The sequence below is a fragment of the Malania oleifera genome, chromosome 1 (assembly GCF_029873635.1).
Source record: "Malania oleifera isolate guangnan ecotype guangnan chromosome 1, ASM2987363v1, whole genome shotgun sequence".
In the NCBI taxonomy this organism is placed as follows: domain Eukaryota; kingdom Viridiplantae; phylum Streptophyta; class Magnoliopsida; order Santalales; family Ximeniaceae; genus Malania; species Malania oleifera.
In genome coordinates, this window is record NC_080417.1 from 147,453,803 (window position 1) to 147,525,891 (window position 72,089).

The 72,089-nt window shown below is 37.2% G+C and overlaps 1 protein-coding gene across 9 annotated transcripts; it reads right to left on the reverse strand.

Moving 5' to 3' along the window:
• Positions 1 to 8,230: 8,230 nt before the first annotated feature.
• On the reverse strand, positions 8,231 to 55,075 carry LOC131166095 (uncharacterized). 9 transcript variants are annotated; one of them, XM_058124416.1, is made up of 13 exons: positions 54,944 to 55,075; positions 54,041 to 54,317; positions 52,370 to 53,498; positions 51,503 to 52,218; positions 42,809 to 43,304; positions 35,459 to 35,610; positions 32,003 to 35,383; positions 31,230 to 31,442; positions 21,226 to 21,429; positions 20,588 to 20,791; positions 14,833 to 14,988; positions 10,711 to 11,061; positions 8,231 to 9,134 (listed from the first exon to the last, which is right to left on the reverse strand). In XM_058124416.1, exons 3-13 carry the CDS (start codon positions 52,410 to 52,412, stop codon positions 8,511 to 8,513), a joined length of 6,540 nt encoding a protein of 2,179 aa, XP_057980399.1. In that variant the 5' UTR covers positions 52,413 to 53,498; positions 54,041 to 54,317; positions 54,944 to 55,075; the 3' UTR covers positions 8,231 to 8,510. The 9 variants fall into 9 exon arrangements, with proteins under 9 accessions (XP_057980399.1, XP_057980376.1, XP_057980392.1 ...); XM_058124393.1 differs by having other exon boundaries at positions 51,503 to 52,241; XM_058124409.1 differs by having other exon boundaries at positions 51,503 to 52,241; positions 54,041 to 54,112; positions 54,944 to 55,065.
• Between the last annotated feature and the right edge of the window lie 17,014 nt (positions 55,076 to 72,089).

Below are 72,089 nucleotides of genomic sequence, written 5' to 3' on the forward strand. Positions count from 1 at the left end.
GCATGAGGTAGTGAGGATGGATTTAATATCCCTTAATCTAGTAGAGGAAAATGCTCCCGATCGATTGAATTGGAGAAAAAAAATTCATATAGTCAACCCCACTCAATGGGACTTAAGGCTTGTTGTTGTAGAAAATTAGGCAGTGCAGGTTCAACCATTGATATCCATCCTCCAGAATGTTTTCTTCGTACCATTTGGATGAAGACGCTATTACACCACAAGCAGTGGAACCTTTTAGAGTGAATTTGGAAAGGATGACACAAGATTGGGGACTCAGATTGGGAGCTGGAGCCCTTCACAAATTTATTTACTTGTTTATTTTTATTTATTTATGGTTGTGACCTTAGAGCCCAAGACAGATGAAATATGCTGGACGCCGGATTGTGAAGGAAGATACACTGTTAAAATTTATCATAAGATCTTTAGGGCAGAGGGAGGTTTTCAAGAGGGGGGGGGGGGGGGGGGAGGAGAGCATTTCCCTCAAACAAACAATGATGTAGAAAACTATCAGTCCAAGAAAATTGGCTTTCCTAGCATGAGAAGTGTCATAAAAGATTAGGGCCCCTTTAGTTATGGAAAACAATTTTCATTTTTTTAGTTTTCTAAAAAGTTACAAAATAGTTAATTTTTCATTTTTACAACATTTGTATGAAATAAATGAACAATAAACTGTTCTGGCACGATTTGCTTGTAAAATAGTTTTATTATTCATTTCTAGTTTTTTAAATAATTAAGAAAAATGCCACCATTATTTCCAATTTTCCAAAATTTATATAGAAAAATTGAGAAATATTTTTTCATTATTTTTCTAGATTTCTAATTCATACTTTGCGTATCGGAGCATGGAATTTGAATCTTATACTTTGAATAGATTATGTATAAAGTTTCTTCTACGTCCACACAAATCCAAATTCAATCCCCAAAACGCATGATTCTAAATATTACCTAATAATTTTTTAGAAAATTGGAAAATAAGTTTTCTTTTTTGTGAGATTATTTTGAAATCTAGAAATAAAAAATGCAAATTCTTTATTTTCTACCATTTAATACAAATCTGGAAAATTTTTAAAAATGAGCTAAATTTTTCATTATTATTTAGACAACTAAAACTTGGAAAATGGAAAATGTTTTCCACAACTAAACGGGCCCTTAATTTTCCTATGAATTTTTCCCACTGTGATGGATCCAAGTCACTCTTGGTTCAGCCAAGTCCCACAATCAAATTCTTTGGTTTATTTTTCTGCAAGTAGTGAGCCAGAACAAAGAGTGCACAACAACACACAGTTACCACTTACCAGCAACAACTCCCAACCTTCAACCTTTAATTAAAATAAAGTAAACACTTCCAACATACATGCAGGAACACCCACACACGAATTCCGTGGTGCTTTGGGCATGCAATAACTTTGTTTACACAGTTGAACCCCCAACTGTCACAGGGCTTCAGTAGACCACCCCAGCTGCCAAGGCAGTGCTGTATCCAATCAACGTGCCAAGAGGGCACTAAGCCACTAACCCACTCTAACTGTTGTTGCATGGCTGTAATCCTGCCAAATGTGAGAAATCATGAAATCTCCTCAAGCCAATGGAGCTTTAGTCGTCCATCACATAAAAATGGCAGGTCATTGCTTTTTTTTTTGTTGGGCTTTTGTGGAGCCTAGCCCGTTCGGAATCCGCAACATATAAAATCATTATTTTTTGGGTGATTAGGGTTAAAAGCGGTCGCACTTGTGAGAGAGCGAGAGGGAGAGTATTGTATCACTGCATTCTCTGTGTTTTCTTCCTGATAATCTCTGCAACTCCGTGGACATAGGCAAAATTATCGAACCACGTAAATACTGTCTTGTGCGTGTGATTGATTTTTCTTTGACGTTTATTCTTTCTCTATCTTGTTTCTCATAGCTTTCGAGAATTTGTTCTTAATTCCCAACAACTGGTATCAGAGCCTAAGGTTAGGTTCGAGTGGGAGCAATGACAGAAGAAGCAGGAAAGGCGTCTGGAATAGAAAATTTTGATGGCACAGACTTTGGATTCTGGAGGATGCAGATCGAGGATTATCTCAATGGGAAGAAGTTACATCTGCCGCTTCTAGGAGAAAAACCTACTACTATGAAGGACGAGGAATGAACTCTCCTTGACAGACAGGTACTGGGAGTTATAAGATTAACTCTGTCTAGATCTGTTGCACACAACGTCGTGAAGGAGAAGACTACAATAGATCTGATGAAGGCTTTGTCTGGTATGTATGAAAAGTCGTCAGCAAATAACAAGGTACATCTGATGAAGAAATTATTTAATTTAAAAATGACAGAAAATGCATCTATAACACAACATCTGAATGAGTTTAATACTATCACAAATCAATTATCGTCGGTAAAAATTGATTTTGATGATGAGATTCGTGCACTGATTGTTTTGGCTTCGTTGCTAAACAGTTGGAAGCAACTTTACTAGAAAAGAAAAACTGAAGTATAATGATATATGGGATTCAATTCTGGCTGAGGAGATTCGCAGAAGAGATGCGGGTGAAATCTCAGGATCTGATTCTGTCCTAAACCTTAAGACAAGAGGCAGAGGTAATGACCGAAATTCAGATCGAGGTAGATCAAAATCCAAAAACTATAATCGAAACAAAAGTGAATCTAGATCTGGCCAAAAGGGACAATGCTAAAACTGCGGGAAAACGGGTCATTTTAGGAAACAATGCAAAAGTCTTACGAAGAAGAATGAGGATGAATCTGCTAATGTTGTTACAGAAGAGGTACAGGATGCACTACTTCTTGCAATAGACGGTCCACTTGATGATTGGATTTTGGACTCAAGAGCTTCGCTCCATACCACTTCACACCATGAAATCATACAAAACTATGTAGCAGGAGATTTCGGTAAGGTTTATTTGGCTGATGGTACAGCCTTGGATGTTGTGGGTATGAGAAACGTCCGGATGTCGTTGCCCAATGGGTCTGTTTGGTTACTGGAAAATGTACGACATATTCCTGACCTGAGAAGGAATTTGATTTCTGTCGGACAGCTTGATGATGAAGGGCATGCAATGTTGTTTGCTGGTGGCACTTGGAAGGTTACAAAGGGTGCCAGAGTATTGACTCGTGGAAAGAAATCTGGTACTCTATACATGACCTCAAGTCCAAGAGATACAATTGCAGTTGCTGAAGCAAGTACTGTTACAAGCTTATGGCACCGCAGACTTGGTCACATGAGTGAGAAGAGGATGAAGATGCTACTGTCAAAAGGGAAACTAGCGGAATTGAAATCCATTGATTTTGACTTGCGTGAAAGCTGCATCTTAGGAAAGTAAAAAAATGTGAGTTTCTTGAAAAGTGGCAGAACACCGAAGGCTGAAAAATTGGAGTTAGTGTACACATATTTATGGGGGCCTTCTCCCGTTGCAACCCTTGGAGGCTTAAGGTACTACGTTACTTTCATTGATAACTCAACCAGAAAGGTATGGGTTTATTTTCTGAAAAATAAATATGATGTATTTGAAACTTTTAAGAAGTGGAAGGCTATGGTTGAGACAAAGACAAGTTTGAAAGTAAAGTGTTTGAGGTCAGACAATGGAGGAGAGTACATAGATGGAGGGTTCAGAGAGTATTGTGCTGCACATGGAATCAAAATGGAAAAGACCATTCCTAGGACACCACAGCAGAATGGTGTGGCTGAGCATATGAACAAAACTCTTAATGAGCGTGCTAGGAGTATGAGGTTGCATGCTGGACTACCAAAAACTTTCTGGGCTGATACAGTTAGTACTACAACTTATCTGATAAACCGAGAACCTTCAGTTCCCATGGAGTTCAGACTTCCTAAAGAGGTTTGGAGCGATAAAGAGGTAAAGTTCTCTCACTTAAAAGTTTTTGGTTGTGTTTTTTATGTTCATATTGATTCTAATGCTCGTAGTAAACTTGATGCGAAGTCCAAAATTTGCTATTTCATTGGCTATGGTGATGAAAAATTTGGCTATTGGTTTTGGGATGAACAAAACAAGAAAATCATCAGAAGTAAAAATGTGATATTTAATGAAAAGTTTATGTACAAGGACAGGTCAATTGTAGTGTCAGATATCACAGCAATAGATCAAAAGAGATCTGAGTTTGTTAACTTAGATGAGTTGACTGAAAGTACTATCCAGGAAAGGGGTGAAAATGATAAGGAGAATGTAGAATCACAGGCAAATCAGAATACACCTGTAGCTGCGGGCCGTAGATCTTCTAGGACCATTCACTTGCTTTAAATTATCTTCTACTAACTGATGGTAGTGAGCCAGTGTTATGATGAAGCTTTGCAGGATGAAAGTTCAAGCAAGTGGGAGTTAGCTATGAAGCAAGAGATGGACTCCTTGTTGGGGAATCAGACATGGGAACTAACTGAATTTCCAATAGGGAAGAAGGCTTTGGATAATAAGTGGGTATACAGAATATATAAAGAACCAAAACAGATGTAGCACGCGCTTACAAAGCCAGAGTAGTTGTCAAAGGGTTCAGCCAAACAGAAGGAGAGACCTTGACTTCACAAATATTTTCTCCCAATGTGAAGATGTCGACAATTAGGGATGGTGACTGGGAAAGGGTGGCTGCTGAAAATCTACATCTTGAGAGTTAGTAGATGTAAATAAACGCATTCGTGTAATGGTTGACTTGGCGGAAGACATTTCCATGATAATCTGAAGGGTTTCAGCTCCAAAGACAAGAGAATTTAATCTGCAAATGAGAAGAAAGAGCTTGTATGGTCTAAATAAGCTCAAGATAGGGTATAAGAAATTGATAGTTGTATGCATAAAATTGGTTTCAGAGAGATGTGCGCTGAATCACTGTTGTATATGTTAAGTTCTTGACATTTATTTCTTATATCATTATGTTTTTTATATGAGATGATATGCTTATTACAGGGGTCTTAGCAGTGACGGAGATTAATAATGTTTTAAGAAGCAATTGTCAAAATAGTTGCCATTGAAGGTTGGGAAGCTTTGCAAAGCAAATCTTGGAATGAAATCATTAGAGTACAAGCTATGGTACATTGAAAAACTTTACAGTAGAGTATGGGCAAGAAAAAATTATCAACAGATTCAACATGGGAATGAAGCTACACCAGTGAGCACACTTTTGGCGTTAGTCATTTCACATGAGCCCAAGAACAGTCCCGAAGCAGAAGAAGAAAGGGGACCATATAAGCAAGGATTGCCCATATGCCCTCAGCTAGTTGGCAAGCTGATGTCTGTTATGATGTGTACGAAGGCCAGACATTGCCACTGCACTATGGGAGGTTGTGGAGCAGAGTCATGCGTAAGCCGAAAAACAGCCGGCATTGGGACGGTTAGTCAAGGGGATTCGAGATATCTGAAGGGTTCATAAAGATACATGTCTTTACGTCACAGGTGCAAGTTTGAAACTGCAAGGTGGTTATGTAGACGCTGATTTGCTGTGATATGATTAGTAGAAAGAGTACTACTAGGTTGTATTTAATCTGGGTGGTACCAGGATATCTTGGGATTCAAATTACAAAGATGTGACTTTGTCTACATACAGAAGCTCAGTATGTTGCGCAACTGAAGCTGGAAAAAAGATGATTGGTTACATGGTTCTAGAGAATGGGTATGGTAGAAGCAGACGATGGGCCATTTATCAATGACAGTCAAAGTGGCAATTTTTCTTGTCAAATTGGTTTTCATTCAAAGCCAAACATATACAGACAAACTCCACGTTATCGCGTTACCTGTTGAAAATTAAGCTGTAAACCTTGAGAAGATGCTGTGGATCTAAGAACCGACAGGACATGGTTAACTAAGAGCGTGTTACTCTTGAGAAGTGAAAGATGTGTGTTGCAACTTCAGTTGGTCGTCTAAACTTAAGGCCAGGAGGATGAGTTGCCGGGATGAGGATGTTCATTTGGAGGCTTGGCGTTATAGGGGTGATTTAAATAGTTCAAGTGGGAGATTGTTGGGCTTTTAGTAGAATCCTAGTACGAGTAAATATGAAATGATGAACCGGACCTTTCTTTAAAAGAGATTTTCTCTCTGTGTTGTCTTCTGATAATAGTGAAATTCCCTGATACTCCGTGCGCTGTAGGAAAATTGAACCATGTAAAAATGTTTGTGCGTGTGATTGATCTTTCTTTGGCGTGTATTCTTTCTCTATCTTGTTTCTCACAGGTTTCGGGAATTTGTTCTTAATTCCTAACATTTTTATCAAGATGTCAACCAATTGACCATGCCACTGGTCAGTACAAGTCAAATCAATGTCGTCATTACACATAAACTTACTTCAGTCAGGTCATTGTCCACATATGAGCACAGAGCCAAATAACATGCATCCAACAAGTCACTTGGTTAACCACCCACACATCCTGAAAGCATGAAAGAAACCAGCCACAAAACATCATCCACACATGAGAATATAGCCATACAACATGCATATCTGACAGGCCACTGGGTTAACCACCCTCGCATCGTACAAGCATGAAAGAAACCAGCCACAAGAGTTAAGGGTGGTCAGACCAAGGCAAAACCATGTCCATCTCTGACCATGCCAAACGTCAACCAAGGCACCTAGTTAATAATTGGAAACCCATTAGGTAGCCCATGATAGACTCTCTTGATGCTGCCCTGGCATATGGCCATCTTGTCCACGTGGCTTGATGTCACATTCTTTGGCCAAACTCCAATCTGCTTCAATCATTTAACAGCTTTTCTTGAAACACTCAGAGTTGGGCCCGAGGCCGTGACACTTGGCCATGTCAAGTGATCAAGGAGCTGAGAGAAAGCAAACTTGGGTAGGGTTTAACTTCTGAGAACATGCAGAAAAAAGGTTGGATATTGGCAAGTAGATGCCAAATGTGTGATGACTCTAAACTATTCAGCACTTATTCCTTCATTGCAGGTGAACCAATACGCTGGCGGAGGTGGCTTTGACTTTGAGTATGATGGAGCAGAAAAGGCCTTCAGTTAAGTCAGAATACAAAGAAGACTGGGTCCAATCAGCAATTTAGTCTTACAAAAGGGGGGAAAGCAATTAATCTTATTCCTCCGTCCACATTTGGGAATGTGTGAAGGAAAGTAACTAGAAAACTTTGAGGGTATTGAATTAACTCATAGGAATTCCACATACAGATTGATCAACTGCTCATACTATCGTTAGAGGTTGACAGAGATGAAATAGTTATTGATTTTTTGTATTGTAAACGAATATGCATAAACTGGTCGGCATCCCCCTGGTGTCCTTATGAGTTCAGTACTTCAGTCCTTGGATCTCCTTTAACAAACCAACCGATACGCAAACAAAGTCTGATAATTAAAGTCACAATCTAGCATATTAACAGTGTGTGATAGAAAATAATACAAAACCTTCCACGCTAACTTAATCCATTTTAATTTTCCTGCTGCTTGAATCCAATTTTATTGTTCTGACTGTATTTATCAGGGAGTACTTCTTCTATCCATATACATCAAATTTAGATTCATAATCCAGGTTGTAAGAGCCTCCCTCGGCTATGTTAAAAATTAAGCAGTGCTCCTTCATCTGAAGTCCCCAAATCACTCATGTACTGCAAATTATCATATTTTCAAAGGTCATTTCAGTTATCTTCTCATTTGTCCACTTACATGTGCATTGCATGCTATCATACAGTCTTGAGAGCCAATTTTCTTTCACCTTGATGTCTCTTCCACTCATTTGACGGATGTATTCATTAAATCCCATACTTCTATGTCTTGCCACAGATTAATGTCAAACACCTGATTTCCACTATGCTCACTTCTGGACACAAAGATCCCCAATGGCCAAGCATTTGGCACAATAATTCAAAGTTTGCCTCATGGGCAATTGTTAGACTCTCACAAAACAATCTGAAAGCAGTTCTACACTTAGCTGGATTCTTAATTTCATCGACATGATGACTAATCAAACATAACCAAGAACTTATTACCCTATTACATATGCCCTCTATTCTGAATCAGAATTTAAGCTACATTTCACATATTATATCCAGGACTTGTGTATCCTTAAACCTTAACTCTTCAACATCATTTCAAGCTCTAGCATGTTTGCAATCTAGTATTGTCAGCAGTATTACCAGCATCCAACAAAACAAAATAGGCCAAATGTGCACCCTGAATATGTTCTATTTCATCATCCCTAACCAAAAATCAATTAAACTCAGCGTATATTGGCAATGCAAATTTATTGTAACTAGAAAATATAGCTTGAAATACACTATACTCCATTTAACATTTATTAGCATTCCCATTATGTCATCATATATGTCCATGGTAACATCATATCCAAAACATCATACCCAGTAGCCTTAGTCATAGCCTTATTGTGACAATTGAACATTACTAATTCTGAGACAATAGATACAGCTCATAAGAAAATTCTGGCCCCTCAATTACTAATGAGTCATCAACAATTAGCCTCCATGACCTGGTTCAAATCAACTAGGTCAACACCTAGACGGTAGGCCACAAACAGGACCGGGAATTAAGATTTCTCACCAATTTAGGATAAATAATTGGTTGCATTGGAAATATGTAACCAAACACTATCCATGTCAATATCATGGACACATAAAGGAACAAACTGAAACCAATTTTTAAAAGCCAGGCCCCAATGCTTAAAGAAGGGATGCCAAATAATAAAGTCAGAAGTTAATAAAGCCAGCAATTCATAAATAAAGAGCATACCTGAAAAACAGGAGGCACCAGAAAGAAGTAACAAACAAAGTGCAGCAACAACTGATGGAAGCACTCTGCACTTCATGCCAAGAAGCTGTTGGAGGTAAAAGATAGCAGGAGCCAGTATTTCTTCACATCCAAAACAGCTTCTGCGGTTTCCCCCACACCCTTTCTCAATGTAGTCCAACAAAGATTGCAGACTTTCCAAGTTTGATCTTTCAACAGAACAGATCAAGTCCGAATCATTAGATTTGCACGAAACTCTTCCAAGGATTACAGAAGCAATTAGCCAACGTAGAAGTTTTTCTATTAGAGAATCATCAGATTGCTCTTCCTCTGATGAGATTCTAAGCTGACCATATTCTCTGGGGTGAAGTATTCGTGCAGAGTCTGACAGCAAAGCAGTGGAAATTGACCACATAATAAAATGGGATAGCTTCTTTTGATCCTGTGATGAACATTTAGGCATGATTTCAAAATATAGTGGATTATTAGGAGAAGATATGTACAATACGACCATAAATACAAAAATAACCAAGACTTAATTTCCACATGGTTGGTTGGTTAGATGAATCCTCCTTTCATTCCGCACAATCTAGGGACAGTACAGCCATCAGTGCAATATTGAAATGAGAGGGTAGAGTTGTCAACTAAGCCCAACTAGATGTCATATACACCTATGAAGTATGCAACCAATACAACCCCCGAGTGCTACATTACATAGACAAATATTCAGCAGAGTATCTAAAAATGACTGAAAATTGTGGGATAAATAATTTCATTGCTATACTTTTGTTTCTTATATACATAATCTGCTTGAAGTTTGAACCAGAATAAATCTACATTGACAATTGTAACAAGCTTCCAAAGGCATCAAGGTGAGCTGCATAAGCTAAAACTCTCACTGACAAATGACAAGAATAATTTTGGTTACACCACCTCTAATCAAAGCTATTGCATTGTTTGTCCCAATGATGGCCTCTTTGATCTCACCTTTTAATTTTATTGATGAAAATTTTCATAAGTTAATTCCCAATGCATGGCTAAATGAAAAAAGATCCTTAAAATTTTAATTCACATGATCTGACAACTAAAAATTTATATAAGAATGTCTATAGAAAAAGCTATATGTGTACTAACAATGCATTCATATGTAACTAGATCGGCAGTTTCTTCATAAATATATGGCAATATGTTTCACAGTATCTAATCATTTTAGCAACTCCGTAAGAATTCCCCAATAATATGCCTCTATGAAAATGCAACCAATTATGTTTTACTAAAAATGAACAGGCAGATCACAACATAAGATTCAACAAAAAAGACTTCTTATATGAACTCAAATCAAGTTACTTAACATGCACAATTCACCATCTCAACTTACCACAAGTATACCAACCACGAATACAAAGGCTAATGGGAATGTTGAGATCACATATGAGCAAGATAACGGCACTTGGAGATCTTAGCATTTACCTTATGTGTGGAAATAATTTAGGATAGTTGGATTTAATACGTAATTTTCAGTATTTAGGGATTTGCAATAATGTTTTATTTATTAGGGATTTGCTTTTATTTCCCAGATTTTGTTTCACTTTTTAATGATTTCTATTATTTCCTAAACTACTTTTCCTTATCTAGTGTAAGGAGAAAACCCATATAAAGGCTTCATGTGTAACCATGCAATGCAGATTGAGAAATTGAGCATCAACCCCTAATTGGATTTTGTCTTCACTGAACTCTCTCTTTTAATTTCCTATTTATTTTCCTATTGTTTTCTCTTATTTTACTGCATCCTTCTCTTGTGCCAATTGGCCGTGCATCACAGGCATCACAATATATACAAAAAAGGAAAGCAGGTTTCTTGTTTCCACCCAAAATTAGCATAAACAAAAAGGCGTGAACAAATAATGAGAAACACACACCCAGCATACTTGCACATAGAAACATGGGCACATAGACGAAAGCATGCAACGCACACAAAAGCAAGAGAGAGAGAGACAGAGAGAGAGAGAGAGAGAGACCATGTGAGAAATGGACACTGGAGGTGTAGTCATAAGCATGGCTTTAAGTGCAAACTTGGCAGTTGGACTGGATCTTGCATCTTTATATGCATCAACAATTTCATATATTTGAAATAAACCCTCAGATGATAGGGTAAAATGCGGCTGGTATATTTTCCTTTTCTGTGATATGTTCAATGTTGACACAAGAACTTGCAGAATCATATTAGCCAAAGGAACATCTAGCCCGTTTAACTTTGAGCCGCCAACTAACACTCTGTGTAGATGAGATGAAAATTCGGAGAGCTGCTCAAGACCAAAATTTTTCAACCACTCAACAATGTCTCTGGAAGCAAGGATATCATTGACCACCTGTATCAATACACTTACTTTCAGAATGGAGCATATAAATTCAACATCTCTTTGTCCGCAAAACATAACATGAAAACCAATCTCTAGACAAGAAAATGCAGCATTTAACACAATATCCACTTGCATCTTCATAAAAATGATTTAATAAATTTTTTTTTATAAAAAAAAGGCACTGCCCCTTGCATCAAATTAGAATAAGCATAAACCCTAACAGAAAATAAACCCTGACATTGAAATAGGTTTAACTCAACATAACAACAAAGATACTGAACATGAAGCTCAATTTCAGTTACACAGAATGGCTTCACCCTTAGCTAGGAACTCGTGCTAGTGAGTTACAATAAAGCAAATAATATCAAATTTATGATACCATTTGTCAAGTGTTAGGTTACTGCTTTACCCAAAAGTTTAAGCAGGTAAGTTGTGGAGCAACAATGTACACCAAGCCTCAATACTTCCCCATCTGTGCAGCCTGCTTGCAAGTGGAGAGGTTAATGATAAATTAACACCCATTATGAGGGGATAAATAAGTTTTTAAAATAGATGATAAATGCAGGGAACAAGAATAGAACCTAGGACCACCAAGAACCATGGCTCTGATACCATGTTAAATAACCACTTTACCTAAAAGCTTAAATTGTTAAGTTCTGGGCCAACAGTTTTCTGGTGTTTCATGTGCAAGAACAATGGAGAGACCTTCTAATCACCTGCTCTTGAATAATGGAGTTGCTCGGGAATGGTGGAATTTCATTTGGCAGATATGGGTGGTTCAGTGGGTTTTGCCAGATACTGTGAGATCTCTTATTGCAGTGCTGGAACAAAGAATATCCCAGGGGAGAAAAAAAAAAGATTCGGGCATGGATCCTCTAGGCCTCGTTGGTGTTCTACATATGTGTGTGTATGTGTGTATAGAGAGAGAGAGAGAGAAATAGCCGTGCATTTAATGGGGCTGAACTGCTGGTTCTTGAAGAATTTGCTCATTCAAAATTTGTTTCTTTTGGACATCAAAGCATTTTGTCCAGACCTTTTTATCTTGGATGGAACTTGATTTTTCTACAAGCTCCTTTATACTTGAGCTAGCACCCCCTTGGTGCCCATAAATAATGATCATTAGGCTCATCTCTCTCTCTCTCTCTCTCTCAATATATATATATATAGCAGTCATTGTTTAACTAATCCCAGCCATGCAATAAAATAAACAAAAAAATACAAGTACCGTTAAAAACCTAACGAAACAGGTGGCTACAGCAGCATGAACAGTGACCATGCTAAAGTAGCATGAGGAATGCCATGAACAGTGCTGCTCCCAGGTCTGTCCTCCATCGCCTTGGCTTTTTTTGAAAACTAGGTCACATCTACATAGTAGAGACAGAAGATAGAAGAGAATGCACCAAGAGTCATGCCAAGAAAAGATAGAAGGCCCATCCCCACCTCCATGGCAAAGAAGAAAGAAATCTTCCAAATTCCCCACTCATGTACTTCCTCTGCCCCACTCCAAGTGATAATCTTTTCTCAAAAGATATCCAACCATTATGCTCGAATCCATATTAGGCGCCCACGACCACTCTCCAAAAATTGTTCTGCAAACAAAAAACATCCAATCCTTTAACAAACCAATGGTTGTTTAGGCCCTTGACACTCTCAACTCCCAAATCCCAACCCACCCTTTTGGATAGGAGGTTTATGATTCCCCACCTAACCAAGTGATAGTTGAGCCCATCCCCTTCACTACCCATAAGAACCTCCTCCAAAAGCCTTCAAGCTTTTTCAACACCATACCATGAATAAAGTAGCTAGACATCAAATACATTGGCAAATTTGAGAGTGCATTGTTAGTAAGGGCCAACCTCCACCTAGACAAATACTGCCTTTTCCATCTCACTCCCCTTTCCTCAAGTTTCCCAACAATTACATGCAACACTCACTTCTCTTTTGAACTTTGCAACCAAAAGAAAGTTCCAGGTAAGAGATGGGAAAGGATCTTACTCCACATTTCAAAGTCCAAACTCGCAGGTAAAAGCAGTCCAATCCAACTCAAACCCCAACCAATAAAACTAACTTCTTCTCAAACTCAACTTCATCCATAGCCTGTGTGATGCAGGACCAAAATCCAAAAAGTTAATTCTCCATCCAATTCCGAATAAAACTAATACATAGGGGCCCTTTTACGCCCTTACAATGCTTGGAAGATAAGGAAACTAGTTTAGGATATCTAAATAAACTAAAATGCTAGATCCTTCAATAATAATACCCAAGAATCTTGAAGATATGATCCAAATAAAAATATCATAAATTAAAAACAAAATCAAAAAATATAATCTCTTGGTCGCATGATGAATCGTTCTCCCTCCATTAGAAATAATTTGACCTCAAATTTTAAAAATCTGGGGGATGAAAATGAGGTAAGTACTTCTGGGAATTTACAGAACAGAAAAATGAATGTAAGTCGACGGTGGTTACTAAGGCTTCTAAGGAAGGAGGGGAAAAACAAGAAAAATCTGCTTGTAAACAATTCTATGAATTCAAACTTGCGGTGAGGAAAATTTTTGAAAATAGATTATGATGGGAATTTTTATGTTGAGGAATCTCAAAAATGTTCTATGGTTGATATAGAAAAGTGTGAATAAAATTCAGAGGGAGAAAAAATGGGAGGTTGTCTCAGATAAGGATAGTGATTTTGAAAGTGATTTTACTGGTGACAGTGGTTTGTTGTTGGATAATTATGGAAAAAATCTAGATTATGGGTCCAACTTATCGGATGTGTTGGGGGATATTTCCTATGTGCCCCCTTCTCTGCATGAAAGATTAGAGGATGTTTCTATCATTAAGGAGGGGAAGCTGGGTGAGAATTTGGTTGAGTAATCAGCGTACGGATGGGTACTACCGATTCCTGTGGAGGAGATTAGTGCGCAAAATGTTGCTATGAATAATCAGCACAAGGACAGGATACTACCTACTCCTGTGGAGAAGATCAGTGAACAATATGTTGCTGTTCAAAATCTTTTGGATAGAATGGGATTGTGGATGACTGATCAAGGAAGGAATGAAGTTCCGATTGGATGGAGCTAAAAGTAAATCTAATAAAGTTCAGCTGAAATTAGCAAGGCTTCAAAGTTCTGTCAATTACGAAGGGAAGGGTTTTAAGAAGGGTTTTCTTAATTAGGATTTATTTTAGTTTTTTTTCCGTAGCCTTTTTACTTCTATTTTTTATTCTTTGTTGTTTGGGTCTTGAGGATTTAATCTCCATCTTGTAAAATCATCTGTCCAATCAATCAATTTCTTCATTCTTCATTAGTAAACCAAATGCCCAAGTCACCTGTGTCCTGCCCCAGACGTTATGAGTTCTTTTTTTCCTTATTTTTTAATTTTAATCATAGTTTTGCTATGACAAATATGACCCTATAATTAATCATAATAATTTTATGTAGCATCCAAAAAGGGGAAAATTAGACCAAATAAATTAATTTTTTTTAAAAAAATTTAGGGGGAGAAAAAACTAACCATTCCACCATTCTCCCACTGCATGGCAGTCTTCTAAGTATTTTTGCAAACCACTTTATAAAAAGTAATTTATCGGCTATAACACTGAAGATACAGGCATAATGGTTTACGAGAGTGATTTGATACCAACAGTTCAATTCCACCACCACACCCACAAAATCACAGAAAAACAACCACGTACACTAAAGGAAACAAAGAAATTGTATCAGCCCAAAAATACATTTAAATTAGAGAAAGCAAGTAAAAATGGACAGAAAAAGCAGCCAATACCTCGAGTACCATGGTCAAGTGTCCTAAGACGATTTTATTCTGACCACTGCACAGCCCCTCACAAATTGAAAAAACAGACGACAGCCATGAGATCAGACCACAGTGTTCAACTAGATAGTAGGTCATCTTATTCAATTTAACAGACTTCTTCACTATCTGCATTGTAAACCAAGTAAACCTTTTTAGTTCTACACATGTAGTTAGATTATAAGCAGCAGATAGCATAGGCTTGTAAATTCCTCCAGGATGCCATCTAAAAAGAAATTTAGCAAGTCCAAGAATAATAAAACAAATAAAAACCAACCTCTCCAAAAAAATATAATAAAAGATATGTAAGAAATGTATCAAGAAGAAGAGAGGAAAGCTATTTGGATATGCACTGTTTAATTGATTATTTGGTGCACCTGTTTGGAGTGTAATGCAAGAACATTCAAGGTCTCAGTTGCGCGTGCCTTTTCCTTGCTGGTACTTTTTTGGGTCTTTGATCCATCTCTTCATTAACAGATCTTATCAAGAGCATTCTGGAGATGTGAATTAAGGACTGGGAATGTCTTCCTTTCTCGGGAGCATCAGTGGGACAAAATGTGATGTGGAATAATAGGGTAGCGCCTAGGGTGCATATCCTTTCAGGGTCTTTTATCCTTCTCTCTTTTTGGAGTTTGTTGGGAAGGAGTAGGCAATGGGGTTCTTTGGTGTATTAGCTTTTTCATTATGGTCATAGGTCTGCTTTTTGGGAAGATTCTTTTATGTTTTTGGTTTTTTTCCCCCTATTTGGGTTTTATATAGGGCCTTTAATCTTGTTAGATTCCTGGCTGAGAAATTAGGAGGTTCCATGATCACCACCAGCATGCAGTGTTTGATAGGTTTTTGTATCATAGTGATTGGGAGGATGTCTTTCCCAGTATCTCACACGAGATTTTTGTTAGACCAATTTCCAATCATTTCCCCCAATTTTGGATTCTTCTAGTGTCAGGCGGGGTACCAGTCCCCTCTAGTTTGAAAATATGTGGCTTTCTCATCCTTCTTTATTGCATTTTCTATAGCAAGGTCTTCGGTGATGTGAGATTTAGGAAGTCTACAATTTTAAACAAGATTGAGGATATTGATTATATAGAAGATTGAGCACTATGTCACAAGAATTGGCATATAGGAAAGTGTCTCTTAAGAATGACATTAAGACTACGATGTTAAAAGAGGAAATGAGCTGGAGGCCAAAGCTTGGGTTTATTTGATAACCAAAGATTTGTATTTAAGGAAAAAAGGAGTATGAAAAAGAAAAGAAAAACCAGGAAGAACACTATATCTTCCCATTACAAAAGGAAAACAGCTAAAAAAAGAGAGAGTAAATACAAAACAAAACTAAAAAAGTAACACCAAACCATCCCACTGCAAATCTTCCACAGAAACATGACAAAAGAAACCATTTGCGGAGCACCAAAGGAAGGCAAGGAAGACCGCTCTGCTCCAAACCATGCCACTGGAAGCAGAATTACCTTCAAATATTCTCACATTTCTTACCAATCAAATGCACCAAATACTTGCCTGTACAGTGCAGCATGACAAAACTTTCCTTCTTCCACATACCAGAGCCCCTAAACATAATGGTACAAAAGCTCTAAGCAGTGCATGCCCAATTTTCATTAACATCCCGGATAAATTCCAAAGAACTTTGCAACTCAGACTCAGGGTCAAAAGTGTTGAAGGAAAAACCAGCTAGCTAGCAGGCTAGCTACATTCCAGAAGTTCGTTTTAATTTGTTAAACTTACAACCAAGTTTCTAGACTTACTTTATTGAAGGTCGTCATAAAATGCCAACTAAAAAAAATTTTTAATTGATCTTACATTGTAAGTAGAACTTCTGATACTCGATCCAATCCTGCAGACCTTCCCCACGAACCTATGCCAGATACCGATTCTAACAACCTTACTATCATTGAGATTCCTACAAAAGTGGAAACCCCAGTAAACACCATTCATAAAAATAAAATAAAAAATAAAAAAAATAAAAAAACCCATTTGGACTCCAGTAACACGAAATAATGAAGGAAAAGCATCACAAAAGCACCGCACACCAATCCAAAGATCCACCCAAAATGGATTAGAGAACCATTTCCCACTTTATATGTAATATAAGGAAAGAAAAAATGTGATTTTGCAAGACAAGTTTCCTCAAGCTCTCATTAGAAACCTATTTCCAATACTAGCATCCCATCCATTCCCCAACAAACCAAATTTTCTTTTGATAGCCTTATGCCAAAAAGAGCTAGTTTCCAGAAGAAAATGCTTGTATAGTTCAATTACTTACCAACAGAAGCGATGTTCTTAGACACCAAGTTTTCAAGACCCATTCTCCCATCAACCTTTGACCTGCAGACAACCTCCAAACTCACGAGATGTTCACACACACCCACCTACCCACGCCCCCCCCCAACCCACACCAAAAAAACCCCCAATGCCAAGCAAAAGGAAATCCCTCATAATCCTATCCAATATAACTACAACTCCAGCAGGAACCTAAAACACAAAACCCCATACACGCACCCACCCACCCACCCTCCCACACCCACATCCACACACACACAGGAAAGACAAGCCTGAGAGGCTGAGGCACAATCCTAAATGGGAACTTCTAAAAATGGCATAACGAAGGGCATACATAACCATGCTTGTGTGCATCTAATATTTGTACATACGCACATGCGTGCACACACAGATTGTAACATCAAGGAAGAGCCAAAATTTATTTGGTGGAAGAAAGAAAAAAAAAATGAAGATAAAGATTTTTTTAAAATTTTAAATAGATTTTTTTTTTAAAAAGAAAGAAAAAAAAGAGAAACAAAAGGAAACAAAATACTATTATAAAGACATAGCATTCCTTCTGAGATTTCTTGATTTGTACTTGTGTGAGCTATTCTTGGCTGCTGCGTATGCATAATGCCAAATTCTTTTGATGTCCCTTGCATACTGTTTGTTTCAAGATTTTCATCAAACATTTCCAGGAATGTGATAATAATAATCCAAATTTTAATGTGGCATTTCCATTTTTAGAGGGAATACGGATGCTCATTGGCATCTTGATTCCTGCAAGTGGCCAATTTTGTGGGATTTCACCTCGAAGAGTGAGTATCCTCATTCCCCAGCCAAGACAACAAATAATGACGATGATATACCCATCCCAAAGTAATAAATTCAACAATTACCCCATGCTATAAGAACCTAATATAATTCCTTGTTTTAACCTAGGTATTTAGGTTCCTTGACATTCCCAACATAGCAAAAACTGCATTATGCATCCCGATTCCCAAGAATCTAGATGACGAGGCTTCATCTACCGTTGCCGCTTGATGCAAGTCTGCAATATTTATTTAATATTTTTTTATCCAGTTTTGTTATATACGGGCGCTAGGGTATTTCTGTAATTTTTGAATTTTGGAGTTTTTTAAGGCAAAATTAGCTTTTTTTTTGTGGGGAGGGTGGGGGTTCATTTTGTAATATTCAGGGGTTGTTTTGTGATGGGAGTTATTTTGGTGTGGCTTTAGATGATAAGTTTTCTTCAAAAGAGGGGGGGGTATGTGCAAAATGGGAGTTGGCTTCTCTCAGAAGCCTTGGGCTGGTGCAAATATGAGCCTTCAGCCACATTCTGGCAGGCTTCTGCTTTTGTCTTTAGAAAAGATTTCTCTGCACAGCTCAATTCCAAACCAGCTAGGGTTGTAAATATTTGGAGGCTTGGGTTTTGAGGATTCAACTCTGTGGTGCCTACCAGTCCTCTATCACTGCTAAAGGCGCGTGAGGCTAGCAGAAAGCGTTAGTTACTGTCCTAAAACAGTACCAAAAAAGGTACTGATCTCAGGATTAACTCGCGTTGTGCCTAGAAATTTCCCAATTTGCTAGACAGAAATTCACAGAAGTAATCTCCTTATTATTTTGAAGATTTCAGTAGTTATTAGAATCAAGAAAGATTGCTAAAACACTACTCTGAAATTTCAGTCTTTATTTGTGAATTTGTCCCAGACCCCACTCAAAGTGGGAGCCTTGTGCACTGGGTATGGCCTTTTTTATTTGTGAATTTGTCGTCAATTCGTCACCTACTTGCATCAGTGCAGCTGCTGCTGCATTCCTCACCCCCCCAGACAGAGATGATGTCCTCCAGAGATGAGTGTATAGGCTTCTGCTGCATCTGCATCATGGTTTTAAATCATGGTAGCGGGTAGAATAATGTAATGGTAACAGATGTAACGGGGAGCGGGAGTAGTGGATGTTACATAACGGGCAGCGGGTGTAACAGCCGTGAATTTTGTTCAAGCGCACACAACCTTGTTCATATTAGTGTATTTGAAAGTTTTAAACTTTCAACCCTTCTTAAGAGTGTTAGTATATTTTGAATCTTTTAGTTCAACTAACAATGTTGTTTGGTAAGGGCAAAAAGTTTACATTTGTTTTAAACCACCATTGACAAAAAAATTACGTGTGTTTGTGTGTGTATTTACAATTCTCATTGTTCTTATGCACGATAAATTCTTATGTGTGCTAACTTAATTAATAAAAAAAAATACATTATACACTCCAATAATCTATTAGACACATAAGGCATATGAATAACACAAATATACAATAACTAGAAAAGAAGGCTGAAGTTGAAAAATATAAAACATAAATATCCAATTTCTAATATTATCAAAATAAAATAATTTCCTAACAAGTTAGTATTTTCAAATTGTTAATTAATGCATCTCTTGTTAGTACTTAAAAAGAATAGTAAATTTTGTATCATTATCATCCTCATTATAATCTTTTCCCCCTCTTGCCACATAGCATATTGAGAATGATTTATGAAAGACGGGGAAAAAACAAATGTGAGAAGAAAAAATAAAAAATAAAATAATTCTTTTGGCGTAACCGTCCTGTAGCAGCTACATAACGGCTGTAGCGGCCTTTACGTAACGGTCACAGTCCATAACGGCCACTACAGCCGTGATTTTTCTTCCCACAGATTTCACGGTGTGTATTGGGAACCAAAAAAACCATTACGTAACAGCATTACGTAACGGCTGCGGCCATTATTTAAAACCATGATCTGCATAACACAACCACATCTTGCACAATCTCATTCTTTTCCGCCATCACTACCCGGATCCTCAAACAAACTCCTCACTATAATCCTACACTTACACCACCATTACCAGTGAGGAAATCCCTAACCAATGCACAGAATTCTTGCATAAACCCTTGCCATCCGTCCCCTCTTGACCCACCATGAATGAACACCCAAAATCTTTCCATACCAAACCTAGGGGCAATAACTTCCCCATTTGTTTGACGAATTGGAAGCCAATATCTCACACTACCAAACGCCAATCCATCTAAGAACCATTTCAGCACTACCAAAGAAAACTTCACTCACCGCTTTCAATTACAAGAAAAAAAAAATCAGTCTGACTAGTCTCAGATAGAAGGCCTCCACTTTGATCAGAACTGATCAAACACAATCACCACTTTTCATGCCGTACAGAAGCCATGATGCTGAGGAGAAATTACAGGACAAGAGAGCTGAAAGAGACTCATTGCCCAGGAGAGTAGAGAGACCCTCTTAAAAAACCCAAAATTTAAAATTGATTCCTGAATATATACGTCAAGTAACACAAATAAAGAATAAGAAGCACGGGATAATAAATTTCTAGTCAAAATTAGATCCTGAATACATTTTTTTTCATGAATAGATCATCCAACTGCAAAAGTATTAATAGGTTAAAATTACCAGAAGAATCAGTTCCTTTGAAGCATTGTCTGAAAGAGGAGAAGTATAGAAGCTCAGTAAGATCTCAAGAATGGAGTTCCTGATATATATGTGAGCATCATCATCTACATTCAGCCCTGCATACAATAGCCGGAGAATCCACAATCTGTCTGCTTTGAAATTGATAGAGCTACTCCAGAAAAAATTATGAAATAATGGTACACTCTGCAAATAAATCAGGAAAAAATAATAATAAGAACTTATATGAACCTCATACAGTAGAAAAGAACATGATATTTTCAAAAGATTGGTTGATTGTGATTCGTTGGAAGGCTTGGTATTTATTGTTGTCTGGCAACAAAGAGCTGAAGCTTTTAGGTAAAGAAGTGACTGAAAAATGTACGAGGCTCTAGCTCAAAGATGTACGTTCTCTCAAATCTTGTTATCTGTTTTTCCAGCCATTATTTTTGTTAAAGTACACTTTGTGTCATCTGTTTGCCTCCACATGCAAGACAAGGTGCTAATTTAACATATTTAAATCCATTCCATAACCATATTAATAGAATGACTAAATCAAACATCCATAAATATAAAGAAAAAATGTTAATCAACAAAAGTAACACAGAAAGTTATCACTTACAAAACACATTTAGATATACCTTAATATTCATCTTAGGTGAGTGCATCAATAGCTTCCAAATAGTTGAGTAATGATCATGCGCAGGATCCAATAATATCAAAGAAGCCTCTGCCGCAAAAACAGCAGTTATGGAAGGAATTCTCTGGCATGGTTCTTCTATTCCATTTTGCAAATATGTCAAAAGAAGCCGCAGTCGCATTGCATCCTTCCCTCTTTTACAGTTCTGTAATGAATAGATTAAATTCTAGCGGAACACTAGAAACAAAATCAAAAGCAAGAAGGAAGAATATCCACCATCATAAAGAGGAGGCACTATACATGCCTAGCTAAATGAAATGAACATAAAAATAAAGAGATTGATTATTTACATTAATAATCCAGATTTGCATCAATATGTGCAATCCTTCTAAAATCATGCAAAACAGTAGATGATGTTTTTTTCTTGTGGCAATCCACTTTCAAAGTCGCAAACCAATAGACAAAGAAAAAATCAAATAAATAAAATTGCAAGGTGTCAAATTTCAAGCATAAGACATTAAATCTTCATTAAATGAAATAAGTGCATCAGGAAGTGCTATATAATCACCAAATACCTCTAAAATTAAAATGTTTTATCATACAGCTATAAGAGCATCTATGTTATCTGGACTGGAATACTAAACAGTTAATAAATAACCCAGACAAACTAAAATGAGAATGTTAAGATGGATAAGAAATTGATGCTGTTACAGCTTTACAGGTTAGGGTGTAAGGATAATAGGATATTAATGTCATCCATTGGATATTGAGGAACTTGAGTTTAATATAAATAGAATAAGAGACTTAACTGTTTGCTGGATTAGAGGGTGTAAGTGAGTCAAGCTTACTTGCGAGCTACTTGGACTCGACTCGTCCCCTAACTCGACTTGACTTGACTCGATTCTACTCAAATTTGAGCTACTCAAGTATTTTAAGGAGTCGAGTTTGAGCTCAATAATAGTACTCAAGTTGAGTTTTGAGCCTAATCGAGCTTTTTTTATTTTATTATTTTTATATTATATATGTCAACTTGACAACATGGTATCAGAGCAAAGAAACGAGACCTAAAACACTGATTCTATACAAGCTGGATCGGTCAGGTCGACAGAGGTGGCTGACGGTCTGATTAGAGTCACCACCACAGCCAAACCAAACCAAAATCCCTTAGCCCTATTAAACCTCCCCATCATCCCAGGATTACTGTTTGCCACCTGGGGTTTGCTGATATGAAAAACACACATTCTGGAAGTCACCTGTACTCTCCTACCCCAAATGAATGTGTCCAAAATGTTCTGGAGTGATGCAGTTTTTACTCAATGCCCCCTTTTTTGATAATAAAAGAAGATGATTTCATTAGAAAAGAAAGAATATATCATAAGGACAATAAGAGGTCCACCTATTCAAAACAAAAAACCAAACAAAAGTAATAAAAACAATCAAAATAACAGTGCTTGCCCACCCCCACTGAATATCTGAAAAACACACTTCTTTAAAAAAAACCAGTGGCAGAACACCAAAGTGGTTCTGCAAAAGTGAGGCCAGATAACGAATCCAATCCCATAAAACAGATTTTACCATAGCTGTTTGCAAAGGTAAACATATGCATACCCTGCATCCTATCTCTAATTTTGTGTCGTATATGATCCTTTATCACCATCCACTTACTACTTTGTTACCTCTTTACCATCCTTCTCTACTCCGAACTCTACGCCTAAAGGTTTGTTCCACTCTAGATGGAGCACTGCAATGGATGAAGAGATGCACACCTTGAGGGCCAATGATACTTGGGAGCTTTTGCAACTTCCTGCTTGTAAGTGTGTGGTTGGCTGTTGTTGAGTGTTTACAGTGGAAGTAATCCAAATGGCTCTATTGTTTGCTTGACGGCTAGAATACTAGCTAAAGGTTACACTTGGCGTATAGCTTGGATTATTTGGACATAATTCTCTCCTGTGGCCAGACTCATTTCCATTCAACTCATTTCTTTACCCACAACATTCATTGGCCTTTACACCAATTAGAGGTAAAGAATGCCTTCCACCATTTTTATCTTTAGGAAGTTTACATGGAGCAACCATCTAGAATGTCGCTCAAAGAGAACGAAGGATGGAATGTCGTCAAAATAATTTCTTTGTGCAGCTTAAAGCAGTCACTTAGAGCATGGTTTTGTCAGTTCAGTGCGGTGGTGATTATTTTGGTATCCAGAGACGTATAGTGGATCATTTTGAACTTTACCATCATAATGCTGCAAGTAAGACTCTAGTCATCGTTTCTGTAGACGATATTGTCATCACGGATGATGATAGCATGCATCTAAAGCAATTTTTATAAACCAAGTTCCATCTTTAGGATGCAAGACTATTGTACTATTTCTCGGGAATTGAGGCATGTAGATATTCTATGGGGACCATCTTAGAAAATATAATCTAGAAATGATCAATGAGAAAGGGCATTGGGATCCGAACCTGATGATACTCCCATAGATCCCAATGAAAAATTAGTAACATATGGGGATGAATCGTTAGGATGGAGACTTGTTGGCAAATTAAATTATCATACAATCACACAGACCACCTATCTCCTCCGCAACTAGTGTTGTAAGTCAATTCCTTGATTTTTCTCAAATCAGTCATTGGAATGGCGTATTTTTTTCTGATAAGTAAAGGAAAATTTACTGAAAAGGCATCAAGGGATGCAGCCCGTGGTACAGAAATTTTAGCACCCTGAAGGGCGTCATAAAAATCAAAGATTACATTATAGTCTCCTATTCCTCTCTTTACAAATGCAGGAATGAGGGACATAGCCTTTCTCTTCTCTTTTTGTGGCCCGAATCCCTTTCCAGGCCCAGAGTTCACCTCCAACAGAATTAGCGATAAGCCGACAACCCACCATTGTCCAATCAGAGTTAACACCGTATTCCAAATATTCCTGGTCCAAATGCAAGGGAGGAGGATGTGCTCTACTGATATTTCAAGGGTGCACTTGCGAGTTGGGAGAGGTTTCTTGTATCACAACCAGGATCATACTCATGTTTAGGGATACGTGAATTAAGCTAATTGCCATTTGAAATACAGTGCGATTGTCAGTGAACACTTGGTGTCTTAAAGGATTAAGAAGCAAATTGTGCTTGCTAAGAGTGAGTATAGGGCCATGGCAGATATTTACATACTACCTTGAATTGATATGGTTAAACAATAGCTTAAAAAGTTTGGATTTCAGCATTTAGAGCCTACGGAGTTGATGTGTGACAATCAAGCAATTGCCATATCCTCTGGTTTAAGGGGGAGTGTTACATGTTAGAGTTCCAATAAGGGTATTAATATCATTTATTGTATATTGAATTTATTTTTAAGAGAATAGGAGACCTAACTATTCGCTAGGTTCTTTAATTACCACAATTCTTCAACAAATGGAACTAGAGGAAATAACAGAATATTTAAGGATAAGATTTGTTAGGAACTTGAGAATAGGAGAGATTAGAGCTAAACGTTACAGTTGGTTCCTGGAACATCTATTCCTTAGAATAGAACAGTCATAATATGAGGATTTGATTATTTACAAAAGAAGATGTGCTGTCATCATAAAGCAAATGACAATGAAACATTTTATGAATCATGACATGGACTAAACAAGGTGTGACTAATGCTCTGAGAGCTTCTTTTAATTCTTTGCATCGTGGCTGTTTTTTTGGGATTCATATTTCTTTCAAAATATTAATTAAAGAGAGAAATAGTTGAGCATGCCAACTTATCGATAGTTCCAAATAAGTTCCACTCATTTGAGGTTTGATACTCATACTTGGCTTGGGGATAGTTATAGAACAATCTCTTTTAAATCCTTTCAATTATATTTATTAAAACCACTGGACCCTTCTAATTTCCCTTGGGATAAAGTAATCTGAAAGGCTAAGGTTCCTTATAAGTCAGGCATTTACCTAAACTTCAGTTCTTAACTGAACTAATGCTAATGACTTGTTGCAGGTGGGGAAACCTAATACAGCAATCAGCCCAGATATTTGTGTGCTGTACTTGGTTTCTAATTCCTCACTACTAGAAGCGTAGGCATCTTTAGGGTTTTTTCCTCAGCTGGGGACGTGTGGATGACTTCTCAACATTGCTTTAAAACCTAACTGGACAGCTGGTCTGACCAGTCCAACCAAAACAGGTCAGTTCAATTTTTTTATAAGGAAACTATATTGAAGAGGCATCAAGGGGATGCCAGCCCATGGTACACTAAATCAAGCATCCTAAAGGCTGTCACACAAATCAAAGATTACATCAAAATCATTAATTGTCTTACCATGCCAGCTATTGACTGCAGTAAACCAGTGTTCTTTGCTGATTTGGATTGTTAAGGATGAATTTTTGAACACTCCCCTATTGCTTTCTTTCCAAACTTACCAGAAAATTGCAAGGGGAATGAGAGGCATATCCTTTCTATTTGCCTTTGTTGCATGAATCCCTTTCCAGGCCCAGAGTCCCCCTTCCAAAAAGTTAGCGATAACCCAACTTTGTCCAATCAGAGTTGGTGCTGTATTTCAGAGATTCCTTGCCCAAGAGCAGTGAAGGAGAATGTGCTCAACTGATTCTGAGTCAACCATGCAAAGGAGACATCTATTTGCAAATGATAGACTCCTTCTCTGCAAATTATCCATGGTCAAAGTCTTGCCACGGGTTGCCTCCCAAGAAAGGAAGGCAACTTTTGTTAGGGTTGATGCCTTCCAAATTTGAGCCCAAGGGAAAATAAAGTTGTTTTGACTCCAAAAGGAAGAGAACTTTTATTGTCCCAATAGCAGTCAAATATTGACCAAACTATGACCCAATCAAAACCAGTGAACTGGTTGACTCAGCAAAAAGCCACAAACTAGGTTCTTAACCATTTCTCATACGTTCTTGCTGTGTCTGCAGTTTCTGGCCATGATTGGCTACAAAAGCCACTTAAGTTCAAGGTCCTACATAAAGTATTAAGGTAAGCTTTGATGTGGTTTTATAGAGAAGAGGAATATAAGCTACAGGGGTTGACAAGGCGCAACAGAGACAAGAGTTGCTTCCAAAGCCTCTGTATCACAAGCCATCATGACACAAAGATTGGAAGATGACCCTCAGCAACTCCTCAATCTCAGGTGCATTCTCCTCAGTTTTAAAGCAGTTTCAGGATTGAAGGTGAACTTGGATTAAACATGAAATTTTCCAGTGAAGATCAGTAAAGGTGGGCCTTTCCTTGCGGGGTCTGTTAGGGTGTAAGCTAGAGGCTTTTCTAACTACCTATCTTGGTCTTCTTTTGGGTGCGAAATTTAAGGGAGTTTGGGACTGAATCATTGAAAGATTAAGAGAGAAAAGTCGCTGTCTGGAAAAGGAATCATCTATCAAAAGGTGGGAGACTCACCCATCAAGAACACCTTATCAAACCTCCTGGTCTATTTTATGTCTCTCTCTCCCAACCATAGCTCAATTGCTAAGAGGTTAGAAGGCATTCAAAGGAGATTCATCTAGGGAAGCAAGGGTGAGGAATTTAAATAGCATATTGTTAAATGAGGGTTGCATAAACCACCTATACAAAAAGGAGGGTTAGGACTTAAAACCCTTCCTGCTTTCAATAAGGCCCTCCTTGGGAAATAAATCTGGAGATTCATAAAGGAGAAGAATCATTTCTGGAGGGAAGTACGACAACAATAACAACAACAAGCCTTAAGTCCCACTAGGTGGGGTCGGCTACATGAATCCTTTTACAACAATTCACCTGATCCAGAGCATTTTTCTCTATTAGATTAAAGGCTATTAAATCCTTCCTCACTACCTCATTCCAAATTATTTAGGCCTACCCCCATCCCTTTTCATGCCAAAAACAATAACTAATGCACTCCTCCTCACATGTGTTCTACTAGGCCTGCGTTTCAAATGCCCAAACCATCTAAGTCGCACCTCCTTTATCTAGTTTTCAACCAGTGCTATGCCTAAATTATTGCGTATATGTTTATTTCTTACTTTATCTTTTAATGTTAAACTACTCATCCACCTCAGCATACGCATCTCAGCAACTTTCATTTTTTGTACATGTTGTTTCTTAGTTATCCAGCATTCTAGATGTAGTCTACACCGTAATATTAATGGTTAGGCCTCTAAAGAGGTGAGCAGAGCTTATGACGTTGGTGTTTGGAAATTCATCTGGAGAGGATGTGATAATCCCTTCTCTCTCATTTATTTGAAGTGGGAAATGGGGAGAATATTTTCTTTTGGCATGATATCTTGTGCGCTTAGCACAAAATACCCTTCCATCTTCAAGCTGGCCCGTGACAAAGAAGCCTTTATTAGCAAGTTCTTCGAGCTCATTAACCATGGGACTTCCTGGAACATTCCCCCAGTTAGGAATGCCTTCAATCGGGAAATTGACAATCGTTCAGAATTTTAATGTAGTCTTTATAAAATCCAGTGCCAGGAGTCAGGACCCTACCAATGAGCCTAAATGGACCTTGGACAGAAATGGGGATTTTACAGTCAGATCCTGCTATAAACATCTCATCTCACCAACAGAAACAAATTTCCCAGGAGGCCCATATGGAGAAGTTCAGCCCCCACAGCGTTGCTCTCTTCATGTGGGTACGAAACTCTCGAAAGGATTCTTACCATAGACAAACCTCCAGAAAAGGCCTACCCCTTGTTAATAGGTGCTACTTATGTCTGGATTATGTTGAATAAGCTGTCTTGCATAGCTCTGGACTAGAATTTTTTGGAACCTGGCCATTCCCTTATCAGGCAGCAGCAGGCTACTGCCAGAACAGTGGAGGGGAGTTAAGGGCTTGGAGATGCATCCACACCAGCAAGGAAAGAAGGGAAGTTCTTTCCCTCATCCCCTTTTCCATTTTCAGGTCAGTGTGGTAGGAAAGAAACAGGAGGGATCAGCCGCACCCCTTCGTGTTGTCAAAGATCGTTGGATTGTTACTGTTTCTAATTGGCACAGCGGACCAATTGCGAATGATACTCATGTAATAATTGAATTTTTTGAAACCCTGCAATGCGGGTGATGTACTTCTGTTTGTTTGTACTTGGGTGGCAACCTTGATGCATTTTAATGAACTTTCTTCACTGATAAAATAAGCAATAATAATAATAAAGAGATGCCTTCATGAAGCAAGCCAGCTGGTTCTCTCATAAATGGTCAATGAACTGTATGGTTGAACATAACCTCTTAAGTCGAGAGACCAATAAATGTGCAGACTTCATGAAGCAAGCCAGCTGGTTCTCTCATAAATGGTCAATGAACTGTATGGTTGAACATAACCTCTTAAGTCGAGAGACGAATAAATGTGCAGAAAAGGTGCTGCTAAGTGCTAACAGCAATCAAATCATGAGCCAAAAAAGTCCTTTGTGCAAACCAAAACCGCAATCTTATACATCCATGACATATATCTCTGTATATATCTTGACATTAGAACAGGGTGAACCTGCTGAGAGGACTAAACAGTCAAGTTCATTGACTGGTCCCTGCTTTAGAAATAGCGCTTCTCAAGCAGTGGATGACTTGAACTTTGGAAGAAAGAAAGGAAAATATTGTGGAATAGCAACCTAATTGGACCTAGGCTTTGGTAAAAAAAAATTTTGGATCTTCAAATATCAAGTCACACCTTCCTATTTTTCATTCAGGGGATGCCCTTTTGAAATTGGTTTTTTTATTCTTTTTGCAAAGGACACCTTATCCTAGGTTTTGGGATGCTTTTTTTCCTCTGTGTCTGTGTGCGTGTGTTTTTTTTTTTTTGAGGGTGCGAGGGTTGCTGACTGATTTGCAAAAGGATTTGAAGGCTGCCCTTTTGTTATTGTTGTTTTCTGTTCATTTGTAGAAGGGCATTTTATCCTCTAGTTTATGTATCTTTGCTTTCTTCATCAATAAATTGTTCATTTTATCTAAAAATAATAATTAGAAGAGTCAATATAATAAGACATATAACTATTATCCCAACAATCATCCGTACCAGGAATCACTCAAATAAAGACGCAGCACACTTTTTAGGAGCAATCAATTTGCACCACGTATTACTTCATTCCCCTTCAAGGGAAAGTCATTGCAAACTTATATAGCAATCTCACCAACTTAACCCTAGCAATAATTAATCTTGACCTTTGGAAAAAACTAACCTTGATTGTGTAAAGCTGGCTAGACAGAATAAAATAAAATTTGAAAAATAAATAAACACCCAAACGCCTATAAACCCACTTTTAAGAAGATAGTAAAAAACCCACTAGTAGTACCGCTACAACTCAGACTACAATGCACTACTGTCATTATCAGTGCTGCTATAGTGATCAAGAACAATACCCAAACCTAAAATTCAATTCAACTTCCAATCGATCCTCCACCATCATACCATCAAACTAAAGCTTTGGTTTGATAAAATTTGCCCTTCTTTTTCCATGATTGCATCAACTTATGTTGATGCAATCAAAACACACAACAATGAGAAATTATCATCCATTGTAAACTAGAGTAGTATTTGCAGAAGATAAGGAACCAAACCACACATCAATGAGAAAGTCAATGTGACAAGGTTTGAGGCATTGAAAACTTAGATCTAATGGGTATAAAAGGACTTGATGTTCCTCCAACTTTCTGAAGATGCTGTCCTCACTCCTCAATCAAGCAAAACAATAGAAAAGGATCCGTGTTGCCCACCGACCACACTTTGAGGAAGAGACACCCATATTGGAGGAAAGCCTTGTTTTTTGGGGGGAGGGGGGGGGGGAATGAGCCTCAATGTGTAGCCAATGCCCTCTGGAGCTTCCAATAAAAAAAACGGAAAACAAAAAAACGTGGAAGAATTGTGATCTACAATTATCTCACTTATAAATAATTGATCAGATTCATTTGCTTCAATTTTTTTATCAGTAAAGAAAAGGAAATTCATTAGAGAAAACAGGGCATCAAGGGGATGCTGAACAGTACAGAGAGAACAGCAAAAGAACAAAAGAAAAAACTCCAATCGAAGGAATGCATCAAGGAAATCAAGAATTACAGACAAGTCTCTCCCAGGCAATCCACTGTGCCAACTAGAGATCATAAACATCCAGCTATCCAAGACAGACAAGAAACCTTCCCCTCGAAAGCCCTCCTATTCCTTTCTTTTAAAACAGCCCAAAAAATAGCAAGAGGGATAAGGGAAATGGCCTTCCTTTTGGACTAGTTGGAGCAGATTCCTTCCAAGCTCAAATCTCATCCTCAATAGGGGCTGCAATAACCCATTTCTGCTTGACAATGGAAATGGCTAGGCTCCAGAAATTCCTAGTCCAAGAGCGGTGGAAAAGGATGCAATTCACCGATTCCGCTTCTTCGAGGCACAGATAACACCTATTCATTTGCTTCAATTGAATATGACAACATTTTCTCCCTCACCTGGCGTTGTGCATGCTCACCACCAATGGACATTTGAACATCAGAGGTAATGCTAAAGAAAATGTGATCCATACTGATTCTATGTAATTGCTTATTTTAGAGGTTGTGCAAAGCTAGATCAGAAAAAACCATGGCTCTGGTGATAAATACCATCTTTGTGAATTTTATAAAGGTTGGGTTTTGGGGTGTTCATGAGAAAAGGCAACGGCTTTTGCTGCAGCATGCTTGGTTCAATTTTTTGGTTCTACAATGGGGTTGAATGCAATATTTTTTAAGAGCAAGTTACACCTTGCTGTTTACTGAAAAAGAGTTTCTGGATCTTTTTTGGGCTTTAGCTTCTGCTTTTTTAGGGCTTTTTCTTGAATGATCTGCAAGACGACAGTTCTTTGGGGATTTTTTTCAGTTTGTTGGAGGATATGGCGACTTGCTATTGGGTGGATACACTACTCTTCAACCACATAACCATTGCATCTTGTTTCCTTGTGCTTCCTTATGACCATGCACTTAGATGTTTAAAAAGCCTAAATGTAAACATTTCCACGTTCTCATACCCCACCTAACTTAGGCAATATTAAATACAATTAAATTTTCATAATATGTACAAGATGTGCTAATAGAAATTGTTACCTCCAATGCACCTTTGAATTTTCCCAGGGCCTCATAACCCATTTTCCTTATCCCGTCACTGGGAGATGATATGCTAACAAATGCGACGGCAAGCAAACCCAAACTGGCAAACTCCAGTGGTTCAAGATAACCCATTGACAGACTATGGATTGACAACCGCAAGATGTAAACAGGATCATATTGTTGTGTTCTTTCAACTTCAGCAGACTTCATCTGCAAAAAATATCCCTAAGAAATTAGTAAGCATTAACAAAAACACAAATCACTTGAAAGCTCTACAGTTTTGAAAAAGATACCATACACAAAGGTCTCTGAGTGTGTGTGTGTGTGTGTGTGTGTAAACTCTTCCTGCAAATGCAATAATGTTTGGTGTATATTCACTTGTTCTTAATAAAGAAGAAGGGGAAAAAAATAGAGAGACGGAGAGAGAGAGAGAGAAGAAATAGAATGTGAGAGAGGGGAAGAGAATACAAAAAGGAAATGGAGTTCAAATTCACAATAAACTGCAAAATGAACCATTCCAAGTTTTCAACAGACATACACCATACTTATGACCCTACATGTAAAAGTAAAATCAATAGATACAAATAATCACAAAATTAACACAAAACTAATGAATCACATGGAGAAACCAAAATGGATGTGGCTTCAGAATATCCAATATAGGTACCTAGCATGATTGCATTTGCAGGAAAAGGTGCCTATACACACACACATGCCCATATCCACCTCCACCCCCACCCACACACACACACAGAGAAACACACACACACCTCAAAAGCACCCGTCAAATTATCACGTTGAATCTTGTTCTGATGAAAAGGTCCATCATCAGCAGTCCTGTCATAGGGAAAATACAGCACTGTTGCAGCACACATTTTGGGGTCAATGGGAAGGTTTTCTCTAAACAGACTTCTTCGGCGTTCTTCAGCTGCTTCATTATCAACAACATCATTAACAATACCCTGCTCCTGTGCCCGTTCATTTCTAATCTTTACAGCAGTAACTCCCCACAGATAATCCATCTCAGCAACATTTCCATCCAATCCATCAAATGATTCAATCTCATGCATCAGATTGTATATCTCCAAGTCAATTTCACTAAGCGTTGCACCATAAGAAGACAAAAGCAAGAAGAGCAGTTCTTTGGAATCTATGCCAAAATCTATCTCCGAAACAGAATCAGAATGATAGAGTATTCTGAGCAATTTAATAACTTCCAACTGTTTGGTTTTCAGCTCAGATCTTTCTGGACTCTCCTTGCCATCACTGGCATACGGATCATTACGTTTACGAGGAATGACAAGTGACCCCAGAATGCTGGACATGGGCCTAAAAAAGGTACCAATCTGAGAATAACCAGATGATTTGGAGACAGAATTAAGAGAAGGGGCAAATTGAGAGTGAGCAAGCAGAAGCTGGAGAACTAAAACACGTGAAGATTTACCAGACAAAGTAAGAACAGTTTGGAGCATTTGCTGTGTCTTAGGATCCTCAAACCTATAAAGAAAGGATGACCTAGCAAACTGTTCTATGAAGGGAAGAGAATCCAATAGTAGATGATTACCATACATATTTGTGGTCAACTCAGTAACAGTTGTCAAAATATGAACTTCCAAGAATTTGAACAACAAACAATTTGTGCCCTTTGTTAGATATTCATTAGAGATTGAAGGGAATTTCTTCACGATCAATTGCCAAGCATGAACCAAAATCTTTATCAATTGAATTCTTGACAAGACCTCCTTACTGAATTCTAGTTTTGACCAAATCACCTCCACCTTCCCATCTGCTTCTTTTGGTGAGGATTGAAGCTTATCATCCTTTGGAAATAGCAGTAACTTGCAGATGGATATCTTGGCAACAACTCTGTTTACAAAGTTAATTGACTGATTGAATGAATAAGAATCAATCTCACCAACATCACATTCCAGCAGACCATTGCATGCACCTGACTCTGAGCAAATGGAATTAAATAGCTTCAACCGCTTTTTCAAAGTCATAGAACCTGATAAAGCAAAGTGATGCTGCAACATATGAACTGCTTTTACAAGAAGACTGCAATTGATGATATTGAAAACTTCCTCCAATGATGAAGGCAAGAATTCACCAAAATCGACCTTAAATATGTCTCCAGACACATAACTCCTCCAGTTAACAAAACCATCCAAGAGAATCCTCGAATAATGTGAAGATATACTCCTAAAATGCTTGTAAAACAGTTCACCAAGTTTCATTAGAGTAGAATCCAAAAACAACAAAGCAGCAGGTAACAGCATCATATAGTCCTCATCTGAAATACTACAACTACATGTCCCTTCCATTTTGTTAAGAAGCAATCTTTTATTTAAAATATCTGAAATCAAGCACCCAAAGGCTGACATATGATTGGGGCTCACTTCAACAAGAAGAAACAACAATTCAGCTTTGGTCACATTTGTTCTGTATATACAATGAGAAACTATTTCCATAGGAGTGCTTTGTATCACCCTCAACATTGCAAAAGTCGACGGAAGCAAACAGCTCTGCTGTTGCCAATATCTGTGCAAACACGCAGCATTTACAGCTCTCAGCAAACATAGATCCGCAACATCTAGTTTACAGCATGTTGAAAACTCACACGTCTTGAAATAAATTCTCTCAAACAGGGCATTTTTCTCTTCCAATCCCCAGAACAAATCATATGTTTCTGTCTTTAGGTTTGGCCATCCCATAGAACTGGATAGAATTTCAAAAGCACGACCAGCAATACACAATCCCACAGACAGCGCAGAATCCTTGAAAGATTTTAAAAGCATCATCTCATTTACATCAAGTCTAGATAATATCCAATCCACTAATTCAAGCAGCTCAAAGGGAGATATGTAAGGAATCAAAGTATATAAAGTGCACAACGTGGGGACAACTTGCGCCAAATCTTCAGTTTTCATGCACAGGTCAAAGTTAGTCCTGAATATTAAAAATAGCTGCTGAACCAGAGTTCTGAAAGCCTTTAAAATATGTTCCTTTGTGCAGACATCACACTTCTGACCATAGCACAAAGCCAAGAAATGGTCTAAAGTAGTTGTCAACAGGATCAGTGGGTGATAATCCATCTTATGAACTCTCTGCTTGCATAAACAAAGCAAATTTTCCAAATTGTGCCCAATGTTTCTGTTTGTGAAATCCTTGCTAAAGCCTTGAAGCAATGCCGATGACACTGCCACTGCTGGATGACAGAAAATAGTTTCAACCACTTCTTGAATATATTGACTTGGCAAATGCGCCCCAGCGACTGTTGGACGATCAGACGCAGGATTTACAATTAATAGCTGCATTAATATATGCTCTATAAAGAAAAAGCATATCTCAGACAGCCTTTCCAGTTCACCTGAAGGTTTAATTTTATACGTTGATCGTATCTGGTCAATCCAGAACAGCACAAGGCGAAAAGAAGAAATAAATTGATCAATTGTCAACTCAGACAGTTTAGCTAAAAGCAAGTCTCGTAGTTTCAAGTGCTCCAATGAACTCAAATCATCAAAGCTCATGAGCACAGGAAATAGAACGTAGAAAGGCACCTGCTTCAAAAATAAACTAAATGCAACAGAAACAGAGTCAATTGAATCGCTGCCACAATTGAGAGATGAACAATTGATAGGCCTTCTAGAAGTATTAACTTCTCCACTGTTGCCATCTACAGCCATTTCCAAACCATGAAAAAACATTTCAGGCCATAACTTGGAAACACCACCAATAAGACTTCCCTCAAGAAAAACTACAGAAAATAAGACAGAAAGAGGAAGACCAAGCAAGCTCTGTGAAATCGACATAACAGATGGAAAATTTTGTAATATCTCATCAGGGGTTGCGCAAATCATTGAGAAGGAAAATGCTTTAGTTATTCCAACCAATCCACCATCATGCTCACTACTTACAATTTTTTGTACTTCAGAAAGTGTATTAGCAAAAGAACCACCAGCATGCACAGATTCTCTATCAATAGACAAGATGCCACAGAGTTGTCGATTTCTTATGCTCTTCAAAAAGAGATGCAATTTCTTCAATGGCCTCCACTCACATAAACTCTTAGAATCCTCATTTGTAAAGAAACGGTCACCAAATCTCTCTGATAAGAACATATCAATCAAGGAAGATAACAGTTCACCTTCAACCTATCAAAATTCAGTTATTTTACTATGTTATGTACAAACAGATGCAAATGGAAAGGTAAAACACAAAATGTTTACCTGAGTTTGTACTATGTAACTTAGTGTGTTGCTCACAAATAATGATATCATAGATTTCTCAGGTAATGTAAAAGTTCCAGAATCTGAACTCAGCAATCTTAGACACTTCTCTAGCACACATATAACAAGAGGGCTGAAATCAGGAGAAACATCTGCCAAAAGATAATTCAGAATGTTAGTAAAAGTAGCTCCATTACGTCATCATGTTCATTATAAGAGTGGGAAAACTTGAAATACTGATTCCCCTTTTTAAATTTAGACAGTGTGGGCAGACCAAAATAGGATCAACATGGTGGTCTAAGATTAACTGTGATCTTCAACCAAGTAAGAATTGATCCATGTGTTCCAAGATCATTACATTTGGTGTGCTCTATCACAATGTATCCATGATTAAGTTTGTTCCCATGTCAAACAAAATCCAAGGTTACTTGCCATTTAATACCAAAAATGCCAAAAAAAAAAATAGTCAAATAGATGCTATAATTAACTATAATTATCAATATTAAATTAGTTGTATTTATTATTAATTTCAGATTATATTTCACTGTCTAATCTTTTAATCATTTTTACATTTATAATGCAGGTTAGGAGTGCACTCAGTTCTAAATGGTTCGGTTTTAACAAAAACTGATGACCAAACCAAAATAAATTGATTCTCATTATCCCAAACTGATACCGAACTTTACACCAGAGGTTCAGTCCTAAGACGGAAGCGGTTTACTGGTCCGTTCTTCAGTTATTAAACAAATTGAACTTTGGTAGAACTAAATTTCAGGCCCAGGTTGTTTTAGTTTAACTTGATCTTCAAGAAAAGAAGGCCACGTAATTGCTACAGCCCATGAGTAGTGAGACCTTGGTTTTCTAAGTCGGAGAAGGCTCCACGAAATTCAGTGGCAGTCAATGGGGGACAAAATCATAGGAGAGCTGGGCATGAAAGCGTCATTGTTCATGTGAATCTTGTCCCGCACCAGTGAAACATGGGAGAGTAGCCCTCATCCTCCTCCATAAAATGGCTCCATCCCTTCTTAGTTATCTTTTATTCATATATAAAAATACAAAACAATTGAGAATTATAAATTAATAATTTGAAATTAGAAATGGGATAAATTTTAGTAGTTAAATATATAATTCAGTTTTTTCAGTTTTCCTGGTTTGGTTTGTCTGCATGACAGAAACTGAAACGGAAACCGAAATTTTTGGTTTTCGAGAAATGAAATACCAAAACCAAAAAACCAAACAGAAATGTGAAACACTTTGGTTTTGGTCCAGTATTTTTGGTTTTTCAGTAATTTATGTACACCCCTAATACGGGTAAATTGCACAGGTATTTACTAAACTTTGCACTTAGTTTTGTTTCAGCCACCCAACTTCGATTTGTTGCAACTTGCAATTGACAAAAAATGTGTTGCAATGTACTTTTACATTATAGATCATCTAATAAATTAACAAACAAGTTGATGTGGAGGTGACTCACCTCCCTGTCCCCACTTTTTTGTTCTTCACGCTCCCAATAAATGACCCACCAAATCCAAACCCCACTTTTTTGTTCTTCACCTGATGGAAATCTTGAGGTCGCAGAAGATGTTAACAGCAATCTTGCTGAGGCGCTGCTGCCGACTGTGATCTCCAACTCAAGCTAATGTGCATGGTCTGTCCTAGATCAAAGCCAGAGACCACCAACAGCAGGAATGACATCTAGAGGGTATCGTAAATGTCAAGGGATTTAAGCATCATCTCTGCCAACCACATGTTGTCATGAATATGACTTAGCAAAGTTGAGGAGCTAGATGACAATGGCATGTGCAAGGTTATGAAGAGGCTCTAGTAGATCAAAGCATGGCAAGAGAACACCATATTGCAGAACCTCTTCATGTCAAAGAAGAGGACAACAGTGCAGTGCTTGATGACCTTGCTCCAGAATGCGGTATCTCCTTCCAATGATTCTCATGGCAAACTGTGGGTGTTGTCAATGCTGATCTCGTCAAGCTCTAGTTTCTTCTATTCCTCCTTGAACACATTGGATGGCATGATGTAATAAACGAGGCAGTACTCCCATCTCATATTCCATCAAGATCATTGCTTTTACGATTCTGTTCATGCAGGACACACTTCCAGCAAGTATCCGAGGAACACTTTCGTCTTTTGCGGATTCCAGTTGGCCAGTTCCATAAGGTCGCAATGATCAAAACTCATGTCAGTTGTTGAAAGACGATTACTTCAATTCTTCAGACCCTTTCGATCACAGTGATACTTCTAGAATCTCTACAACCTTCCAGAAGCATGTTGAACTTCTCAACAGCAACATTGCACCCTGCGCTGCATTTCTGTCCAATTGAGCAACAACATCACTTGCTCCCACAAACAGTGATTTCTAAAGCTCACTGGTCAGCTTTGAAATGTTATACACAGCTTCAATCAGCCAGGAATGCTCACTCTGCAAACTCGCCAAACTTCTCCAGCGGTTCACCTGAATCATACTTGGTGATCACCCATTACACCATGCCATAAAATTTTCTGACACAGCTTGGGACTTCTGATAGGCTAAACTCATCATCCATGGCCAAAAAAGCAGCAAGGAACTTATCAATCCATATGAATATTTCGGAGAGGTCACATCAGGTTCTAAATGAGATAGATCCTCAAAAATATTCTTATGTCTATCCCATTTTCACTGTTGTCCAGTTTGGCATCAATGATGGCAGAGCCTCAAGCTGTGAACGGGAGGGAGGATCATCAGCAAATAATGCATTGCTCAACTCATCAGATTATTGAGTGCCATAGACCAGGAGATAATCAATATGAGGCGGTAACCAGTCCCAGTATAGAGTCGCATCACCATATCTCTGATGTCAAGATTCCTCCAGACAAGAAAACGTGAATCTTTAGTAGGATCCTTTCCACATATTGTCATGGATCAGAAAAGGAATGAGAGGGATGGATGGAAATATTTATTGGATAGAGCAGGAACTGCATTAGACTAGACAGACTGATTAGAGGAGTAACGACGACCAGTGCCTAAAGCAACAGGCGGTCGCAAGAGATATTAGCCTCTACAGACAGTTGCCGGATTGGAAGGCCTTTTTCACAAGATTGGCCAATAGCTCCCAGAAAAAAGTGAATCGAAAACCAAATGGATCAACACCATTGAATGAGGCAACCATGTCATCGAGGAAACAATTCCTATTCCCAAAATATCAAGGGGACAGGCAGAGTCTGGATCACTGGAAGCAGCCATATCAGCATTCTTTAACCAAGTGAAGCTACTGGATTTCTTAGATGGAAGGTTCTTCTTCGCATGCTCAGGGGGTCCATGTTGTTCAAACCATTTTTTAAGTGATTGGCAAAAATAATCAAGTCAGTTTGGGTCTGGTTTCCACAATTTTTCAACCCATGGTTCTTATCATGTTTGCGACGCAAAAGTTTAGGTCAATTGCAACAAATTGATGTGGGTATCTGAAACAAAACTAAGTGCAAATAGTGAAATTTGCCCTTTATAATATATAGTATACATATTATACATTTAAGGATTGTCTTGCATTTGTTGGAGGAAATTGCCCATGATCATGTAAGGATTCATGAGGCCGACCCTCCACCTAGTGGGACTCAAGGCTTGGTTTGTCGTTGTTGTATATTATATATTTATTAATGCATATAAATACTAGATTGTACGTGCACACGGGCATTTTATACTGAAAAATAGGGTAGGTATAACTCATGCAATGCTAGTCAGAGTAAAAACATTTTGGTCTATGAGATGTTCGAGTGGGAACAGAATAATCCCAAAATTGTTCAGCAAGATCACCGTCCAAGGATAATTACTCTATTCAAGGACACAAGGAAGATACTTGTCTGGGCAATAATCTTATCACCAAGAGTGATTTGGAATCACCACCACAAGAATGCTGCAACCAAACACACCGACTCTTTGACCATCAATAACTATAATCTCAGGTCATCGCCCAATAGCAAACACCCTCACAATGTATCCTTTACTCTTCTTTTTTTTTTGTTTTTTGTCATCTTTTCAGTGTGGGATTAGAAAACAAAATGCATTGAGAGAAGAGAAATACAACAAGGACAAGCTCCTTACAGAAAAGGAAAAGAGGAAAAAAAAAACATCAAGCCTGTAAAGCTAGACAATCGCACTGATCCAATAAGGGCATTCCTTTGAAACTACAAAAAGAAAACTCCAAGCAAAGCAAGGAACCCAATTCTATCCCAAAGCAACTACAAAAGGCAAAGAATTCCCAATAAAGATGCAAGCATCCCTCTCCAATCAAATATCTCAAAGCACTGCAAAAACAGCAGAGCACCTCACAATCAACCAGCATCCTTCTTCCAAAGCTTCTGAAAGAAGTGATAAATCCATAGTTTTAAAAATCGGTGCGTAACGGCCATTACAGACATTACGTAACAGTACCAGTGGCTTCCTAGACCGTTATTGGGCGACATCTCGGAGGTGCTCCGATTCACAACGTAAAGTCCATAATAACCATTACGGAATGTTACAGGCCATTACAGTGTCAGACTGGCTGTGAATATCTAAAACTGGTTTTTGAGTCTTTTTTTTGGCATTTTCCCTTTTCTTTTCCCTTTACTGAAGGTTAAAAATTCAAGTTTAAGTTGGTTTGTTTAGTTGGTGATTTTTTCAGTAAAAAAATTCATTTTTTGGGGTTTATTATCCTTGACATTTATTATGCATTTTTTCAATAACTACCATTAAAACAAACCTAACTTTCTGTCATTAAATTACATATGTTTGTATTCTAAGTCCTTTCAAATTTTTTTTTTTCTACTTCTCTTACACCTAGTTTGGAGACTAAAATACACTCTAGTGTGTGCATTTTTGTTCTTGTTCAACAAATGAACATTCTATATTTTACTTTTTTGGATAACAAAAATTCCATTACAGACTAAAAAGAGTACAAAGATGGCATTCTATATTTTAAACTTCCTTATATTTTTTATGTCTTAGTTTGAATTTCCCTTACAATCAATAAAGTAGTGAAAATTACCAAACGCATGCTTCCCCTTGCCAACAGCAACTAACCCGACCAAATGACACCCAATAGTTGAAGTATATGTTATATTTAAATTGATAAAATTTGCTAAAGATCATTTAAAGCATTAGTATAAGGATTATGGGATCAAAACATGTGAATCTATATGTTATTTACTAAAGATCATTTAAAGCATTAGTATAAGGATTATGGGATCAAAACATGCGAATCTATATGTTTTTAAGAAGTTTGCTAATGCAAAACAAAAAACCACGGAAGCGGAGACCGTCACTAGTTGCATAACGTCCACGATGGCTGCAACTGTTACACCGTGGTTGTTACCATTACCTGGACTGTCACCATTATTTAAAACCATGGATAAATCTTCCAAAGACCACAAAGAAGCCCAATTCTCACCCAAAAATCCGAACAACTTGTTTTGTAACTTCGATATGGCAAAGTAAAGCAAAAAATAAGTGAGAACGGGTCTAACAACTATCATAATTCATCTCGCAAACTTTTGAAGATTAAAGCTCTGTGAAGTGACATAATCTGCGACAGATTACTGCCTAACAAATAAAAAGCCTTGACTCTAAAGAAACCTCAACTCTCCAACTGATTAGCAAGAGAAGAAGAAAAGGAAAGATGAGTTAAATGAGAGAAAGAGGACATGCAAAGAAAACCCAAGAACCACATAAGGTCCAAATCCTAGAATCCCTTCTAGATGAAGCCAGAAAAAATTCAAAAAATGCAAATTCAATAAGCAACTTAATAAAATAAACATGGGAAGGAACATCTCCTGAGGTAAATCCAATAAACAACTTGAGAAAATAAAGCAAGCATAATTTCCAATCAGATAAAATAAAGTAAAAAACACAAGGAAATGCACTAAATGCATGATCAACGTCAAAAGAAAACATCTTCTATGTTCTGAGTGAAAGTGCTAAACCTCAATAAACAACAATACAAAAATCAGCCCACAAAAGCATCCATTCACCATGCAACCCAATTGCAACAATATGCACATTATGGATTGCAACTCAAACTAGGAAGTAAAATTTGCAAAAAAAACTCAAGCTCGTGAATATATAAACTGGCAAGAACTCAAAATTAAAGGCCTCATAAAACATTGTTCCACACAGAAATGTTCCAGAATTGACCATACTGACTCTCAACCTATAGCATGGCCAATTTATAAACCTCACAGAATCCTAAAAATACATGAAAATGTTTTAATCCGGCAACCCTCAACAATTTAATGTATTCAGGCCCTTAATCTTAAACTCGCAGCTAATTTCAAAAAGGAAGACAATACTGTAATATTAAATAAGAACCATAATTTGATACAAAATCTCATGACTTAGAATGGACAGAATTTAATACTCCAACTTGGCTAGGTGAAAGCAGGACAAACAATAACAGTAACCAAAATTTTGCCCAAGGCTATGTTATCATATAAATATAAAAAATAATGGGCAACATGCTCTTTAGGTAACTGTACCTTAACATTGTATTTCTAATAACTATTCCAATCTGAATACCAAACACTTTGTGCCTATTGAAATTTGCACCCAAATTGTCTTAACATTGTTTTATCCAATTTTATACACATATGGGCTAGCAACAAGATGATGTATATTTAAACCCAAGTAGAAGAGCTAGGGGTAGACCTAAAATAACTTAGGTAGTTGGGAAGCATTTAACAGCTCTTAAGTGAGGAAAATGCCCTCAATCGTGTTAATTGGTGGGAAAGGATTCATATAGCCAACCCCACATACATGAGGCTTGTTGTCATTGTTGTTGGAAAAAAATGCACTTTTTTGTTGCTCATTGTAGTTTTACTGAATACAAAGCTGCACATTACACTTTCAGCCAAATAAAATTCCCATAAGATCAGTTCAGAAATCACTTCCAAACCAGTAAAATGCTAAATACTAAACGGCACATGCATTAAAAAATAAATCTAAAGGAGAAATTGTATTATGAGTTATGGCACCTAAACCAAAAGGGGCAATCCAGCATTCAGTAGAATTACAGTAACCAAAAGAGCATTTTTCTTGCCAGTAATAATCAACATCGTCATCAGCTTGTTTGTTGGTCCACATAAGCAAAAAAGCACCATACTATCAACAAAATTTTGGATGAAAAATTCAACCAGACAAAGTAAAGAGAGTGATCTGCACATCGGTACAAATACTACAGCAAGGAAATTGATATTTAGTTAAAAGTACAAAATTTAGTGAAGGAAAGAGCATTTTGCTCTGAAACAAAATTCAATTCAAAACAAAAAGATTGCCAACTAAAACTATGTAATGACATCACCTCAGGAAAAAGGTTTTGTAGTTATTACCTTTTGTGCCTTTTAAATGGTAAGCACAGGACCTCACACGATTCAAATATTTGAATAAATTATTGCCAACACTGGAAATGGCATCACATAAAAATGAAACAACAACTGAAGACAGATTCTGAAAGACTTCCATCCTTTCATCTTCAACAGAAAAAGTATCATTACTATAACCAGGTAGAAATAAGAACCATGCAACAATTTCCCGTGAATTCTTGTCAAATGCACCTGTACTTAACATGGCTGCTTGTGCCAGAACGTACGCTTGATCCTTTATGTCTCTAAATGATGAATAAATTAGCAAGTTGATGAATGGATGAAGATGCTTGTACATCATAGGTGCAGTTCTAACTGGAATGCCACGCTTAGGACACCATCCAATGCATTCTATTAGAAAAGATAACAAAGATTGCTGCAGGACTGTTGGTAATGCAAAAGGATTGCTGGGGATAATTTTAAAGAAATCAAATGATCCTTCGAGAAGAGCGGGAAAAATTCGCTGCAATAAAACAACCACTTCAGGATTCATAACAGTAGACAGTAAAGTAGAACGTGAACAGAAAAATCAAATCCTATCTACTAAACTTCAAAATTACCCAAACGAAAATTTTCTTGTAACTAGTGATGTCTTTAAATTATTTTTCCATAGTCAAGTCCTGTATGTGGCAAATTCAACATAATATGAGAATTTTTCTGCAGTGGCATAATTTGTCATTTCTCACAAGTAAACATTCAAGCCTTACAACTTGCAAAGCAAAATGAATTGAATGCCGAATCTTATTGATAAGAAAGTTCACTTGAGAAAAAAACAATTAGTATTGTCATTGGACTCATTTCTCACTAGTCTTAAATGTAGGAACTTTGCCTAGATGTCCAGTTAATTGTTGCGCCACAACACATTTGACATTGCAGGGATAACCAGCTAGTTATCAGTTCAAGTGGCATTTCCCCTAATCAATCCACATCACTAACCACAGGAAAAAAAAATCCAAATGATGATTTGTCAAAAGAGCCTTTCAATTGGCTAGAATTCGCAATTTGAACAAAACTAGATCCTGTGAAATCAGCATCTGAAAATTTATCCCGTAAGGACTTATTGAATCCAATTGTACAACATAAGCCTTTAAAAAACAGTAAGTTTATGACCTTATTCTATCTTCATTGATTTCTGTAGATATTTTCTTACAAAGTTTTGTTCCAAACCAAGGAATGCAGAAGCATCCAGGTCCAAAATAAAGGGGACAGGCCAGCATTTATGGTCCGCATTATTGTAACTGGCAACTGTTCACAATACTATAGCATTTTATTGTTTGAATTAATGAAGGATTGCATTAGATAAAGAAAGAAATAGCACAACAAAGAAAGGAAAATAAAAACAAGAACAAGATATCCTCCCAATACAAAAGGAAAAGAAGTAGTCACATTACAGACATTTCACCTTCATCACTTTCTAAAAAATGGATGGCTGGTTAAAATCTCTCCCAAGGAGATTAAAGGTTGAGATTTTAGGGTTTTCAGTAACTTAGTAATAACCCCTCTCCTGGAGGCTATAGTTTCAGTTTTTCAGAGCTTACTAACAAAAGGTAAGATTTGGATTTTCTCTTGAGGTCACTGTTAGAGGTTATTTATGTCTTTTAGTATTATTATTAAGTGTGTTAGTATGTTAATTAGTGAGAGTTAGTAAGGGTATTATTGTCATTAGAATGTATTTAATTTGTATTATAAATCAAGTGAGGTCATTCATTTTAATCAAATCTTAACATGGTATCAGAGCGTGATTCAACGTAAACCCTATTCTTCTCAGCCATCGCCAGAAAAGTCATTCCCGCAGCTGTCCTTCTCAGATCCATCTCCACCCCTCATTATTTCACAAAACCAACCATGTACCCAGACACAGAACCCTCTGAAAGCCTAACCCAACAAAACCCTGTCACTGGAGGAGCTCCAACGCGCGGCCACGTGCCAGCCAAATGCCAGCAGTGCCGAACCACACGTCCGCGCGTGGGTGAGTTTCTGGCCACCTATTTTTATCCTCTGCCATGTTCTGATTCCTTCTCTTGACAAATATTATCAAGCTGTTGGGCCTGTTTTTTACTCAAAAATACAAAACCTTTTTTTAACATGCACTCGTGGTACTCCATTAATCTCTGTTTCGGTTTTTTGGAGCAGTGGCAGTGTTCATATGTCCAGTTGTGAGGCTGTGGCAGTGCTATGTCAGTGAGTCATTCACTTCGTCCGTGGTTGTGTTGGTGCTTCACATAGTTTGTGATTGTCCTAATAAGTTTTGATTGACATTGATGTGGCTGCTGATTTGAAAGTGTTGGGATGGAATCTATGAATCCTAAAAATTTGTTTCCTACATTGCTGCTACAGATGACGACTCAAAAGTTGGATGGAAAGAACTATGTTCAATGATCTAAAGCTGTTTAGGTTTATTTAGCAGGGTTAGGAAAATCTAACAACATGCTCCAATCTGATCCTTCTGATAAGAATAGAAAAGAAGTGTGGCTTCAAGAAGATGCCTTATTTGTTTCCCTCTTATGGAATTCGATAGAGCCACAGATTGCATGGATGTGTTTGCATCTAGATACGTGCAAGGAGATTTGGGATTATGTAAAGCTTCTATATTCTAGTAACATTACACGTATGTATGATTTATCCCAGGAGTACTTTCAATTACAAGAAGGAGATAGGAGTATTGCAGATTATTTTGGAGAGATGAAGCGTCTTCATGAGGAGCTTAATGTCGTGCAACCTATAACCGCCAACGTTCGTGAGATGCAAAAACATAGAGAGCAGATGACAGTCCTTCATGTTCTAACGGTCTTGAGACCCGAGTTTGAGGCAGTCAGGTTACAAATACTTGCAGTGCAGAGCAGCCATCATTTTCCGATGTTTATTCATGTACCCTTTGTGCTTCCTTTAGCACGCATTATCCTGCTCTTGCATCTGGCTCTAAGAGAAGAGCCTTTTCTGTACAGGGTTATTCTAGTTCTCTATCAAACAACTGCAAAAGTTATCAAGGCGGGTCGAGTGGTCGTGGTGGTAGAGACAGACGAAGGTAAACTACTCCTCACAAGTGCACTCATTGTGGACGAAGTAATCATACTATTGAGCAGTGTTGGGATCTCCACGGCAGACATTCAAGTGTTGTCAATGCAGCCACCACTGATTTCACACCTTTGGGAGCAGCCAATGCAGCTATCACCAACTCCTCACCTTTGGGGACAAGTCTGGGGCAACATACTATATCCATGTCAAAGGAAGAGTAATCCAAGTTCCAATAGTATCAAGCATCACAACAAGTTTCTCTTCCCATTGCATCTCTTGCCCAAATTGGTCATCCCACAGTATGTCTGTCATTTAGTACTTCTCGTCCTAGCCCTTGGGTCATAGACTCCACTTCCACTAATCATATCACAAGTATACCTAGCTTCTTCTCCACTCTTCAATATCCTACAAATTTACCTTGTGTTACTCTTGCTGATGGATCCACCACTATAGTCAAGGGAAATGGGACAATAAATCCCATTTCTTCTATTTCTCTTCCTTTGGTTTTGTATATTCCCAAATTTCCTTTCAACCTTATGTCATTTAGCAAGATTACTAAATACATGAATTGTTCAGTGACATTCTTTCCTAATGTTGTGGTTATTCAGGATTCGAAGACAAGGAATACGATTAGCAGAGGGCATGAAGCTGGTGGACTCTATCACTCTGAACCTCTATCTCCTTCTACCGCCTACACTACTACTGCCACACCTTTCCAAATTCATTGTCACCTTGTCATCCTTCATTGGAAAAGTTAAAATGTATTATTCCTAGTTTGAGTTATGTGTCTAGTATTGATTGTGAATCTTGTCAGTTGGGAAAGCACCATCGTGTCCCTTTCGCTTCCCGAGTCAGTAAACGGGATGCAAGCCCATTTATGTTAGTTCATTCTGATGTTTAGGGTCCTAGTAGAGTAGTGTCCAAGTTGGGTTTCTGGTACTTTGTAACCTTTGTGGATGATTATTCAAGAATGACTTGGTTATATTTAATAAAAGATTGTTTCGAGTTATTCATGTATTTGGTGCCTTTTGTTCTGAAATAAAGACTCAATTTGGTTTGCTAGTTCAAATACTTTGAATGATAATGCTAAAGAGTATTTCAGTGCACAATTCACTACTTATATGACTCAATTTGGTATTGTCCATTAATCATCATGTGCTCACACTCCTCAACAAAATGAGATTACAAAGAGTAAAAATAGACATATTCTTGAAATCACTCACACCTTACTTTATAAAATGCATGTACCTAAATTGTGTTGGAGTGATGTTGTACTTACTACTTGTTATCTGATCAATAGGATACCATACTCTGTTCTTAGCATGAATTGTCAAAATTTCATCGAAATTTCCGATTTTTGTCACCCTTGAAATCAAAATGGTAGTCAATTTTCGTCTTGCATAATTTCCATTGAAATCTCAACAAATCATCTGAAATTTATCGAAATCTTATAATTTTAGCAAAACTTGTTGAAATTTTAACTATGCAATGTAATTTCCTCGGAATTCAAATGACAGATTTAAGAGCGAAGTGAAATTTTTCTCTTAATTTATTTTATTTTTTTTTATCGAAGAAAAATAATATTACAAGTGCTTGGAAATTATATGAAAAACTAAACTTACATCAACATTTTATCTAACCATTCATGTCTAAATTATCAGTATTTGTACAATAAATCATATTTAAATGATTTATGAATTTCATTTGTATTAATTGAATATGTTTAATGCATATTATCTTACAAATACGTTTGATACACATACTATATTACAACTTTTCCACCTCATACACAACATACATGTATTCAACTTGTAATATATTAGTCCTAGAATTTACATCATTACGTCAATTAACCATTTCTAAGGTTTCAAAAGAATTACATGCTTTACTATTGATTTCTGTTATTTTTTCAAATCAAAATTGAAATTGACATCGAAATTAAAATTTCCGTCTAAATTTTCATACTTATGGAGCTTCGAAGTTTAAGTCAAAATCAAAATTTAAGACCTTGGTTCTTAGTGGTAAAATTCCCTACACCATTCACTTTCCAAATTCACCTTTATTCTCTCTCCCTCGTATATTTCAATGCGCGTCCTTTGTTCATCAACTAACTCCTGGGATGGATAAGTTGGATCCTTGTGCTATAAAATGTGTCTTTCTAGGCTACTCATGTACCCAAAAGGGATATCATTGTTATAGTCTTGTGCTACATCACTATTTTCTTTCTGTCGATATATTTTTTATTGAGTTTACACCTTACTACACCCAGCCCTGAGTACTTCTGAGCCCAATGAGTCTCTTTCTTCGCCTAATCTTCGAAATTCTACTTTGTTGTCCTTGCCCAACCAACCATATGAGTCTTCATGTAATTCGAGTCCTTCTCATCGTCTTGATCATCCTAATTTGTAGGTGTATTCACGACGATGACTCCAAGGAAGAGAGTGCTTCTACTACTACACCTTTGGTTTCCTCGCTTGATGATCATACTCCCCATGATGTTGATCTTCCTACTTCTGTTCAGAAAGGTAAACGCACACAACTATGTTATGACTCCTTATCACCCACCTACTCTCATCCACTATCCTTCCTAAATATGTTTTGAAAGCCTTAGCCCATTCTTGGTGGAGGAATGCTATGGTTGAAGAGATGAATACTTTACATGACAATGGCACTTAGGACTTGGTACCTCTTCCTCACGACAAGTCTGTGGCTGGTTATCGTTGGGTTTACACTATGAAAGTCAACCCTGACAGTTCTATGGCTCGTCTAAAGACCCATCTTGTTACTAAGGGATATACTCAAGTGTATGGTATGGATTATTCTCATACTTTTTCTCCAATTTCCAAACTTACATCAGTACGTCTATTCATCTCCTTGGCTACTACTTGTCACTGGCCTCTACATCAGTTTGATGTGAAGAATGCCCTCTTGCATGGTAACCTGGAGGGGGAGGTTTATACGGAGCAACCACCTAGGTTTGTTGCTCGAGGGAGTTAGGCTTAGTGTGTCGGCTCAAGAAGGCTCTATATGGTTTAAAATAGTCTCCCAGAGCATTGCTTGTTTGTTTCAGCGTTGTAGTACTTGAGCTTGGTCTTTGATGGTGTGCAGTGGACCATTTCATGTTTTATCATCATACTTCATCGCGTAGGATCCTTCTTGTTGCTTATGTGGATGATATTGTTATTACAGGTGATGATAATAAAGGTATTTAGAGTCTCAAACTTTTTTCTATAAACTAAGTTTCAAACCAAATACTTCTTAGATATTGAAGTATCTAGATCTCGCATGGGAACTGTTCTGTTACAAAGGATGTATGTTATGGATCTGTTGGACGAAACTGGATTGCTGGGATCTAAACCGGTTGATACACCCCTGGATCCTAACAGCAAGCTAGTGCCAGATAAGGTCATTTGCTACCTAATCCAGGACAATACCAGAGACTTGTTGGAAAGTTAAATTATCTAACAATCACTCGGCTAGATATATCTTTTGCAACAAACATTGTAAATCAATTTCTAGATTCTCCGAGGACAAGTCATTGGGACGTAGTAATTCGCATCTTGAGATATCTCAAAGGTGCACTAGAGAGACATCTTTTATATCGTGACAGGGTCACACTTATATCCATGGATATACAGATGTAGATTGGGTTGGGTCGCCTTCCGATCAGAGATCCACAATCGGGTACTATATCTTGGTTGGTGGTAATTTGGTTTCTTGGAAGAGTAAGAAACAATTTGTGGTGGCCAGGTCAAGCGCTAAATCAAAATATAGATCTATGACTCACACTACTCGTGAACTTGTCTGGTTGAAGAACATGTTGGAAGAATTGGGTATTTCTCATTATCAGCCTATGAAATTGATGTGTGACAATCAAGTTGCTCTTCATATTGGCTCCAACCCGATCTTTCATGAGCATAAAAAGCACATTCAAGTTGATTGCCACTTTGTTCGAGAGAAACTTGTGTAGAAGCTCATTACTACCGCTTATGTGAAGTCTAATATGCAACTTGCTGATTTGTTTACCAAAGCATTGGGAGGGGCTCGTGTTAAATTTATTTGTAACAAGCTAGGAGCATATGACATTTATGCTCCAGCTTGAGGGGGAGTGTTAGAGGTTATTTATGTCTTTTAGTATTATTATTATTAAGTGTGTTAATATGTTAATTAGTGAAAGTTAGTAAGGGTACTATAGTCATTAGAATGTATTTAATTTGTATTCTAAATAGAGAGAGAGACCTATCTTCAGGTGAGGTCATTCATTTTAATCAAATTTTAACAATCACAAACCCTGGAAACTCCCCTTTTCCATCCCTTTGTTAGTTAGCCTGTTTTCTGTTGTTTCACCACTAGAACTCTACATTCAGCTGCAGGATAGCAACTTTTGTTGCCCGATGCTGCTTCTAGTGGTATCAAGTGAGAGATCCTGAATTGTGCAACTGCTGGGAGGGGAAGAAATTTCAGTTGAAGAGGAACAAACCAGCAGCAGGGATAGCCGAAGTTTTGGCCTATTATTTATAACAAGCAATCCGGATACTCTAGAGATGGGAACGTACAGTATCCTATATGGAGATTCTGGAAGGTGACAGCAAAACTTTGTACACACTAAAAGGTAGTACCAGGCAACCAAAGCTTGAGGAAAAAAAAATTTCTTCCAAAAGAAACCATTTGATGCAGGAGCATCAAGGTCAAAAACAAAGACAAAAGGGTCAGCATTTACTGTTCATGTCACTGCAACTACAAGCTTTTCACTCAAGCTTAGCAATTTGTTTATCTCAGGACATTTTTATATCTTTTATCTATTATTTGGGTTATCTAGTCCTAGTTTTTAAGTAGTCACATGACTGCATTTGACCCTTTAAATAAATGAAGGGCTAGGATTAAAATCTCAAGAGGGAGACTAATGATTGGGATTTAGGGTTTTCTGTAACTTGGCAATAAAACCTCTCTCAAAGACTCTAGTTCCAGTTTTTCTCACAGTTACTAATAAATTTTCATATTTTAGTTGTCTTTTGTGCTCACAAACCCTAGAAACTCATTACCGTTCCATCTCAATACCTAGTGTTCTTTAGCCAGAAACTTAATAATATATATATATATGCCATAGTAGGCACACATCTCCCTCCCTCCCTTGGCATGTGACCTTTTAAATAAATGAAAGGCTAGGATTAAAATCTCTCAAGGGAGGTTAATGATTGGGATTTTAGGGTTTTCTATAACTTGGCAATGAAACCTCTCTCAAAGACTCTAGTTCCGGTTTTTCTCACAGATTACTAATAAATTTTCATATTTTAGTTGCTCAGAAACTCTGAAACTCATTATTGTTCCATCTTGGTACCTAGTGTTATTTAGCCAAAAACTTCATAATATTATATATATATATATATATGCCAAAATAGGCTCACATTCCCCCCCCCCCACCAAAAAAACAATGAATTAGGGGTGTAATATTTTAGAAGCAGCTGACAAGGACAACTACTCTCACCCCCCCCCCCCCCCCAAAGCACCAGGGGTTAAATATATTTAGAAGCAGTTGACAATGACAACTATAGAAACTTACCATCCAAAGAACAATTTTCTCCTTCACTTGAGTTCATTATTTTACCAATAATTCACGCAAATAGAATATAAGAAACTGGTACTTACGTAAAAAATTTTGAGAGCATCAAGCAACTTTGAGTGAAAATATATCTCTGCATCCTTTAATGCAGTGACAGGCATGGAGGATGCGTGTAAACCCCATATTTCAGCAATAACCTCTATCTGATCTTTTATACTGTCTAACTTTTCTGCAGTGCATGCACATAAACCTTTTTCACTTTCCTGAGATAGCAAAATGTCAGGGGCAGAACTTATCCCACTTATAAGAATATCCACATCCTCATTTACAGCAGCAGTTCTTTGTTTCTTCATACCATTCATATTGTGTTCAAGGGCGCTATCCAAATCAGCTGCTCTCTTCAAGCATAAGTCCGAACTCTTGTGGCGACTACTCAGAGAAGATAACAATGTCAATAGAACTTGAGAATCTGGAAGTGATGTTTGGACTTCATTCTGAATTTCTTGCTTGAGAGACACCCATCTATACATTATTTGATTGTTGGAATAAGAATGGTTGTTTATAGCATCCATGAAGGAGTTCAACAACTTCAGCGACTCCAAAAGAAGCCTCAAAGTTCCATGTTTCACAAGAGAATCAGCATGAAGTAACCCCTTATTGACCACTGATCTCCTGAATGGACGAGGACATATGCATTTCATAATATACTGCACATTTGGACTATTAAAGGAAGGTGGATCTTGAGATTGGAAATCAAGGAAACCAACAGGACAGCTAAAGGCCACTGTGGAAATCAAGTTTGCTGCCAAAGAAACAGCAGCAAACCTGCAAGTACTTCAGTCATGTTGCAAATTTACAGTGCAAGTTCACAGGATGAGAAAACATTAAAAATAAATAAAAAAGGAAATTATAAAAATAATGTAGTTGGTAGAAGTGCTAAGCAAAAAACTAACCAAGTAGAAGAGGCAAAATCTTCAAGGTTGTAAGGAAACTCATCCATGTATGATGAACCAAAAGAAGGCCTCCCTCGAACAATAGCCAGAAGCAGGTCTCGGTGATAACCAACCTCTGTTGCTTTAAGCTTCCTCATTAGACCCAGGATTCGCTTCGGATTACCCCTCAATGGATTTGGATGTTTATTCAGATCTGGCATCAATCCATTTGATGGATCAGTACAAACCATAATCAGAACACTATGTGCCATTTCTGCAGCAGGTCCTCCATTCTCCCTCCCAGAAATGCTAACTAGTTTTTCCAAAGTAACACTCCCGAAGAGGACACTCCTAAGAGAAGGAGGCACCAATGACTCTTCAATGAGAACCCTATCCCGCAGTGTAGACAGGACATATAAAATAGTCTCCTCATCATCATTCCCAAGCCCACGGAGGACACCAGAATACATCTCCTTCTGCTGTAGGACCCATCTCAACAATCCCGGCTTCCCCATCTCCAAAAATGACATTGCAAAACTAATGAAGGGTTTTCTTGTGGAGTGCTTTACTTTTTTCTCAATTTGCTTCATTTTATACTCCGCAAGCTTGGGAAATATAGTGAGTTTGAAATTGAAGCTCTTTGCAACCTCCAAAGCCAAACCTGAACTTCGCCTAACAATAGAAGCTATTAGAAGAAGAGCAGCAGTCTGGCGCTTTGCTTCTTTACTACTCATTTCTTTATAAACATCTTCCATTTTTTCTTCAACAATTGAACGAGCAAGCTTATCAAGAACCCTGGTTATAGAAATTCTCCCCACATCGTCAGGTTTATATTTTCCATCCGGATGACTCAAAATTGCAGAAATTAGTGATAGAATATATGACATTCCAAGATTTCCCCTTCTAATCCTCCAAGCTTCTAAAAGCTCGGAGCACTTAGAGGAATTCTGTATATATTGATGTAGTAACTCATGTCCAGAATCGCCTTTAAGCAGCTTGATGAACTCCTTTGATGCATAAGAGCATAACTTAATTTCAGTAGAAGTAATGTTGTGCAATAGCTCCCTTAGTTTAGCTTCATTAGACGCTTTGACTACAAATTTTGGAATATGTTCTTCCTCAACCCCACTTTCATCAACATCCATCATACCTTCAATCAAGCAAAAAAAAAAGTTACCAAATTTTCATTATATCTAGTTATCACTAGGGGTGAGCAAATGGTCAATTCAGTCAAATTCGGTTCATTATTTTTCAGTTAATTAATTCTGTTAACCAAACCGACCGAACGCAGGGGGATCACCGAACCGAACGTGACCGAATTACCTTTTCGAGTAATATGGTTAACTGAATTTAACAGAAATAATTTGAAATTAATTATTAAAAACAGAATACAATTGTAATTTTTTTACAAATTCCATCTTAATTAAGCAGCTTATACTAACAATATCATAGCAGACAGGTGATTAGATCAAAATGGTATTTCATTTTTCAAATAATTGAAAATTAAATTCTCAAAATCAATTAGGAAAACCATGGAAAGCCTAGCTTGAGGATCAAATCTGACGGAGTCGATCCCACTGGGGGTTCGGCCTAGCGTAAGGTTGTGTTACAGCGTGAAAGAATTGCAAGCCAAAAATTGAAAATGGAGGTAGAAGAAATAGAAAATAAAAGAACTGAGAGGTAGAGTCATACCTGTGCAGGAGAGCCAGCGATGGTGGCTGTAACAGGCGGCGGTGGTGGCTGCGACTGGAGGCTCGTGAATGGCTGGAAGCGGCGAAACGTGCAATCGTGCGTAAGAGAGAGACAGAGAGAGAGATCAGCGACTCACGGCCCACGTGGAACTAGGAAGGGGCACAATATTATGATTAATAGGCAAAAATTAAGAACAGATATATAGTTGAATCTTGGTGCATACTCTTCTTCACTGCAGCAAAACCTTGTATTCATAGAATTTCTTCTTCTGGAGAAACTGTTGAATTATTTGTATTACTCAAAATATTGTAATAAACAAGGCTAATTATGTTGTTGGTTGAATTGAACATGAGAAAAGTTTTGGAGAAAAGTTTTTTTTAGTACTTTTAGCATAACAAATATACTTTTTTATGCTACTGTTATTATCAAAAAACTGAGATGGGCTAGCACTTGGTTTCCAAAGATTGGATTTTGCCACAAGCTAGGTGGAACCATTTGAAATTCATTCCCGCGTAAAATTGATTCTAGTGCTTGAGTAGTTAAGGTTCCGAATCCAGAACAAAGAATAGTGATGTCTCAGCGTTAAGAGTTGGAACAATGGACGCCGGTCTTTTATGTTTGGGTCATTCATTACATGGCTGTGTGCTGTACCTGAGGCAGCACGGAGACAGCCAGGGGCGGAACTAGAATTTTAGTAATGCTGGGTCTTGGGGGGAAAGTGGGGATTGGGAATTTTCAGTAGTTGGAGAGAGAAAAAGAAGAGAATAGGGGAGAAAACAAGGAAGAAGAAGAAGAACAAGAAGAAGAATAAGAGGAAGAAGATCCAGCTTATCGCATAGGGTTATGCGTGGATGTGGGAATGTACACACAGAGCGGCTTGAAGAAGAAGAAGAAGAAGCTCACCTTAAAGGGGTTGTGCACGGAGGCCGTGCGTTGAGAAGAGAGGCGAGGCGCCGTGGAGAAGAGGAGCTGCGCGCGGAGAGGAGAGGAGAGGAGAGTGTCTTAGGTTTGATTTTTGTTACAATAGGTTTTTTTTTTTTTTTACCTATTAGCAATCTAGAACTTATGTTAAACAAACAAACACAATTAATTCATTCAATTCAATACCATCGATCTAACTTTTATTTAAAAATTACTAAAGTTGTGCGTTTATAAAAGTTTCAATTTTCAAATTTAAATTTAAATAAATTTTAATATAATTTTATAAAAGGAATAATTTAATTTTTCATACTTTTTTATTTTCTAATTACTTTTCCTTCATAAAAAAAAATAATATTTAGTGTATTATTTAATATAAATATTTGTCCAAAAGTTTTTGTTTGATTTCATCAAATAAATAATTATTGTAAGAAAAAAATAAACAATTTTTGAAACATAATACTTATACTTGAGAAGTCATAAGTGGTTATTGATCATATATATTGGCAAACTTGTAAGTTTAAATAATTTATGTGTATAATAGTGAATTATTAATTAAGAATTGATGATAATTATTTAAAAAACATTATTAAACTAATAATACTACACACATAAATTAATATTTGTTATAAAATGATGTAAAAATTAATAATAAAATAAATAGAGATGAGCAGAAAAATAAATGAAGACGAGATAGAAATTTACGTGGTTCGACTATGTCTACTCCACAGGCGAAAGAGATCAAAAATTTCACTGTTTCATGAGGAATTACAACATGATTTGGAACCGGCCTTGTACAATATATCACTTTTCTTCACTTTATCTCTCCACTTCTCTTATCCTTATTATATACTCCTCATTTCAAACATGCAATATGTATATATAAGCATGTTATATGTATATCACAAATGAGAGGGAGAGGGTGCCCTTTTATAGAGCAAGGGGTGGAAGATGAAGGGTTGGGTTCATAAGGATATGAATTAGTGCAGACATATAGGGCAGTTTCATATGGATATGAATTAGTGTATATATATGGGGCAAGTTCATAGGAACATGGGGGACATCCACCTATATTTCATAACACTCCCCCTTTGATGTCACCCATATATTAATTATTTCTGATTAGATCTTTAAGATGCCTCACTCCGATAAGATGAACTAATTTCTTGAATGTTGTAGTAGGCAAAGTTTTGGCGAACAAATCTGCTAGATTATCTCTTGATTGAATATGATGAACATGTGACACCCTGATTTTTCATACCATTTTTTTCCAATAAATAATAATAAATATTCACACGTCATCAACAATATACATAAATCGGTCACGTGAACAACCCTTTTACCACCCATATGACCCGACCTGCATTGGGTACCGGGTAAATAGTCATTTCATTATACAACCTATTAGCGGAAGACAGTATATTTATATCATCCATAATACAATACCCAGAGTATCAACATACGTATATACACATTACTATATCTCATACCCAAAAACAATACAACCCTAGGGAATCACACCTCCCTAGTCAAAAAGTCACCATGTATATTAGGGTTCCAGCTCCCTACTATCACGGAGCTCTATCACTCGATTTGTCTGTTCTTTAAAAAATTTAGATAATTTTGGTGAGACACATTTCAGCAATAATGAATAAATTATTTACAGTGTGTATTAATATGAGTTCAGTTATAACACACTTTACTTTTCAAATCATCATTTCATATGAGAAAACACACTGATATACATATTCTCATAATCATATAGATATACAACACAAGCTTTTATATGATTTAAAACCATTTCTCAAGTTCATTCATTTTCAACATTTATTTACCCACGAAGTTCCTGAAAATAGGGCCCACACAGGTAACTTCCCTCTACCTTAACACGTTATGCAGTCAGGTATGGCCACATCTGATACCTATTAGGGCTTTCACCTTACTCTGTAAGCCCTCAAACGAAGAGTTTCACTTCACCTCAATTATTTATATTATTAACTCACACGGATTCATTTATTTATTTTATCATTCTCTATTTCTCATTTTCCATTATTTCATTCATTTCTTATTCTAGCTCATTTTTATCATTCTTTTACTTACCAATCCTATTTCATTATTAAGCTCAAGAGTATCTTTAGTATTTAGTACCAACATTGCATCTGCAACTCATGGCTACCCTAAGGATCTTTCTTTCCATGCCATGCTTCCCCCAATGGTCAGGGTTGTGCGGCCCGAAAGCTAGATCTAACCGCGGTTGGCCGACCTGGTTAGATCAAAATATCATATCATCTCACGTCTATAGTACAATTAGCCGACCTATAACCCTAATCCGGACTCATGGGGCACAACAACTCTACTAAGTAGCTTAGTCGACTATCATGTCACACGCTCCACGAGTCCGTGTGGTTGCACTAACACCATTAGCAATCGTATGGTGCTCAATATCACAACCCATTATTAGGGTTTCCACATCCATCCATCAGAGTTATCATTATCGCATACTCGCAATCATTATGCGGTACTGACATTTCATCAATCACATATCAATGATCCCATTGCAGTTTTCGCACTTTTCAATGTTCACATTTCCCAGCATTTATCATCAGTATTCTCATCTCAATCATTGTATTTCAATTCCCATATTATATTATTCACGTTACAATATTCTCATTTTCTTATTCTAAATTCAGCGTACATTTTGCCAAAATCGCATTTCAATATACTCATTTCAATGTTCATATTTTAATATTCATATTTCAATCCTCACAATTCAGTATTCATATTGTAGAATTTACATTACAATATTCTCATTCACATATTCATTTTCTAATATACATATCTTAGAGTTCACATTTCAAAATTCATTTCATAATAATACACATATATCTCACTTCATATTCATTTCATTCTCATGCTAGCATATAACTTATTTCACGTTTTTCAATACTTCTCAACATACTCAAATCAGTATTCATACTTCCCCATTTTCATAAAAAAAATCATTTCTATACACGTAAATATCATTTTCATCGTTTCCAATAAACACATCGATAGTTCTCATTTTATCATTTTCCCAGAAAATACTCATCATCAGGTATAATTGTCAGCATATATCATAAGCCACACAATTTCTCATGTGATATTTATATCATAATAATTTCAGGTAAAATACTATAATTCATTTTCACATAAATTTCCGATCAGGAATTCTCAACAAAACTGCTATAATTTATTCCTCTTGCTTGACTTACTGAGAGTCTCATTAAAACCCAGATCCTACACCCCTGGCGCCCAAAACTCAAATCCTATAACGACCCCGACTGTAATAACCCCCCAAAAAGGGTTATAGAAGATTAGTAGAGTGATTATAAAAAAAAATTAATTAATTAATCGGATTTAAAAAAAAAAGAACAAAAAATAATTATATTTTATTTTTATTCTTATTAATAAAATATATTATTTTTAATATTAATAAAATATATTATTATTATTATTATTGAAGTTGGAAGCTTCAGGAATACTTTGAGAGAGAGAGAGAGAGATCCGCACCCCCCCCCCTTTTCTTCTTCTTCTTCTTCTTCTTCATCTTTTCTTCTTCTTTTCTTTTTCTTTTCTGCTGCTTGCAGACACTCTCTCTCTCCTCTCTCCCTCTCTCCTAGATTTCATGGCGAATTTTCGCCCGATCGAAAATTAGAAGATACCACTAGACTCCATTCTCCGCTGCAGTCATTTCTACCGGAGCGAATCGATGGTAGAAGTGACGCGGCGTAGACGTATCTCATAGGGTAAGCCAATTTCCTTTTTTTCTTTAATTTTTTGCAAATTATAAGTCCAATCAATGAACGAACACCACCACGAGAATCTAGGGATGATTCTCTACAAGTCTAGCAGAACGGAATTCTCGTGGGGTCATCATGGGCAAAACCCCAAATTTGGAATACGGGGGTTATTAAGGGGCTTATTTTTAATTAACTATGATTAATTTAAAAATGCGAAAATGTTGAGCATCTGGAGTTGAAGTAGGATTTATGAAATTTAGGTCCCGAGTGAGCGCCGCGGGTGTAATTTTGGGACCCGCAGGCAAAATTCAGAAAATTAAGTGGGGTGTCAAATATTAGTTTAAATGTTAATTTGAGATATATGGAGCATAGAGAATGTTAGATGACTATTATTTTTGGGAAATGTAACGACCAAAAAAATTAATTAAAAAAATTATTATTATTATTATTAAGAAAATTAATTAAATTAATAAATTTGAGGATTTTGTGTATATATATATATGTATATTTAAATACATATAAGTATATATATATATATATATATATATATATATATATATATAAGTATATATAAAAGGAAAGGTAAGGATAAAGGAAAGAAAAAAAAAATAGAAGAGAAGAAACTTAGTGGTTAAGTTTTGAACAAAGCAGGAAAGGAAAATCCGAAAATACCACTAGATTCCATTCTACGCCACCAACATATCTACCAAAGTGGATTTGTCGTAAGAGTAACGTTGGCTTATCTCTTGGGGTAAGACAAATTCTCATTCTTACCTCAATTTTTCTTAAATTTTAAGCCAAATTGACGATCGGACACTACCACGAGAATCTAGGGATGATTCTCTACAAGTCTAGCGGAGCAGATTTCTCGTGGGATCATTGTAGGAATAGCCCCAAAACTAGGATAAATGGGTTATTTAGAAATTAATTGTTATTTAATTATTATAAATTAGGAAAGGTTAAAATAATATTTTATTAGGGTTGATTTGATTGAATCAGGACTCGGGTGAGCACTGCGGGTATAATTTTGGGAACCCTGCAGACGTGGTTCAGGAAATCAGGTAAGGGGGAATAAAATTATATCAGTATTTTATTAAGGTGAACCGGTTATTTACGAGCATATGAAATTTATTATTTATCTATATGATTTTTATAACCGTCTTAGTACTAGAAAATGATGATTTTGTTTAAGGTTTATATTTGAGATAATTGCATATGATATTAAATTCGTATGACATGAGAGCAATTTTTCCTAATAAATTGAATATAAATTACTGTGGTATTTGAGTCTGCATGTGGGGGTGTTTGAAATAATTATGACATGATGAATGAATTGTTATGTTTGACTCCTGTGTGGAAATGTATTGATCTGTTGGGATACTGTGTAGGAAATGAATTGATCTGTTGGATTCCTATGTGCAGATGCATTGATGCGTCTGTGTGAACTAACTGGTTTGGTTATTCGTATGCATCTCAATATAACGTTGACATAAGGAGGTTGTTATATTGCCTAGATGTAAATCATGATATGACATTGGCAGGTCGAGGAGTTTATCATATTGTCATTTATATGGGGTAGGACATTGGCAGGTCGAGGAGTTTGTTCTATTGATAGGACATTGGCAGGTCGAGGAGTTTGTTCTACTAATGTATGACGGGTAGGTCATGGGGATTGGATACTGGTGAATAGTGGTGTCTGTGTGGGCCACGTGTTGTGGAAGCTGGAGTGGTGCCTGTGTGGGTCACGTTATATCCTGTGTGGATAATGGCGCCTGTGTGGGTCATGTTATGTACTCTGTGTGGGTAGTGGTGCCTGTGTGGGCCACATTATATCCTGTGTGGATAATGATGCCTGTGTGGGCCATGTTATTATTCCTATGTGGGTAGTGGTGGCTGTGTGGGCCACGTGTAGATAAAAAGTACGTAGGTGTCTGTGTGGGCCACGTACTGACATGTACGCAGTTGCTCTATGTTGGCCACGTACTAAGGACTTTGGAAGATGAAGTATGAGATGCATAATTCCTGTGTGGATGTGTTGTGCGCATGTGAATTTAATTATAGCATAAAAATAATGGTATAGCATATTTTGAATGCATGTGTGTGCATGCGGCGAGGTAAACATACCACCGGGGGCTTGCTGAGAAAGGCGAGTGCTCTACTAGGTAATTTCTTGGTATCAGTGCAAAAGGATGCTACTTGTATGGGAGGGTAGACATCTCGATCCTTAGAAACCTTTACCTTTAAAATAATAAAGATGTGTGTACTGGCGGCGAGGTAATACTTCACTCGAGGGCTTACTAAGTAAGGTGAGTGCCGTAGTAGGTAGTTTTTAGTATCAGAGCAGAGGAAAGCTACTTGTATGGGCAAGTAATCTTCCCTATCCTTGGGGACTTTCGCCTGCATAAAAAATTATATACTTGTGCATATTGGATGTGTGTATGACATTAGATGTCGGGAATGTTATTAATGGTACATTTTTTCAGTTGTTATTGATATTACGTAAGAAACAGTTTATTTTGATATGTAAATATTAAAACTCATTTGTCACACACTGTTATAATTTATTCCACCCTTACCGAGAAGTGTCTCACCCTAGTGGATTAACAACTTTTTAGGTTCTTCTGGAGATCGGGTTTGAAGACCTAGATTGGGATTGTGTTTTTGGTGGTTTCTTTTTGGGATATTGTGAGATACTGATATATATATATATATATAAAAAAATATATTTGTACTAGGCTATGTTTTAAATACTAGTTGTGGATACAGATATATGGACGTTGTAGTATTCGTTTTTGGGTTGTTATATAGAACTCTGGGATTTATTTGAGGTTATTTATTTATGTTCCGCTACGTGCATGTTAATTATGGTATCCGATATAGGTGATTGGAACACATGGCACCCGGGCCTCACTTTGCGGGTTTCGGGGCGTCACAGGAAATAGGTTAATTAATCTGGGAAAAATGCAAATTGCAGGATTTGAGTTTCGGGCGCCAAAGGTATAGAATCTAGGTGTTAACAAGTCTCTTAGTAAGTCAGGTAAGGGGAATAAATTATAACAGTATTTTTAGAATTACTGTTTAAATTAATATGTGAAAATGTGCTTATGGTATTTTGTCTAGAAATTATTACGATATAAATATCAGCTAAATTATGCAACATTTGAGTGATTTTAAATTGTGATATTTTGGAGTATGAAAATAATATGTTATGAATATTAGATGAAAATTGTGTGGCACATGACATGTGTTGAAAAATGTGAAATATAACGATGGGTATTTTCTGAGAAAATATTGAAATAAGAATGATTAATGTGATTAGTGAAAAATAATGAAATGTGATATTTATATGTGAGTAGAAATTATTTACATGAGAAATGAGTTCATACAAATTACTAGTATGAGTATTTTAGGAAAATGTGAAAATACGTGAAATATGATATATATTATTACGAGATGATGAAATGTGCACAGAAAATGATGAGAATATTTATGTTGAAGTGAATTGTGATATATTGAAATATGATTGATGAAATTCCAATAACGCATAATGATTGCAGCTATGCGGTAGTGAACCCTGACAAATGGTTATGATATTGAGCACGGTATTGTTGCTAGTGGTGTTAGTGTAACTACACGGACTCTTTGAGTGTGTGGCGTGACAGTCGACTGAGCCATTTTGTAGGGTTGTTGGGCCCCCTGAGTTCGGATTAGGGTTATAGGTCGGCCAGTCGTACTACAGACGCGATATGTGATATGATACTTTGATCTAACCGGGTCGGCCAACCGCGGTTAGATCCAGCCTTCGGGGCGCACAACCTTGACCATGGGGGAAAGCATGACGTGGATAGAAAGATCCTCAGGGTGGCCATGAGTTACAGATGCCATGTTGGTATTTGATACCGAGAATACTTATGAGCCAGAAAGTAAAATGGAAACGAAAAAGTAAAATAATGATAAAATTGGCTAACATGAGAAATGAAATAAATAATAGAAATTGAGAAATAAAGAATATTAAATATGAGAAATGAACTGTGTGAGTTAATGACATAAATAATTGAGGCGAAGTGAAACTCTCTGCCTGAGGGCTTACTGAGTAAGGTGAGTGCCATAATAAGTATCAGATGTGGTCATACCTGACTGCATAATGTGTTAGGGCAGAGGGAAGTTACCTGTATGGGAGGGTAATCTTCCCTATTCTCAGGAAGTTCGCGGATAATTATGTGTTGAAATTATTGAATTTAAGAAATTATTTTAAAGCTTATAAAAGCTTGTGTTGTATATTTATATGACTATGAGAATATATTATCAATGTATTTTCTTAAGTTAAATGATGATTTGAAAAGTAAGGTGTATTATAATTGTACTCATATGGCCACACACTGTAAATAATTTATTCCTTCTTACTGAGGTGTGTCTCGCCCAAATTATCTAAATTTTTTAGGGAACAGGGATAGACCAGGTGATAGACCTCCGTGACCATTGGAAGCTGAGACTCTGATACACAGGGTGAGTTTCTGGACTAGGGGAGGTGTAATTCCCCAAGTATTGAGTAGTTTTTGAGTTTGTGATAATGATGTATATGTGTGTATGTAGATACTCTGGATATTGTATTCTGAATGATATAAATACACTGTCTTCCGCTATTAGGTTTTATAAATAAAATGACTTTTTACCCGGTACCCAATGCGGGTCGTATGAATGATAGTAGGATTGTTGACATAGCTGATTTGTGAATGTTGTGGATGACGTGTGGTTATTTATTTATTATTGAAAAAAAATTATACAAAAATCGGGGCGTCGCACCGACCCACCATGTGGGCCTGGAGTGCTACTTTAGTGACGTCGGTGTACCTGATACCTTATTCATCAAATATAAAACACACATACGCAGCAGAAATAAAATATAAAATCCCCAAATTACATTACCAGAGTTCTAACTATTTTTATACACAAATATATCCATTCTCACATAATTATATCCCATAAAACTAAACAAAAATAAAATCTCTATCTACACACTACCTACATAAATTTACACCTCTAGCCCGCTTGACCTGATCTTTAGGATTTCCTGAAAAGATAGTTTGTAAAATAGGGGTGAGACACAGCTTAGTAAGGGAAAGACTAAGTTAATGTCAATGTGTGGCCAGCATGCGTTTAGTGTACAAAAAATAACCAGTTCACTAAGCAGATAAACACATTTATGAAAACATTCTTATTTTACACTCACACACATAATTAGCAGAGGATAGGGAAGATTACCCACCCATACAAGTAGCTTCCTCTGCTCTAACACCATTGCTGCTACCAGGGCACTCACCTTTCTCAGTAAGCCCTCAAAGTTATCTTATTAATTAACCGTATTCACATAAATTAATAGATATGCATATAAGACACTCCATATGACAAACACGTCATTTACATCCCCATGGCACGGGTTGTGCGGCCCGAAAGCTGGACTAATGTCCTGGGGGATCCACCCAAACAGTAGTCATCCATACTCTCCACTAACATACTTTGCGGTTACACGCAGCTCCAACTGTTGGTCCGATTGCCATAACCCAAGGGTGCATTCTCCTCACGTAGGCAAATTGGACAAGGCCACCCTACACCTCTCAGCACAGGTGTGGGCGCACACGGCTATATAACAAATTTTTAGCAACGGTACCGTGCTCACAATACACTGGTCCTCAGGGTTCCTAAAGCATATCATGCAATTTAGATAATAGAAAATACCATTTAAAACATCATTTCACATATATTTCTTATTATTCTCAGCCCCTGACCAAAAATACAATCCGGTATATAGCCATTAATTAAATTCGGTCCTCGCCCGTCAAATAATAATCCTGACCCTTGGCCAATCAAACAATACCAGGCCACTGGCCGTTAGTTCAAACCCCCGCATTTCATAAACAATTCCAGTATTTTCACAAGCATTTCTAGTATTTTTCACAATAATTCTAGTATTTCAGAATACCAAATCCAGATATACAATAATTCATGCAAATTAAATCATCTGCCACACAATTTTCCATATTCTAACACATCCATATAAATAAACAAGCTTTCCACCGTTCATTTTATTCATAAAAAATATCATACCATATATCCTAAGCTTGTAAAATCTATTTCGAACGGTTAGTTTTCAAAATAACCTTCAAATTCCCAAATGAATGAATAAATAAATAAATAAATTTATATAAACATAACAATTAATTTGATTCAAGTTTCATAAAATTACTGACTTAACTTAACCCCCTTACCTGATTCCTAAAAAAACCCGCTAATACCCCGGCCTACGTCCCAGGCGTTCTAAAAATCCCTAAAACCCTGAAATTCAAATTTCACTATATTATTCGTCACAATCCCTAGAGTAATTTTCCCTAAAATTTCCCTAAATTTTGAATACCCTAAATAACCTAATAAAATCCTAAATTATCAAACTTACCCCCGATTTAGGATTGGTACCCCGAAGCTCCAATTCGAAAACTCGCTCTAGCTAGATTGTAGAGAATCTCCTCACGAATCTTCTGACAATTTCCGTTTGTTAATGGGGCTTATAATTTAAGAGAAATTGAGGTAAGTTTGAGATTTGACCTTACCCCAGGAGATTTGTCTACGCCGCTCCCACGACAGATTCGCTCTAGTAGAAATGTCGGTGGCGGTGAGCAGAGCCTAACGGTATTTTTGAATTTTTGATCGGCCGAATAACGGACATGAGATGGAGGAGAGTGGGAGAGAAAAGATGAGAAGATGAGAGAAATGGAAGACAGGCGAATTGAGAGAGAGAGAGAGAGAGAGAGAGAGAGAGAGAGAGAGAGATGTGAGGCACAGACTAACTCTGCAATCCAATTTGAAATTGGATGCAGAGAAGCTTCCTGAAGAAGCTTTATATAAGCTTTAAGATAAACTTACATATATATATATATATATATATATCATTATAATATTATATTATTATTATATTATATTATTTAATTAATAATAATTAATTATTTAATATATTTTTTAAAAAAATTAATTTTTATTTCAATTAAATTTTAATTTTTTTAATAATAATTTTTTAATTTTTTTTTATGATCACTACGAATCCTACAATTTGCGTTTTCCCATATTAATTAACTTATTTTCCAAAATAATACTCATATAACCTTCCCTAGATTCCATACACTCCAAATTAACATTTAAACTTATATTTAACATCCTTACCTGGTTTTCCAGAACTATGCCTGCAGGGTCCCGAAATTACACCCACAACGCTTACCCAAACCCTGAATTCAACAACCCAATTGCAACCTCAAAATGCTCAATATTCTACAATTTCTAAATCTATGTTAATTAAATAATAATTAGCCCCTTAATAACCCTCTTATCCTAATTTTGGGGTTATGCCTACGACGACCCCACGAGAAATTCGCTCCGCTAGACTTGTAGAGAATCATCCCTAAACTCTCGTGGCGGTGTCCAATCGTTAATTAGGCTTAAAATTTATGAGAAATTGAGCTAAGAGTGGGAATTTAGCATACCTTAGAAGATATACCTACGTCACTCCTACGATAAATCCGCTTTAGTAGAAATGACGGTGACGGAAAATGGAGTCGAGCGGTATTTTCTGATTTTCGATCGGGCGAAAATCAGTCGATAAATTGAAGGAAATGGGAGAGAGAATGACTCGTTCTGAGTTATGCTTCCAAGTGCAGAAGTGTCAAATTGTATTAAGGATGAGTCTAGGATTGTATTCCACAGGGACCACTGAGTAACAAAGTATTTATGAAAGTTTAGCGCAATCCTGTTGTTGTAAAACAGGGTTTGAAAATCTTTTTGGTCTTTTATGATTTTGAAAATAGTAAACAAAATGGGAGGTATTTGAGAAAAATGCTAAAATGTGACTGAACTTTTATCGAATTTCCAAAAAAAATATAAACCTATTAATGCAATAAAACTAAACAGATTAACTGAAACAATTTACTAAACACTCGGGTTACGGGTTCAACGTCTGTTTGCTTCCACCGTCTACTAATTTCCTAGGTCTTACTCCTCTTCTTGTTAATCTAATCAAGGCATTAATAAGATGAAATTATATTACTAAAGCTCAAGTAAATTGGCCACATCCAAACGGAAGAAAATAAAAACTCTCATTAAGCATTAACCGAATGTCATGTAAAAATTAGTTGATAAAAATCTTATATTAAATTAAGGTTTTGATATGCCTAACGTCAACAACAAAACAAGAAGTAAGAGTCAGCGATTTATCAACGATGCCTTCAATATTCAGTTTTAACCAAATAAAAGTTTATCAATTATATCATAGGGAAACTAACAAACCATGGAAAGCAAACGACATTGACCCACAACCCGAGTTACCGAACTTAGCCACTCATGCTTGCAATAGCCGAAAAAGCAGGAACCCTATGTCTAATAAGGCAAGTATCGAAACACGTGTTGACTAAAGACGATAACTTTAAACACATAACTAAAATATGCACGAATGAAAACTCAATCAAACACATACGCATGCAATAAAAACCGGATCTTTAACCAAATAAGAGCTCGAACCAAAATTGACCCTTTTACTTAAACTATAAATGATCTAAGTAAGACAACAAATTCAAACCCTAAAGAAATTATATATATATATATATATATTTATTTATTTATTTACTTTAAGAAATTAACCCAACCCTTCACGACAAAAAAAATATAATCCAACCAAACTACTTCTAATAATGATATAAAAGATAAATAAATAAATTAAATCTACTAATAATAACCCAAGAGAAATTTAAAGCTCAAATCTTTAATTAAAATCCAACTCCAAATTAACAATACTTAAATAAATATTCAATTGCAAGAAGGAAACAAGAAAAAAAAAAACTTTAAAGTAAACCCAATTCTAACATTTTTCACTTAAATAATAATAATAAAACAAAAACAAAAGCTGAAAGAAAGGAGAGAGAGAGAGAGAGAGAGAGAGAGAGAAATAGAGGCATTGCTCGTGGTGATGACTGCCTGTGTTGGAGGAGCAGCTTGACTGGCTCGAAAATTGGTGGTGTTCGAGAGGTTGCTCTGGTTCGTGGGAGCTGCGGCTGGGAGAAGGCTACCGGAGGTTATTCTAGCCTTGGGTGATTTGCTGCATGGAAGGCTGGCCTCGGGTGAGGCTGAAGCAAGAAGAAGCCTGCAGGTTTGCTGGTGTTACAGTTGTAGGAGTCTCAAGCTCGTGATGTGGAGGCTGAGGGGCTGTGTGCGGAAGCTGGTACCGGGTGCAGTGAAGATTGGAATAGAGAGGAATGGCATCGAGAAGGTGGCTGGTACAGGGGGAGAAGAGCATAAAAGAAAGAAGAGGGCGGGAAAGAGAAAGGAAGAGAGGGAGAAGGAAGGGAAAGGGGTGGTGCCGGGGGCATACCTCGAACAGGGGAAAAAAGAACAGTAAATAGAAGGGGGAGAGTGGTTGCCCTATGACCCGCGTCCCAAGTCTAGCAAGTTGAGCCGACCTGACCATGCATGGTCGGGTCACATAAAGTAATTTTAATATATATTTTTTTTCTTTTTTTTTCTTTTCTTTTTTCGCGATCACGGCCAATTTTGACCTTCCTAGAGCCCGTGTCTCTCAGAACTCAAAACATGGAAGTTGTGGATAATCCTCTCATCTTTCTCCAAAAATTCGAATAGTCTCGATCGGAGCTCAGACGTGAAAGTTATGTGCGAATTACGAACTAGTGTTGGTTTTGGCTCCCGAGAATTTTCCTGCGATAAAAAATTGCCAAAAATTCATGAATTGTTTAATGAAACTCAAAAATGATAAATAGGGCAATTTGTTAAAATATTTGACGTAATTAGATATTTAATTAAAAATAAAAGCTCTAATATCCGGATTAAGATGCCTAATTACACAATCGATAAATTGAAGGAAATAAGAGAGAGAGAGAACAGAGAGAGACGAGAGAGAACCTGAGAAATACCAAGGGAGGTGCTCTGCTTGCCTTCATAATTTTGAAATCCTGAAGCTTCAAGTAAACATATATATTTAATAATATAATAATAATAACTTTTAACCTTTATATATATATATATACATATATAATAGTAATAACTTTTAACATATATATATATATATATATTTTATATTACTTAATTCATAATTCTGGGGTGTTACATTCTTCCCTCCTTAAAAAAATTTTCGTCCTCGAAATTTGCTATACATCACCTTTTCATCCTTAAAGAAAAACACCCAAATTTTATTAATTACCCTCACTTGTGGCGGAGGAATACCGTGGTTACAAGGAAGGGTTTTGGGAGATTACAACTACTCAAAATTCTCCTAAAGTCATTCATATCCCAAAACTAAAAACTTTATCTATCTCACACTACACTATATAAATCAAAATACAACATTATTATTCACTCTTATTCTGACTGGCTCAACTCTGAACTCCACTAAATAAATAAGGATATCTCTAGTGCATCCGATCCTCTAATTCTCAAGAAGACTTTTCAATGGCATGATTGCGCCATAAAACTTTTACCAGTGGAATCTTCTTCGTGCGTAACTCTTGTTCCTTCCAGTCAAAAACCTACACTGGCACTTCCTCATAAATCAATGTATCACCCAACTCCAATGCTTCATAACTGATCATATGGAAGGGGTCTGGGACGTATTTCCTCAGCATAGAAACGTGGGATACGTCATATATCCTAGATAGGACCAGTGGTAATGTCAACCGATAAGCAACTGGACCCACTCTTTCAAGAATCTCGAATGGTCCAATATACCTAGGGCTCAGCTTACCCTTCCTCCCAAACCTCATAACCCCTTTCAGCAGTGCTACCTTCAAGAACATGTGATCTCTTGCGTCAAACTCTGATTCTCGCTGGCGAGTATCTACATAACTCTTCTGCCGATTCCGTGTTGTCTAGATCATGTCTCTGATGAGTCTGACTTTATCCTGAGTCTGCTGTATCAGCTCTAGCCCCAATATTTGTCTCTCCTCGATCTCATCCCAGTATAATGAGGATCGGCACCTCTTGCCATATAGCGCCTCAGATTGTGTCATCCCAATGCTGACCTAGCAGCTGTTGTTATAGGCAAACTCGACCAGTGGCAAATACTGCATCCAATGACCTCCAAAGTCTAGCACATATGTTCGTAGCATATCCTCTAGAATCTATATCATCCTCTCCATCTACTCATTTGTCTGAGGATAAAAAGCTGTGTTGAACGACAACTGAGAACCAATGACGCCTTGCAGACTCATCCAAAAACAAGATGTGAACTATGGATCTCTGTCTGAAACAATGGACACTGGGATGTCATGGAATCTAACTATCTCCTAGATATATAACTCAGTCAATCTGTCTATGGAGTAGTTAACTCTGATCGACAAAGAGTGGGTAGTCTTCGTCAGTCGATCCACCACTACCCAAATAGCATTCTATCCATGCAACGCCGATGGTAATCTTGTGACAAAATCCATCGCTATATGCTCCCACTTCCACTTAGGAATGTGGAGTGGCTGCAATGATCCCGTCGGTCTCTGATGCTCAGTTTTCACCTATTGGCATGTCAAATACTAATCTACATACTAGGCTATCTCCCTCTTCATGTTGCTCCACCGGAAATACTCTCGAAGATCCCTATATGTTTTAGTGCTACTCAGATGTACAGTATATAAGGACCGATGTGCTTCCTCCGAGATAACCCTCGTAATCTCAGGGTAGGCAGGAACACACAATCTGGTACGGAACCTCAAGGTTCCATCATTTGAGATGCTGAACTCTATCTTCTGACCATCCTATACCTTATCCATAAGTTCTACTAGCTCTGCATCATTCCTTTGATCTACTTAAATTCTCTCCTGTAGAGTTGGCTACAAAACCAAGTTAGCAATACATGCCTGGTGATCGCCCTCTACCAGCTCCACACCACGCCTCTTTAGATACATCTGAATTAGATGCCGAATCTCCATTGCAGATACAAATGAATCCACTGATTTCTGGCTCAAAGCATCAGCAACCACATTAGCCTTTCCCGGGTGGTAGCTAATCAGGCAGTCGTAATCTTTTATCAGCTTCAGCCATCTCCTTTGCATGAAGAAGTACTTTAAGCTCTTATGGTTAGTAAAAATTTCACAACTACCCTCATACGGATAGTGCCTTCAAATTTTCAATGTGTAAACAACCGCCGCCAACTCTAGATCATGGGAAGGGTAGTTCTTCTCATATTCTTTCAGTTGTCGTGAGGCATAGGCTATCACTTTCCCTCGCTGCATCAACACGCATCTAAACCCTTTATAGGATGCATCACTATAAATTACGATTTCCTCTTCTTTTGAAGGAATCGTCAACACAGGCGCAGTGATGAGTCACCGCTTCAACTCCTGAAAGCTTCGTTCACACTCATCAGACTACTTAAACTTCACTCTTTTCCTGGTCAATCTAGTCAATGGACCTGTGATTACACGTGCAAACTGCGTAATTGGGCACTTTAACCCGGTCTTTACGGCGTATATTTTTAATTAAATGTCCAAATTTGTCCAATATTTTAATAAAGTGCCAAAATTATCATTCTTGAGTTTTTATTGTGCAATTTACGAGTTTTTGATAATTTTTTATCGTAGGAAAAGTCCCGAGAACCAAAACTGACACCTGTTTGTATTTCATGCATAACTTTTCTGTCCAAACTCCGATCAAGGCGATTCAAATTTTTAGAGAAAGAGAAAAAGATTATCTACAACTTTTGTGTTTTGAGTTTTATGAGAAACTAGCTTCAGTAGGGTCAAATATTGTGGTGAACGGAGAGCAAAAATGTGACCCAGCCATGGAGGCTGGGTCGGGTCAAGTTGTCAGGTCGGGTTGGCTAAACCAGGTCTAGGGCTTCCCCCAATCTATTTTAGATTCTTCTTCTTCTCCCCCTTCTTTCCTAGGCAGCCCGAGGGCTTTCCTCCTCTTCTCCCTTCTTCAAATTCCCTTTCTCTTTATCTTTTCCTTTTTCTTGGTTTTCTTCCTGCCCTTCTGTTCTCGCTCTCTTTTTTCTCTTTTCTCTATTCTCTGCTCCAGCCAGAACACTGCCTCATCCTCTGCAAAATACCAGCAGCAGCAGTAGAGCTTTGAAGACCCCAGAAGCTCCTCCATAGCACAGCCAGGCTAGCCGAGCACCACTCCAACTACAACTCTCATGGCTCTCTCTATCTCTCTCTGTTTTTTTTTTTCTATCTCTTTCTTTTATTTATTTATTTATTTATTTATTTACTTTTTTTGTATTGAAAGTTGGACATGGTTAAATTAGTATTAAGGTTTATTTTAGATTTTAAATAACTGTTAAGTTGTTTTTGCCTTTGGAAAATAAAATTAGT

Coding starts and splice junctions, on each gene's coding strand:
- LOC131166095 (XM_058124384.1), bottom strand. CDS start 53,496: ATGATGGATGTTGATGAAAGTGGGGTTGAGGAAGAACATATTCCAAAA. Junction 35,384..35,458: donor GTTACATAGTACAAACTCAG/GTAAACATTTTG, acceptor GAATTTTGATAG/GTTGAAGGTGAACTGTTATC. Junction 31,443..32,002: donor ATTTGACGGGTGCTTTTGAG/GTGTGTGTGTGT, acceptor TATTTTTTGCAG/ATGAAGTCTGCTGAAGTTGA.